Source organism: Brassica napus, chromosome C6 (genome assembly GCF_020379485.1).
Source record: "Brassica napus cultivar Da-Ae chromosome C6, Da-Ae, whole genome shotgun sequence".
NCBI lineage: Eukaryota > Viridiplantae > Streptophyta > Magnoliopsida > Brassicales > Brassicaceae > Brassica > Brassica napus.
Genome location: NC_063449.1, coordinates 29463346 through 29532700, shown reverse-complemented (window position 1 = coordinate 29532700; position 69355 = coordinate 29463346). Strand labels below are relative to the sequence as shown.

The following is a 69355-nucleotide window of genomic DNA, read 5'->3' as shown; positions in this document are numbered from 1 at the left end:
GTTTACATGCAAGAAAGAATCTCAATGCCTTCTCGGAATCATGTCACGAGTAGGTAGTTATCATCTGGTTGTAGAGAAACACTCTTTTACTTTATGCATTCTGAAAAATTCTCTCACAGTCTACCAAAGAATAGTCTGCTGATTGTAGATACAATCCCATGAGCCTTGAGAGATTCATTCGTCTTCTCCCATTCTTGTTATGAAAGCTAAAACATGAACCTTTGAGAATTCCATCCCATGAGCCTTGAGGTAGAAGATTACTATACACCAAATCAAAAGGGTTCATGCTTTAGTTTTTAGATTTTGAATTTTAGATTTCTACTTAATATCAACACACAATAATAAAACATTGAGCTATATTGATTTAATCATGAAATTCTTGATTGGTTACAAACATATATACACATATATAATCTGGTTGTATAATAATATGTATTGGATGTTGGGTGTAATAGTACCAGCAGAATATAGTTTAGATAGATAGTCACCACTAATCTTAGATTCTTAAATATTGCATATTAATCATCTCAATTGAAGACCACCTCAATTTTATATTTTAGATTTCTACTTAATATCAACACACAGTAATAAAATATTGAGCTATATTGATTTAACCATGAAATTTCTTGATTGGTTACAACCATATATACACATATATCATCTGGTTGTATAATAATATGTATTGGATGTTGGGTTTAATAGTATCATCAAAACCATAGTTTAGATAGATCGTCACCACTAATCTTAGATTCCTAAATATTACATATTACATCATCTCAATTGAAGACCACCTCAATTTTATAATTTTTGGCCACAAAATTTTGTCTTTCCAATTGGTTTTGATAATAACTTTTCGAAATAAAAATTATATACGTCAAGATAAAGGAAAACGTTCACTATGTTTGTACAAAATTTACTCACAAATTGCAATGAGTTCCACACAAAAAAACATAATGCAATCTTTAATTTCCTAAGCAACTACAAAAAAATTGACACAACCATAAATCATTGTCATTTCCTCTCATATTATTGACAACCTAACAAATTATCAGTTCTCTTATTAATCCAGTCAAAATTAATTATCTGAATCAAGTCTCTCGGTTTACAATAATTTGATATATACAATGATACTGCATTTAATTAAAAAAAATCAGTTGACAAGATAATAATATTCAAGCCACACACATAAAAAACAATAACATGTCACTAAATCTACTTTTTTTGGTTTCAAATAATCATTTACCATCGTCATTTGATTGTGATTTTTTCAAACTATCTAATTTATAAGTCCACTAGTTATTTTTTCAAGCTATCTAAGTACTTTAGTTTATGTTGGCAAAGAAAGGGTAACTTCAAATATTATGTTATAAATAGTTAATTTTTTTAAGTGACATTGATTAGATGTTAATTGTTTTAATAGCTTTATTTATTTTGTCATTAGTAAATTTTCTAGCAATTTTGATCTGAACCTTTTAACACTAAACCAAAAAAAAAATGTAATCTTTTCAGAATCAAAATCCGGCAAATAAGTTTGTAACGATTATGAAATGTTGTGTCTTTCTTGATTAATCATATGAGAAATTATGATATTGGAGAGGATTGGTTTTCTGTTTACTCTAGTTATTACCCATGATTTATTTAATGGACCTGCTCAGTGAAGGATTAGAATTTAATATTAGACTTAATTGTTTCTTCTTAACAGGCCCATGAATATTTTATGGCTTTACAACTTCTTTATTAACTCCGTTTCGTCGTTACCACAAGAAATGTAAACAAAATCCATCATAAGAAGAGATTCCATTAAATTAACAAAAGAGGCATCAGCTCTATTTCCCTCAGTAGACACTAATCTCCTCTGGTTTGATTTTAGAGTTCCGTTATACTGACGTCAGGAGGCATCCACACTTCTAAAGGGTCTTTATGAATGATATACGTTTCAAACATTTGTAGTAGTCAGTGTTTTGTGAATTTTGGCTTTCTTTTGTTTTACTCTCTTTGTGGATTGAATAAAAAAGAGAGATAATGAATAAGATAATATTTGAATTTTAGGCTCACCTTCCAGATCATGTTCATGAAAAGGTTTCAAGTCAAAAGCAACCAAAAGGAAGATATATGCTAAATTGGTAATGTGTTGATTATGTTATACAGATTTTATTAATATCAGTAGTCTAGCTAGTAAGGTGATAAGCTACAAAAGGTGTATTTTCGAAAGAAGTAAAAGACATAAAAGAAGAAGAAGTTAAGACTCAAGAGAGTGGTTGACCAAGACTAGTGAGCTCGTAGTGGGATAGACTGATAGTGAAAGTGGCTTAGTGTTTGCAAAGGAGATGCAGATAAATGTCAAGAGTCCTAAGCTCATTTGTTCTTTATGCTTTTTTTTTTTTTTTTTTTATAACTCTGGTATCTGGGCAGTCACATTCCCAACTATCCCCCGAAAGGGATCCAGCGCCCCAACGGAAGTGATGTTAAATCCGTTGTGGCCAAGGCTCGAACCCGGGTGGCGGGCAGCACAGCTGTACCTCCTTTACCACCAAGCTACGAGCGCTTGGTTTTGTTCTTTATGCTTTATTTGTCGTTAGTAGCTATGGGACTTTGTTGATCGCCATGAGATCATCCTGACTCACGAACATCGTTACTCACAAACATCATTACTCACTAACAATGGCTGATCTTGATTGATGAACGAACAGCCTAAATAAAAGCAAAAAATGTCCCATATATCAATTAACATATAGCTCAATCACTTAAATAAAACAAGACCAACATAATTAGACCTTCCTCGGGTGAAGTCACTATCCAGTAATGAAGCATTTGAATTTTGACACATCCATATATCATTGTCATTTCTCTCGTATTACTGACAAATTACTTAGTTCCCATTTTAATCAAATCAAAATTCAAAATCTGAATCAAATCTCTTCATTCTTATTTATATCTACATTTACTTAGTTTTTGATTATTGGTTTCTCTGTTTACAATACTTAGATATATACAATGAGAGACTGCATTTAATTAAAAATCAGCAATGACAAGATAATAATATTCAAGCCACACACATAAAAACAAAAACAAATCACTAAAATCTAAAATTTCTTGAGTTTCAAATAATCATTTTACAATATTCTTTTAGTTGTGACTTTTTCAAGCTATCTAATTTATTAGCCCACTAGTTATTTTTAAGCTATCTAAGTATTTTATTTTATGTTGGCAAAAAAAAGAGTAAACTTCATTTATTATGCTATAAATAGTTAATTGTTTAATTTACATTGATTAGATGTTAAAAAAAAAAATCATTAGCTTTGTTTGTTTTTTCATCGGTAAATTTATTAGCACTCTCATTTACAAAAGAAAAGGTCATTAGCAATTTTGATCTAAACTGTTATGACACAAAATAAATAAAAAATCGTAATTTTTTCAGAAACAAAAACCGGCAAGTTAACATTCTTGTCTTTTATATTTATATATATGATAAAGAGAAGGCCTATTAAGGCACATTGTTTTGAGCTTATAAGCCCAGTACAAAACGGGTCTGGCCCAATTGTTTTAGAACTTTAGTTAAACCACGAGAGAAAAATTACGCGTGTTGGGGAGCTTAGTCGTCGAGCCATATCTGCATCATCGCGGAGGAGAGAGCCGGGGAGGAGTACCGAAAGGAGGAGATCCGGTTTTTGATGAGAGCGATAGTGGAGGTGCTGAGTGAATCAGCGCTACGAAATTCGTTTTTGTGAATTCTTGAGTTTCTCTCCGTCCATAGCGTATAGATTGCAGCTTGCCAAGCCAAGAGTGATAGCAAACGCAGGTGCTTCGGTGAAGAGAGTGACTGCATGTAGGAGATTGATTGGTCCCAAGGTCTAATCGCAGGTACTCTAGCCTTCCTTGCCAGTGGGTTCCAAACAAAGTAGGAGAAGTTACAGTCGAAGAACAAGTGATCTCTCGTTTCTAGAAAGGAGTTGCAGAGCACACACGTTGGATTAGTTTGGAGTCCCCAGTTAATCATTCGGTCTTTCGTAGGGCAGCGGTTGAGATTGACCAGCCAAGTGAGGAAGTTGTGTTTGGGAATACCCCTAGCTATCCAAACAGCAGGAGACCAAGGAACCACAGGCTTGTGATCTCTTATAAGTTTGTAAATCATACATGTTGAGTAGCGGTCTGTAACCTTTCCAAGCGGTGACCAAACCACTGTTTCCTCTGAGTCTGTGAGAGTTACTATTGTTAGGTAAGCGTGGAGAGCCAATTGATCCTCAGACCGCGGCGAAGGCAAGGACCATACTCCATCATTGCAGAGGTCAGAGATCATTGAGTTTGGTCTTGTACCTAGAGTAGAAGAGCGGAGGTTTAAGAACAAGTTTAATCTCCCAAAGGGGCTCCAATTGTCCGTCCAGAAGCGAGTGTTTCTGCCATTCCCCACCTCCACATTGATCCATCTGTAAGCCAGTTCTCTTACTCTTAGAAGTTTCTTGACTGAGTGAGAGTGAGACTGTTTTTCCTTTAATGTCCAGAAAATTCTCTTGCAGTTGCGCAGGATGATTTTGACGAATCAAGCCACCCAGATTGAACCTGTCCGGAAGAAGAGAAACCAGACGAGCTTGATAGAGCATGCTTTGTTCCAATAATGTAAGTCCCTGATACCCAATCATCCTTCTTCCTTTGGCAGAACAACAGTTTCCCAAGATACTCTAGCTGTGTACTGACCTTCTGTCGATCCTTTCCATAGATATGCTCCGCAGATAGAATTAATGATTTTTATGCACTGCTTAGGGATAGTAAACGTATAGCACCAAAGGATGACAATTTGAAACGCTTAATTTCTACAACAACAAAGGATGACAATTTGAAACGTAGAGCACAAAAAAAGCAAACTTCTCTTCCTACAGAGACTGCTTCTCTTGTCGAAGAATCAAGCGTTCCAACTGCTTCCAAGCTTTCTACTACCAGCAGCAATGCTGGATCTGCAACAATCCAGAACAGATCTGAGATTACTGAAACTAACACTGTTCACGTGAACAGTTCAGTAGATACTTTCCAAGGGTTTACCATTCTCCCACCCAAAAAATCCACTCCACCACTTCCAAACTACTCCCTTGCAAGTCAAACAACTAAACCCTTACCCTCTCCTACCCCACCAAAAGCTTCCCGAAAAACTATTATCCCTCTCCTTCCTCGTTCTAACGTACCCCCTCCTGAAACAGCCTTAGACCCAAACAAATCACCTCCTCCCCTCCCAACTAAAACCCCAGAAGCCCCTACTAAAACATGGGGCAAGAGAGCGAGCTACATTGCTGACAAGTATTTGAAACGACTAGCTCCAAAATCTTACTCGGAAGCAGGCATTCCTCAAGTGACAGTGCCTGATGAAGTCTTCCAAAGAGGTGCAGAGATGCACAAAGAGTTCATTGTTGGGTCGTTCTTGGCAAAAATGCCATCATACCAAGCGATTCAAAGTGTCCTCAACTTCCTTTGGGGGAAAGGGCATAAACTCGACATTAGAACCAACCTGCAAGAAAGAACAATTCTTGTGTGAATCCCAAATGAGTTCATCAGGAAGAAAGTGTTGGAAAAAGGCTTTGGTATGTAGGAATAGCAATGTTCCAAGTCTCACCGTGGACATCATCCAAAGAAGCAGCTCCCATTGACTTCTCCTCTATTCCTCTTTGGGCTCACCTGACTGGACTGCCTCTCGATCTTAGAATCCTGGAAGGATTAAGCTTCGCTGCAGGGTTGATTGGAGAACCAAAGGAGACGGATGAATTCACAAGAAACATTACTGATGTCAATCTCGCACATGTGAAGGTTGAAGCAGACTTAATTTCACCCCTTCCTGACCTGATTGAACTCAAGAGAACGAGTGGAGAAATTTTTCAAGTCTCTGTTCATATCTTTGGATCCCTCCAACCTGCTCTCATTGTAGCCAACTTGGTCACATTCAGAAGGATTGCCTCACTTCCCCACAAGAAAACATCCCACCTAAATCCCAGCCTAAAACACAAACTGCGCCTTCGTCATCAACTGAACCTACCCATGAGACCCCTCCTGTGATCCCTTCTCCACAGGAGCAAAACACTCCAGTGATCCCTGAATCAGATTTTGAAACTGACTTAATGGAGATTTCTCTCTCCTGTCCAAACCGCTCTTCCCCATGCAACCATAGAACCCCGTCATACTATCACCCTTGCCTCACCCTCTCCTTCACCCGACTTTGATGAGCCCCATACCATTGTATTCACCTCCCAGCCTGCTGAAGCTCCTGTTGTTGTAGCTCTCTCAGCCCAAACCCCTAGAAGAGCTACTCCTTTCAAACATAAAGTCACCCACAAAAAACTTTTTGCCTCCCAATTCCAAAAAATATCCACCAATAACCCTTTTGCCATCCTTGACCCAGCCCTTTTTAATTCTACAAACAAACATCACCTTTCCTTCGACCCGATCCAACCTCCTACACCTGCTGATTCTGTTGGTTCTCTTCTACCTCAAGAAGAGAATCCGAGCAATCATCTATGAGTAACAAAGCCTTTGATGACAATTTGAAACGCTTAATTTCCACAAATACATAAGATGACTGATCATCTCCAACTAACATATTCACACTTGACCTGAACTTAGAAAACAGAGATTTGAGAAGTTTTCCTCCGGGTTCTTAGACATTAAAGCTCAAATATATGTTTATGAATAGAGTCAATTTTTTGAATTTAGTATTTGACTTAATTGTTTCTTCATAACAGGACCATGGATATATTACGGCTTTACAACTTTTTTATTAACTCTTTTTTGCCACCTCAACGTATAATCAGAAGAGATTTCCATTTATATAACGCAACTCAACGAGGCATCTACCGTCTATTTCCCCCACTAGACATGTGCCATAATCTCCAATGGTGCTGACATCAGCACCGGACAAACAGTACTCCTCCTCTGTGGCTCTGTCTCTTGACTTTCCTAACGGTGAGCTTTGTTTGTGTGTTGTGGGCAAACAACGTTCACGGATTTGACGTAGTTTTTGGAGTCGTGGTCTCTAAAGACCGAACCTTCTGAACCTCTTTGACTCAGGGTTTCAAGCGGTTTAGGAATCCATGCAGTGCCCTAGGAGATTAAGCCTCGTCGCTCCTGTCTAAAACGTAGAGAGCAAAGACACAACAAACAATTATTGGTCCCATGTATAGGAGATATGATTATTTTGGAAACATACATTAGTGTTTGCATGTTTTTTTTTTCCGGAAGTACTCATTTTATTAGATAGCTTAAAGGCCGAACGGGCTACCAATAAAAGGGACTAAACTACAAAACCCCAGAAATAAAGCAGAGAAACAAACCCTGTTAGAAAGGAGAGAGCCATGTACCAAGAAGAGCTGTGACGTGGGAGGAAGTAATATAGCGATTTGTTCTCGATAGAGGGTCAAGCTTAAGCTTGATGGTGTCCTCAATATCAGAGATAATCACATCTGGAGGTCTGGCTACAGAAGAGTGAAGTCTAGCATTGCGCTCTTTCCATATGGAGTACATCGAGGCTTGGTAAAAGAGTCTACAGATGAGCGTTATGTGTTGGTCCGTTGAAGGCCGAGCAAGACACTCCAAAATGGCTTCAAAGGACTGAGGAGGGTGGAGATTAACCCGATTGATAAAGTGTTGCCAAACAGAGGAGCTGAAAGAACACTGAAAGAAGAGGTTTTCCCTAGATTCAGCGCAATTGGCACAAAGGACATAGGAAGCAGGTATGTCAAGCCCCCATTGTCTCATCCTATCTCTAGTTTCCAGACGATGTCGGACATTAACCCATGTGAAGAAGGTGTGCTTCGGAATGTGATCCGAAAACCAGACTTGCCATGTCACCTCTGGACCGGGAGGATAGAGATGATTCCAAGTACTGGCATGTATGTTAGCAAAGACACATCCAAATATTTTCTAACATCCATATAAGTTACACATGCAATGCAGATTGGTACGTGAAAGTCCTTAGACTTGTTTTTGTTGAGACAAGGAGTCGCGCATGGAACGACCCGTTCAAAAGTTTGAGGATGAGAGCAACAAAGTCAGGGTAATTACACGAGAAAGCTCGTGGGACGATATCTCTATGCATCATCATCACGCAGTGAACATGTCTCTCGTCAAGACCAAGCTCCTCCAGAATCTTTTCACCACCACAAGATACAAACGGTGAACCAAACGTGACCACATGTTTCATGGCTTTAAAACTAATTAACGAGTTCATGAGCAGCACATCAGGTTCATTATTAACGAGAGTTACCTTCAATAGAGTGACGTGAAACTGAAAGTTAGCTCTATAGCCGTGTTCGAGACAAATGCTCGATTATTTCGGGTAGAAACTGTTCGTATATTCCTTTTGTTGCCTCTCATAGATTCCTCTGTGGACTAATACATCGTATCCTGTAATGACCATATTAAAACCCGAAGACCATGATTATCGGTAAAACTCCAAATGGGATCCTTAAGAATTTTTTTTTCTTTTTGTTTTCTAAAAAAAATAATAATAATTAAAAAATAAACCAATCTCGGGCTGCCACGTGTCGGTGAGGTTCGCAAACAGTGCAAAAACTCCCCAAAGAACGATCTTTATTTCGTAATTTTGGGGACTGATTTTTAAAATTTTTGTGGGATCCACGCGTCAGTGGGGCTAACAAACGGTTCATAAACCTCCTTTAGAAACCAGCGCTTAGAGCATGATTATTAAAGATTCTTAGGGTGAGTTTCTTACCGGAATATAAGAATTCATCTCTTAACTTTTAACTAAAAAAAACTAAGAATCTCACTCTAAGAACCCTAATAATCATTGCTCTAATGCCTCTCAGTAAAAACCAAACCTAAGAGCACCCTTTTATCGGTTAAAACTGCAGTTGATTTCAGCAATTAAATTTTATTTATTTTTAATTAACCAATATGAAAGCTGACACTTGGTTAATGGAGTTTCTCCTAATGTTCCTAAACATCTAATTTGAGAACCGTATTTGACTGTCTTTCTATCTTTTTACCTTTTTTGATTATTTTTAATCTTGAAAACTTATCTTAGACACCTCCATCTAAATAACCAAATTGAACCATAAATGGACATCCCTAACATAATTCACTATCTTTACCTCAAACTTAGTTGGCCCGAAGAAGAGGGTTTCTTTAAAGAATCAGATCCCTAATTATAACATCGATGACCACATTAAAGAGATTATAATCCGAGAAAACAGAGGATTTCATTGAGAGCCCATGCCGATTGACTTTTCTTTGTAAAAAGTCAAATGGTCAATAAATATTTGAATTTAGATATGATATGTCATACACTCATACTCATTTAAAATGTAATATCTATTATTATTATTATTATTTTATTAATCTGGAAGTATCCCAGAACCATAGAGAGATCCAGACTAATCTCCAAGAGGAGCTGCAGTCCACGGATAGACTATCTCTCCGGATATTCAAATGGACTCTAAAGCATAGGTTCATATCCGTGTTAGATGACCATGATAATTGTGACTTAGTTTTGCGCAGCAGGTGGATCGAACTCGTCTCTTTACCACTCGACCACAATCACCCGGTCTGTAGTATCTATTATTGTTAAGAAAATAGTTTGGAAAACTCTAGATTGGAAGCTTTAGATGACAGTGACAAATTTATAAAGCCCTGAACTAAAAACAGTCAACAATGCTCTGTATGCATGATTTAATTTGAGAGAAAGTTAGGTTTAAGCTTATTATACAATTATCTGAAAATGATGTACATCGCATTGCATATGAACACTTTGAAGGGCCAACACTAACAAAAGAACACATACCTAACTCACCGGGAATAATAAATAACATAACATTGATCTTCATAAGATTTGTTTCATCAACATATCCACAATTAAAATCGAATATGCGAATAGGCGAATAATAATAACTAGTTATATGTCACTGGACCCATAATAATAAATTAAAAATATTAAAAAAACTAGAGGGGATATATAATGAAGCTGACGTTAATCCTCTGTACATTGCACCAAACTCTCTGCAACTTGTAACCCCATCCTTATCTCATCAAACCTCTTCTTCTTCATAAAGTCTCTAGAATCATCGAATCTTTTAGATTCTCTCCTACTTCTCTTATTATATAAAGAGATACATAAGAACATTAAAACAGAACATCTTTTCTGTAAACGATAATCATCTATCTGAAACATGAACTCGACCATAGCTGCCGATAACGGACGTGTTTCAGGTGGCGCGGCGGAGTTTCTTCAGATTAGATTGAATCATAGACATGATCCCAAGGAGAACCAGTGTTCTTCGGTTCTTGTTAAGCATATCAAAGCCCCTGTTCATCTCGTAAGTCTCTGTTTCTTTATGCAACTTTTCACCAAGATTTGCAAACATATACGGATTCTGATTTGATGATCATCAGGTTTGGTCTCTGGTGAGGAGATTCGATCAGCCACAGAAGTACAAGCCTTTTGTCAGCAGGTGTGTTATGAAAGGTGATGTTTGCATCGGCTGTGTTCGAGAGGTAGACGTTAGATCTGGCCTCCCGGCTACCACTAGCACGGAGAGGTTGGAGTTCTTGGACGATAATGAACACATTCTTGGTATCAGAATCCTTGGTGGTGATCACAGGCTTAAGGTTTATCCCCTTTTCAAAATATAGTCCCATAATAACTAGCCTTTACCACTTTTCAATGAACTAAACCTTCATCTACTGTTATTGCAGAACTACTCATCAGTGGTTACAGTACATCCAGAGATAATAGACGGAAGAGCGGGAACAATGGTAATAGAGTCATTCGTGGTGGATGTACCAGAAGGGAACACCAAAGACGAGACTTGTTACTTCGTGGAAGCACTTATACGATGCAATCTCAAATCTCTGTCCAGTGTTTGCGAAAGAATGGCTGCTCAGGACATGACATGAGTTGTGGACCGGTACTCAAGTGTTTTTCCTCAAATTGTAGAATTGTATAGCAACATTGGTAAGCGAAATTGATCACGTGACATACATACTCTCTGGATTGTAGCCAGAGAGTCCTCTAGTACTCATTTGGGACATCTCCGTAACTGATCCTGAGTGTACTACTTGTATAAGTTATAAATTGTGGCTCTATAATTTCGTAGGAATGTAGCTTTACCTTTCAGTATATATTATTGGATTACAACCAAAACTACACAAAATCTATATTATTCGATACACTGTATGTAAACGCCGGTAAACCGGAATAACATAAACGATTAAATAAAAGCAATGTTAAGGAAAATAGACGAATGTAAGAACGAATACAAGAACGATAAGAAATCGTATTCGCAAACAGACATGGAGTCAAGATATGATCTATTTCCTTAACTCAAAATATTCGCTCCGTCAGTGAGACGGAACTATACGAATATAGAGTCTCATGATACAACCATGGCAAACGAATCACGCCTCACTCGTGATCGCCCTATCGAACTATAAACTCTACGAAACACTCTCGTATTTACGACTTACGCTAAGGGATTTTTGCTGTTGGTTTCGATGCGAAAAAGTTAGAAATGAATGAAGAGTAGAGGCGATATTTAAAGAGACGGAGACAACCCACTTCCCGTAACAGCTGCTGCACGTGGACGAGAATCTCGCGGAGATCGAGGGCAGTTGAGTTGTGAAACTTATTCCCCAAGACTCTCTTATCTTGTTTAAAAATTTCTAGAGGATAAAATGCATGACATTTTTATTTTATAGACAAATTGCTTAAATAAAATTGCATGCTGTTTTTTCCGAATTAAATGGCAAAAGTTGAGCTTAACTTAGTCCAAAAAGAATATTTTTATTGGGCCGGATGCCCTCCATCAAGACCCAAGACCCAGCCCACGCCGAACCGAGCCGAGCCGGCCAGACGGCGGCGGCGGCGTGCGCGTGGGGAGCCATCCTCTCTTCTGAAGCCGTTTACACACTCATGTTCTTAAGACTTATTTATACTCCTCTGGAACATTCAACTTACCCGATGTGGGACAAAGTTGATGTTGTCCATTTTGACAGTGTTTCACATTCCGAGTTCATCACTTCATCACATTATTTCTCATTCAATTTAGCTTTGTTTTTGCATATGAATATACTGGATTTTAGTGCTCGTTGCAAGCTTTCCAACGAGCTAATAATCTGGTCATGACAACCACCGGCTTGGCCGGAAAAGCCACCGGAAAAGTCAAAAAAGTCAGCCTTTATATTATGTTTAAAAACAGAGTTCTAACAATCCCCCACATGAATCGAAATACCTATAAACATATACAGACTAAATGCAGACTCGATAGACTCTAAAAAAATATACCTATTCTAATCCTTACTAGACTAGACAGACTTATCGAGAGTGTTTGCAAAAAATTCACTGTGTTTGAGTTGGTGGCATTTTTAAGCCTTGAACCACTCATAGTTAATATCTGTCGGGTTTACTTTACCAGAAGGTGAACATGATGTCTTGAACCAACCGGTGTTTTATGTAGACCGAGACAACATGCATAACGCAGCTTCATTTTCTCGTAGAACTTAGTTATCTATTGTGTTCATTGTGGCCCTGAACTATTCCTGGTTTTCATGAGTGAAGTTAGAGAATATAGTCTTGCATTCATTCTCCTAGAAACGGCCCCATTTCACACTCATTAGGTGATTGACCATGAAAAGTATTGAGTAATACTCCGCTTTGGAAGCTATGGAATCATTAAAAGCTTATGATTATCCTTCTCATATTTGTTAGCACTTTTATCATCTTAGGAGCTGGGAAGAGACTACTTTGTCTCAAGTGCTTTGGTTAGATTCAGTTTGATTTTGTTTTCCCTTGAACCTACGTCTTGGGATCTCCAGTCATGATATGTAGGGTTGCAGTCAAGCATCCTCATTCGTTATAGGCTTTAAACCCATTCCTTTTGATGATTTAGCAACAACATCTTGTGACAAACCTTTTGTAAATGGATCCGCTAGGTTGTCAGCCGATTTGATGTAGTCTATTGTGATTACACCAGTTGAGATAAGTTGTCTAATGGTTTTATGTCGTCTTTTGATGTGACGAGATTTACCATTGTAGAGATTACTTTGAGCCTGAGCTATAGTTGATTGACTATCACAATGCATGCGTATAGCTGGCACAGGTTTCTCCCACGTAGGAATATCTTCCAAAAAAATTCTAAGCCATTCAGCTTCTTATGCTGCTTTGTCTAAGGCTATGAACTCAGATTCCATGGTGGATCTGGCTAACACTGTTTGTTTGGTAGATTTCCATGATATTGCTGCTGCTCCTAATGTAAAGACATATCCACTTGTGGATTTTGAGTTTTTAGAATCTGATATCCAGTTAGCGTCACTGTATCCTTCTAAAACTGTTGGTTCTTTACCATAGTGAAGCCCAAAATCTTTGGTGTAGCGCAAGTAATTGAGTACTCTCGTTATAGCTTTCCAGTGTGTATGTCCTGGATTACTTGTATATCGACTAAGTACGTTTACTGCATGCGCTAGATCTGGTCTCGTATAATTAGTCAGGTACATGAGACTTCCGATCACACGTGCATACTCGTTTTGTGAAACCGCTTCACCTGAATTCTTTGTCAAGTGCATTTGGGGATCTAACGGAGTTTTTGCCGTAATTTTTAAATCTCTCTAATATTGTTTGAGCATAATGGGATTGGGTTAAGATAATTCCGTTTGAATTTCTTGTGACTTTAACCCCGAGAATTACATCTGTTAATTCCAAGTCTTTCATCTCAAATGTCCCTTTGAGCATGTTCTTTGTTTGATTGATAATGTCTTTATTGCTTCCAATAATGAGCATATCATCTACATATAGACATAGCAAAACATACGCATTTTTGGTAGTTTTGTAGTATATGCATTTGTCACATTCATTTATTTTGAAACCATTTGACATCATTGTATTGTCAATTTTTTCGTGCCATTGTTTAGGAGCTTGTTTAAGCTCATAAAGTGACTTTACAAGTCGACATACTTTGTCTTCCTCTCCGGGAATGACAAAACCTTCAGGTTGTTTCATGTAAATTTCCTCTTCTAAATCACCATTTAGAAAAGCAGTTTTTACATCCATTTGATGGATTTCTAAGTCTCTTAAGGCTGCGATTGCTATCATCAGTCTTATTGATGTTATTCTCGTCACTGGAGAATATGTATCAAAATAGTCAAGGCCTTCCTTTTGTCGGAATCCTTGAACTACAAGCCTAGACTTGTATTTACCACCAGGTTTTCGTGTCATTATCCATTTATTCCCTAATGCTTTGCAGCCAGGTGGTAAATCCGTTATGTAATAAGTATAATTTTGCATGATCGAATCAAATTCTCTCCTGACAGCTTCGTTCCAAAATGGAGCTTCTGGTGAAGCCATGGCTTCTGCCAAAGTTTTTGGAACATTTTCTACTAAAAATGCCATTAGAAAATCTTCTCCAAAAGATTTTCCTTTCGAGCTCTTTTGCTCCTTCGAGGTTCATCTTTTTCTTCATTTTTTGAAATATCATTTATAGAAATCTCGACGTTTGTCTCAGTTTCTGAGTTTTTGTCATTGTCTCTTTCTTCTCGAGTTCGTTTTGAACCTTGTTTTTCCTTATATGGAAAAATATTTTCAAAGAAAGATGCATTTTTTGATTTCATGACTGTATTTTCATGAATGGCTGATATTTCAGATTTATGTACCAGAAATCGATAAGCATTACTGTTATGTGCATATCCGATGAAGATGCAATCCACTGTTTTAGGTCCAATAGTGACCTTTTCTGGTGGTGGTACCGCAACTTTTGCCAAGCACCCCCACACTTTGAGGTATTTATACGAAGGTAAATTACCTTTCCATAATTCATATGGAGTTTTACCAGTTACTTTGTGTTGAATTTTGTTGAGGATATAATTAGTGGTAAGCAACGCTTCCCCCCCCCACATGTTCTGGGGTAACCCAGATTTCTGCAACATTGCATTCATCATCTCTTTTAGAGTTTGATTTTTGCGTTCAGCAACTCCATTAGATTCTGGTGAATAAGGAGCTGTAGTTTGATGGATTATTCCATGTTCTTTACAGAATGCATTGAATGGACCATCATACTCGCCTCCTCTGTCGCTTATAACTACTTTAATAGTTGTTTTAAGCTGATTTTCGACCTCGAGTTTAAATTCTTTAAATTTTTCTAAGGTTTCGTCTTTGCTATGTAATAAATATACATAGCAATATTTTGTGTAGTCATCTATGAAGGTCACAAAGTACTTTTTCTCACCTCTAGTTTGTATGTATTTTAAATCACATAAATCGGTGTGAATTAAATCTAGAGGTTTATTAGTTTTTTCAACACGAGGTGATGGCGTTTTTGTGAGCTTAGCCTATACGCATACTTCACATTTTTGTTTACTTGTTTTGCATTTAGGAACTAGATTTAAATTCATTAATTTTTGTATAGATTTGTAGTTTACATGGCCTAATCTTTCATGCCATATATTAAAAGACTCAACCAAATAAGCAACTGGCTCTTTCTTATTCATTGAAACTTTTGGAGCTACAACTTTCGGAGGGACTGTCATTACATTCAACTTGACAAGTCCACCCTTAACATACCCTCTTCCCAAATACATCCCATTCTTCCTAATCACGAGCTTGTCCGCCTCAAAACTTGTGGCGAATCCATTCTTGCTGAGCAAGGTTCCCGAGACCAGGTTCTTCCTCATGTCAGGCACATGCTTCACATTCGTCAGAGTGACCTCACGTCCAGATGTCATCTTCAAAATCACATTGCCGCGTCCTTCAATCTTGGAGACTGCAGTGTTTCCCATCCTGAGCTTCTCCTGAGTCTCGCTTTTCTGATAGGTGCTGAACATCGCCCTATCGGTGCAAATGTGGGTGGTTGCACCAGTGTCATACCACCATTCCTTGGGGTTGTTGCTTTCAACCATGTTGGCTTCAGTCACCACAGCAACGAGATCCTCCTCAGTGAGATTTGCCTGAGCCTTCTCATCCTTGATCTTTTTGCGACACTCAACAGTCTTGTGCCCCACTTTGTGGCAGTAGTGACATTTCCCCTTGAACTTCTCCACATTCGCATTGATCTCAATACCTTTGTTCTTGAAGTTTTTTCAGAAGCCTTCAAGGCTGCAGCAGTTTTGGAAGGCTTGGCAGGAAGAATTAGCGTGTGCCTTTCCTTTGCCTTTGTGCTCAGCCATGTTGACACTGTGCTCCTTAGCAGTGACCTTGTCAGCAGTTCGGTTTCTGGATTCCATCTGAAGCCTCATGATGAGCTCCTCGAGCCCCATCTTCTTCTTCTTGTGCTTCAAGTAGTTCTTGAAATCCGCATAGCTTGGAGGAAGCTTTTCAATGAAGCTGAGAGTTGTGAATGTCTCGCAGATGGACATTCCTTCAGCAGCGATTTCATGGCAAATGAGCTGAAGCGCTTCCACCTGATCCATGATGGGTTTTGAATCCACCATTTTGAAGTCGTGGAATTTTGAGACCACATACTTCTGGCAGCCAGCGTCCTCACCTCTGTACTTCTTGTCCAGTGATCTCCATAGCTCTTTCGCCGTGGGGATCTCACAGTAGACACGGTACAATGGGTCAATGAGACGACCCAAAATGTAACCTTTGCAGATGAAGTCGGAATGCACCCATATGTCAACAGTTGCAAGACTGTGAACATCATCAATCCCGTAAGGATAAGGGGCTTGTCCTCCTGGATGAACTTGTCCAGCTTCATCGTTGTCAGGAAGAACATCATCTTCTTCTGCCACGTTTTGAAGCCTTTGCCATCAAACTTGTCTGGCATCAGTCCTTGAGTGAACACACTAGGGACAGCCGGAGGAGTTTGAACTGCCACCGGACCACTTGCAGTTGCTGAAACTGAACCCGTCTGATAAAGACCAGCACCGAATAGACTCCGGCGAGTGGTTTCATCAGCAGCATTTCCCGCAGGGAGGATAGTGCTTGCTGTTGCTGCAGCGGTTGACGCTGTGATGTTTCCAAGGTTGTCACAGTTGCATCAGTGGCTGCAACGTTGAGTGGAGTTGTTGTGACATCAGTGGTGTCAATGGGGGTGTTGTTATCGTTCGTCATTTTTCTGTAGAGAAAAACATGAAGACGGATTAGATTAGTACTCCAATCAACAAATAACATATTATTTTTAAGCAAAAAATAATAGTTTAAAATCGATTTTCATTTTTGGTGTTTGAACCAAATCATATCGATATAAGTTTCGAGAAAAAACATTTTGCAAACTCGCTTAAAAGCGTTCGCAGAAAATGTTTTGTATAGACTTAGAATGTTTCACAAACTCGCTTAAGAAAGTGGTTATAGAAACGATTCATGTAAATAACATTTTGATAATGTATCAAAAACGTTTCGCGATAATGCTAGAAAGCAATCCGCAAAGTGTTATGAAACAAATAAGAAACGTTTCGCGGAAGGGCTATAAAGCAAATCGCAAACTCGTTATAAAGATAAGAACAAACATTTCGCGGAAGTGCTAGAAAGAAAAATCGCAAAAAACACGGTTCCAAAACCCGTTTTTATCAATAGCTTTTTCAACCCGATTAGAGCTTTAAACGTAAAGCTATTTTGAGTTAAGATTGTAAACGCCGGTAAACCGGAATGACATAAACGATAAAATAAAAGCGATGTTAAGAAAAATAGACGAATGTAAGAACGGATACAAGAACGATAAGAAATCGTATTCGCAAACAGACATAGAGTCGAGATATGATCTCTTTCCTTAACTCAAAATATTCACTCCGTTATTGAGATGAGACTGTACGAATATAGAGTCCCATGATAGAATTCATGGCAGACGAATCACGCCTCACTCGTGATCGCCCAATCGAACTATAAACTCTACGAAACACTCTCGTATTTACGACTTACGCTAAGGGATTTTTCCTGTTGGGTTCGATGCGAAAAGGTTAGAAATGAATGAAGAGGAGAGGCGATATTTAAAGAGACGAGACAACTCACTTCCCGCAACAGCTGCTGCACGTGGGCGAGAATCTCGCGGAGATCGAGGGAAGTTGAGTTGCAAAACTTATTCCCCAAAACTCTCTTATCTCGTTTAAAAATTTCTAGAGGATAAAATGCATGACATTTTTATTTTATAGACAAACTGCTTAAATAAAGTTGCATGCTGTTTTTTTCCCGAATTAAATGGCAAAACGTTGGCTTAACTTGGTCCAAAAAGAATATTCTTATTGGGCCGGAGGCCCTCCACCAAGACCCAAGACCCAGCCCACGCCGAGCCGGCCACATCGGGTAAGTTGAATGTTCCAGAGGAGTATAAATAAGTCTTAAGAACAAGGCGTATAAATAAGTCTTAAGAACATTCCGAGTTCATCACTTCATCACATTATTTCTCATTCAATTTAGCTTTGTTTTTGACATATGAATATACTGGATTTTAGTGCTCGTTGCAAGCTTTCCAACGAGCTAATAATCCGGTCATGAAGACCACCGGTTCGGCCGGAAAAGCTACCGGAAAAGTCAAAAAAATCATCTTTATATTCTGTTTAAAAACAGAGTTCCAACACTGTATTGCAGCAACTTGAGTCATTTAACATCATTTCTTGAAGGAATGATCCTTTTTATTAACTAAACAGAGTATTTTTTCTGTATTTGCAAACCAGAGTAAAATTTCAGATGTGCCCACAAAGAGAACTTACACCCTTGTAATGATTAATTTACCCTAGGGTGTTCTTGGGTCATGAGTATCTTCTCGACCATATTTCTCCAAAAAATATATGTCATCATCAAGTGAAGTTCCTTATCGTATTTCCTCACAAATCTTGACATTGTATTACAGATGAAGAAAGTACTAAGGGAAAGATATCATCCTATTTATGTCGATAGGACCAAGGCTAATGTATAAATATAGATCTTGGTAATCTAGTTTGGTTAGAGTTAAGGGAAATTGATTTTGTTTTGTTGCGGTTGGCTGATGCAAGTATCTTCTATGGAGAGTTATTGAAATCTGTAATGACTGATGCTTGGTTACATTGTGTTATGTTAAAGTATATTCTCGCCTTTGTATAATGACTGTAGGACAATGTATTGTTGTTTTTTCTTACGACAAACTATACTAGAGGAACGAACGTCAATTTCGGAATATTCGGGCAAGGATCGATGCCAACTTTGGGCAAGATCGATATAGATCGGGTTGGATTGCGTGGATCGGACTCTGATACCATGTTAAGTTAGATGGATTTCAAACCTAAAACTAATTGGTGATTATTGGAGTGGTCCATCTATCTTATAAATTGTTTAGGATCTCTTCTAACTACCGATTTGGGATATTTGTGTCTAATAGAACAATGTTGTATCCATAGGAAAATCATATGTGAGTTGAGTAGATCATAATGCGAACTTTTTTTTTCAATCTATCTATCTGCATTAATGTTTGCCTGTTAGTCTTTGTCATAACTAGATTGCAAATAACATCTTCTATCTATTTTCATAGTGGCAAGAGTCAGGTTGAATTTCACGACTCATCATGTCTCGAATGACTTGAATCGCCTTGTCTGGTTCACATGGAAAGCTGAATGCCTCTATTAGGGCCATGTATATGGCATCATTAATTAGGACGATGAATTTAAATCAGCTCAAGAAAAATCTGTTTGCCTTCTCAGAATATGCCTCGAGTAAACATATATCACTAGAGAAGAACTCTTTTATTTTATGCATTCTAGAAGATTTTCTCAAAGTATACCAGAGAATATGTTGTTGATTGTGTAGATACAATTCCATGAGTGTCGAGAGATTTCATTCTTCTTCTACCATTCATGTTCTGAAAGCCAAAGCATGGACCGTATAGGGGTCTGGGTGTTGAGAGAATCAAGCCTGTATTTAAGATAAATCATCAGCAGTGAGCTTGGATTCCCAAATACTATCAATTTAGTTTCTTTTTCGTAATAAGCCAACTAGAGGAATAGCTTTAGAAATTCTTCAACATTGTTGGATGGAGAGAGTTGTTGTGGAACAAATCAAAATAAAAGTCAAACACAATATTTCTATTTTATGCAAAATCACCAAACAATATCTTAGAATCAGCCAGTAATGAATTATTGGCCCAGAAAACGATTTGGAATGAATTTCACACAAAAATAATCAAAACGCAATCTTCAAATTTCTACAAACCACAAAACAACAATTGACTCAGCAACAAATCATTGTTTTTATTTTATTTTCTCTATTGATCACATAACAACTATATGTTTCTCTTTTTAATCAAATCAAAATTTAACCTACGAATCAAATCAAAATTTAATCTACGAATCAAATCATACACTAAGATTTTTCATATTTACTTATATATATACATTATGATTCTAAATATACTTAGCTGCTAAAAAAGGGTTATTTGTTTGATTGGAATTCATTAAACCAAAAATTGTGACATACAATATTTAAAATTTGTTAGTGAGAAGGACTTAAGAGCTATTGAAACCACGAAATACACCTGTAATGAATATACATAAAAAAATGATACTGCTGTATACATTATACAATGATGATAAAAAAAAAAACAAAAAAAATTACAAAAGAAAATCAAAAGAAAGGGAGTTCGGTAAAATTGACCGGAGGCAAACCAGGGGGACGAGAGATCGAGAGACAGAGCGAGAGAGAGAATAGCGAGAGAGAGGATAGAGATAGGATAGAGAGATCCTCGCGAGAGATAGAGAGAGAGAGAGAGAGAGAGCTAGAGGAAGCTACGAGAGATATCGAGAAGAGAGAGCTAGAGAGAGAGAGAGCTAGGCTAGAGAGCCTATCTCTCTCTCCTCTATCTCTATCTCTCGCTCTCTCTTCTAGCTCTCTCTCTCTCTCTAGAGCCTCTCTCCTCTCTCTCTCTCTCTCTCTCTCTTCTCTATCTCTCTTCCTCTCCTCTCTCTCTCTCTCTCTCTCTCTCTCTCTCTCTCTCTCTCTCTCTCTCTCTCTCTCTCTCTCTCTCTCTCTCTCTCTCTCTCTCTCTCTCTCTCTCTCTCTCTCTCTCTCTCTCAGACATATGATTTGCATCAAGGGGGTTAGCTAACTAAGAGTGTGAAAAGAAGAGACTTGATGATTCATACTAATCAAGACAAAACTTGTACTATATATGAGCGCTAATATCAAGCATAAAATTTACATGTGATTTATGTTCACAATATACATATTATCACATGCGATTACCTGCTAGAGAGATGCCACATGCATAGTTATAGCTAATTACATGTGATTTAAGTTCGCAATATAAATAGTATTACATGTGATTGATATTGTACATGCATATAAAGAGAGAGATAGATGGAACATGTAGTTACAGTAATATGAGCGCTAATATCACACATGTAAGTTACATGTGATTTAATTTCACAATATATATGTGCTAGAGAGAAGTTATTACAACGAATGGCAACTTTCAGTAGTGTCCATAGTTCAAACAATATACACATATGACATATTTGTATATAAAATTAGCTTATGATGTCATATTGTTCTTTTTGTTTCCTTCTTTCTGTTTCTTTTGCTCCTCTATCTTTCTTCATGCTCAGTGGTGTTTGACAAGATGTTTTTCCTTGGAAAACCCTTTAATGTTTTTTAAATGTTTCTCCAAAGTTAGTTGACAATATATATAAATGTGTGTTCTCAGCAAAGTCAACCACAATAAACAAGCTCAAATCAGTTAGCCTTGGTTAGTTTTCTTCTTTCATAATTTTTATGTTTTTTTGTGGCTATTCCTTGTGATTTTACTTTTTGATTTATTGAATTATAATCAAACAAACCCCTTTTTTTCTTAGCAGCTAAGTAGATATAGAATCGTAATGTATACATCTAAGTAAAAATAAAACATCTTAGTGTCTAATTTGATTCATAGATTAAATTTTTGATTTGATTAGAAAGATAAACATATTAGTTGTTATGTAATCAGTAATATGAGAAAATAAAAAGAATGATTTATTGCTTATTCAAATAAATTGTTTTGTGGTTTTGTAGGAATTCGAAGATTCCGGTTTGATTTTTTTTGTGTGTAGAATTCATTGCAACTCGTTTTCTGAGCCAATATAGTGCACAATAATTTATTCATTCTTTCTTTCTAGAGGAAAATGAGACAGACCCACACGAGAGAGCTTGAGAAAGACCCACACGAGAGAGCTTGGACTCCTATATCTTGCCCATACTAGCAGATCAATTCCAACAGAGTCCAAGTTCTGTAGTCTCTTCTCCAGATGACTGTCCCTCCATCCGGTATTGAATGACGTTCGTTGATAGAGATAAGTGTCATGGACGACCCTAGGCATAGCTTCAAGAATGTCTTGGTCACAGTTGCATCGAGAAAGCTGCGATGGAATGTAAGCTTCGTAGTCGTTGAGCCATGATTCAACTTACTGCAAAACAATATTCAAGAATCAGCGTAATGGAACTAAACAGCAAATGAGACTGAGTTTACACTAGCTTTCTACTAGTCTAAAGGTGCATCCACAATCAAAGTGCTCGTTACAAATAGCTTCGTTGAAATTGATCATCACTGTCCAAACTACTCTTTTGTTTTCTGCATCATTGCAATAGCTCCCTTTGGCTCTTCGGACAAGATCATCTCTCTTTATTTCAAAGCAAAGCTGGTTCGTTCCATCATGGGTAATTGACTGTTCTTCCTCCAGATTCTTCAAGCTTCTAATGAGAAATAACCGTTGGATTTGAGCTTCTCAAATCAGTTAGCCTTGGTTATTTTTCTTCCTTCGTAATTTTTATGTATTTTTGTGGCTATTCCTTGTGATTTTACTTTTTTATTATTGAATTATAATCAAACAAACCCCTTTTTTTCTTAGCAGCTAAGTAGATATAGAATCGTAATGTACATATCGAAGTAAAAATGAAACATCTTAGTGTATGATTTGATTCATAGATTAAATTTTGATTTGATTAGAAAGATAAACATATTAGTTGTTATGTAATCAGTAATATTCTTAGTTTGGTTATTTTATAATCTTAATAGTAAAATAAATATATAATTTGTAAAAGAAATAATAGAAAATAGTAAAAATAATAAAATAATAAAAGTTTATGCTATTTTTAGTTGTGAATAAATTAAATATTTAAAATATATTTATATTATTTTATTTTTAAAAAAAAAATTAGTGACCAATAAAATAGATTCTTAAACTATAATGATACTTAATGTGAGAAGGTTTAGATAGTTCACAATTAGAAAATAGCGGGATAAATTGCAGTAATCTAAAACACGAAGAACCTAAAATGTAAAAAATAATAATACGAGAACACATGTCATCAAACTCCTCCTTACACATGTCAAAAAAAAGAGAAAAGTGTACTTTATATATATAGAAATAAAGTTGAATTTTAGTGGAGAAATCAAGTAGAGAGCACAGAGTTTGACTTTCAGAGCCGGGTTGTATAGCAATCAACAGTACGGCGGAATAGTTTAATCTAACTATGAACATTAGATTAAGAACATAATAACATTTTCATACGGTAAGAGCATATACACCCCAACAGCTCGAAGCGCCATTGTTGATGTCAGAGAACGAAGAAGAACATTGCTGGAGTCTGAGATATAAGAAGAACATGAATCCTAAATTTGAGTGTCGACTTTGGGGAAGATGATATTCATATCTCGCTATCGGGCCAGATTTGATGATTAAAACGTTAAAGCCCACAAAATTGTTTTGCGAAGCCCAAAACCAAACACAATGTATACATTAATGAAACGCTGCGGTTTCACACGTGCCGCAACGTCCTAGGTGGAATCTGTCGTAGCGGAAGGAGGAGAGAGGGAACTCTACTTTATAATAATAGAGTATCATGGAACCATTCATTTGCTTTGATCCTTTCTGTTTCATCCTTCTTCCACACAGAATCAGAATATGTGCCTGAATTTTTAAAACTTGCTTCGCAGCTAGACAATCTCTTGTGAACCTATATATACTATCTTCTGTCTTGACAAAACAGAGGAAAACTTCCAAACAAAGAAAACAAAAACCTAGGGTTCTTGTACCCATGAATATCTTTCTGCTCGTATTTTCTCCAGCAATGGCCATCATCAAGTGGAGTTCCTTCTTGTCCTGTGAACAAATTCCACATTGTACCACCACTTGAGGACATCACCTTCCAAGCTAACTCTAACTTCGTAATGTTCCACTCCGGAAATCAACTGACCAAGCAAATTCAATTCTATCACGATTTGCTTTACAGCCCACATTAATCACCTTGGAAAGCGATTTCTCCAAAAGCTCAAATCTCACAAGATTTTGAAGATGTCTTTAACACTCTCACCGATTTTCTTCTCCGATGTCTTCATCTCCACCATCGCTAAGCTCGATCGGAGAACCTGGAGTGAGAGGTGAATCTCCACATGCTCATGAGCCTCCTTCAGCAGCGCACCACACTCCTGCCATGGCTACAATCTCTCCGACGTAAAGGCCGGTTCAATCATTATCCACTGCCGGTATGTGACATCAAAATAAATTCATTCCATCGGTTTAGTTTCCGGTACGCAGTTAATGGTTTGGTTACGGGAACTTATCTTTCATTCACGTGACCGATCACATATGTACTTTGAATCAGACGGTCCATATTGCTCAACCCGCTCCTTTATTTTTTATTTTTGCTAGATATTTTTTTGTATATATATATATATATTCAGAAAAATCAAATGTAATAGAGTTAAAAATATATCCTCCTATATATCAAATGACAAGTCACTTAATTATTTTTTGTTTAGTTGTCGATCATAGATTATGGTCCTTGACCACCCAAGTGAAGCTAGTTTTATGCTTAGTTGTCAATCATAGATTTTTTTTCATACATGTCGATTTTAAGAAAATTGTCATGATTTACTTGGTCAATAAATTTTAATATTATTTATTTTAGTTTAGATTTAACATAACAAATAAATCTAGTACAGTTGATATCACTTGTCAAATAATCTAAATTATTTTACAATTAATTATTTATGAAACTAATTGTTGAAATTATAAAAAGAATATTAACGTTTAATCAATTCTTTTTTATATTTATAAACTAAATAATATAATGAACGAAACTTTTTATATTTTTTTATTGTTTTAATTAGATCTAATTAGTGGTAGCTAATTTTCAAAGTTATAGAAAGTGTAATAATTTTTAATCAATTATTTTTTTATTTATATACTACATAAAATATTGAATAGAACAATTTATAAAAATTGATATAATGACTTCATATTCATATAAAAAAATCATCGTATCTCTAATAATTATTAATCTATTATAATTTTCATATATGCTTTATTAATATTTAGGTTTTGAAGATTGGACGAATTATATTTAACGAAACATATGAGAACCTTGATTTAAAAAATATTTTGCATTTAAGTCAAATATAGTGAATAAAGTAATATTATGATTGAAAAGAGTTATAAGATGGATTTTTATTGATTATATGTTTTGCATTACTATTTAGAGAGAGAAATAAATATTTGGCAAAAAATATGTAGAAAATTAGGAAAACATTAGCAAAAAAATTATAAAAATGAAAAAAATGATAATGAGAAAAATAAGAAGGGGCCAAAGAAGATGCATAATATGTGTCGGTGAAGTTAATGTGATAATTACATATATAATTCCACAAACATTTGTTATTACTAAATATTCATCGGATATTTTTACAACAAATTTATAGAAACTTTACGACTGATTTTCAAACTATTTGTAAAGTTTATATGTTTAATGTTTATAATTATTATTCAAAATTTATGACATTGTATACATAATATATATTTTCGTACAATATTTATATCCGTAAATTCGCTGACAACCACCTAGTAATGTTTATTTATGATAATGCATAAAATTTAACTCCGAAAGATAGTAATGAAAACAAAAATTAATGGTATTTGATCTGATGTGATCAATCAGATATATACTATTAAATTTAAGTTGGATGTTTTTAGAGAGAGACACTACAGTACAAACTTGTGAAAAGGAAACAACTTTATAGAATTTGTTTATTGGTTACTAGGGAAACCCAGCGCTACATGCCGGATTTCGATGATAGAATATATTCTAGTGAAATTTAAATTAATTTTATTATCTTGTAAAATAAAGTATTCGTCTAACATATAAAGATGCATTAATCACTCTCGCATCATTATTCCTAAAATTATTTTAAAAGAAAGTAAAAATCCAATATATGGATAAGAATATATTAGAATTTTATATCAGAGTATTTTGTAACATTTTGTATTATATTTGTTGATTTTGAAATAATTTGCTATAATTAGATATAGTGTTCCTACATTTTACAAAGAGAGATATGTATACTTGTAATAATTAGATATAGTGTTTCGACATTTTTGCAGAGAGAGATATGTATACTGCCTAGACACATTTCATTTAATTTTTGAGAATCCATTTAAAAGTTAAACATGGATTGCTTTTGTTACAATGAAGCTATAATGTCGTAAAGACCAAGCAAATATTATTATACATAATCACATTTTTCTAGTCAAAACTACGATTCATTAAACTAAAAACAAGTTTACCCGATACAAAAGAAGGGCAAGTTTAAAAAAAAAGAGCGTTGAATTTGCCACTGCATCAGTCTCTGCGTTACATAATCTATGAATATTATAGAAAGAGCAAGCTTTAAAGAAGTTGCTAAAATGTTAAATATCAAAGAAAATTTTGTTAGTCTCCTTGGCGAGTCCTTATCTTGCAGCATTCTAACTAACACCTGCAAATTATACAATAGGGATGCCTTAAAATCGAGAAAAAAATATGAAGAATACTTTATTTTTTATTACGAAGAATATAATACCTATAAAAAAAATACACAAATGATAGAATATTCTCTTATATTAGCCGATTTTGATTTAATTCCAATTGCCATTTGTTTTAGAATCAAAGGGTTGGTTATATGTTTTGTGAATCTTTATTTGCATGTGATTTTACCTTACATACGGTTATATGATATTCAGAGCTGAAGTTGTTGTGATTGACTAAATCGTATAATAATATAAATGTGATTCTCTGGATGAATATTTTTTTAATTTGTACAGTGCAATTACTTGATTTTGTTTGATTTTTTTATGTCATCAATTATCATTATGCGCTGATGTGTTCTTTGTAGAGTTGTTGTGTATTATGGCACTCATCTCAATTTTTTTAACTATTCACTTTAATTTCAAAGTTCATGTGTGTGGTGCCATTTTGCTTATTCAGGAGTGTGTTGATTCTTTAATGATAGTAATATGCATGATATTATGTTTGATTCATGAAATATTGTTACTTTCTTATAAAATTTATATTTTAATTATGTAATAATCATTAAGTGTTATTTCAATTATTTTATTGTTATTTTTCTCCTTTCCAATCTTATAGACTTCTCTATTTATTTTGGATATGTTTAAATATTGTGTAATTTATACTAAACTATTTTCTCTTTGTTAAACTTTTCATTAAACTCAAGTTATATTACGTAGCATCACTACATTTTAATTAATATTTTTATATATATTTTGATTATGTATTAATTATTAGCAGAATCATTTGTTTGATTGTGTTGAGACTGAATCATTTGTGTTGTTTAAGTTGGTGGGTAATTTGTTAATACAAAACTACATGTCCTGGGGGGGGGGGGTTTCTTATATACCATCCTTCTCTTGAGGCTGTGATGTTCGTTGTGCTGCGTTTAACAATAGTTGGGTTTATGTTTTGACACACTTCAAAGTAGTTTCCTTTTCATAGTTATATACTTGCGTGTTTGCTTCTTCTTTTTTTTTTTTTTTTTGGTCGAATTTGCTTCTTCTTTTCTTTTTTTGACATCTGGTTCTTTTTTTGTTTACTTGGTCGACTATTGGTTACTATATATTTAATATTTATCCTACCACTAAAAATAGTTTCATCTATATATATTTTATTAAAACATTATTCAGTGTTTTTTTATCTTGATTAGGCAAATAAGAAAAAAAAATATTTTAGAACACAAATCATATATTATTTGCAGTCTTATACATTTGTTTCTTAAATCCGTTGATACTTTTATTTTCCTTTATCTTCATATCTGTACAAAAGACTAAAAACCGTAGCTTTTAGTTTACTTATTTATGTACGCAACAATTAGATTAAACAGTCTTTTCTTTAGAAGGGTAAGAAGAAATGTTCTTCTCTGTCGGGTCTGTTGATGTGTACTGTTGCTTCTGTGATGTCTCCATGACTCCATGGTATGTTGTTCTGTTACCGTCCGCACCAGCTTTTAGAAAACAGGAAAAATCAGTTATTTTAGCACTTTAATATGGATATAAAAGTAAACCACAAAGTGTTGCAGAACAAATTGTGAACACAACACCGACCACACATAAGCCTATTCTGAATATGCAGCTGCTTAGATCTCCACTTATGCTTTACTTTGAAACGCTCAACACCAAAGATCAACTGTTGCTCGTGGTACAATATTCCCAGCAGGAAAATTGGCATAATTTGATATGTGTGATTTCCCCTTCTATGATAGGTTTTAGCTATCTAGAACTCGATGAACAATGTAATGCTTCTTTATTACCAATAAGAGAATCGATTACAGCTTTGACGATCACAGTGAGCTCTTTGACACAGTTTTAAATATGAATAGAAACACATGCTTTATATGATCTTTTTGTGTAACGAATTATATTTTTCCTTTTAAGCTTCTTTTTCACCTTAAAGAAACGGCGATAACTTTGTAAAGGCGTCCTGAGAGGAGTTGAAAGATCTTATTGGGTCCAATGGAATATTAAATTTGTTGCCACTGGCCAACTTGCTTCACCTCTCAATCTCTGTGGCCCAACCTTTGACTAAACTATCTGGTCTAAATATCCCACGCAGTTTGAATTGAAATACAGAACTATAATTGGCTAAATTTTGAATTTTGTATCGGCATTACTATTTCCTTTTGTTTCTTGAATCTTGTTCCTTTTTTCATATGGTCGGTCCAAGCCGCAGGCATTAAATGCTCCGTTGCTTTACATGTTCTTCAACTTGCAAGTGGTTCCTGACTATGTGCATCTCTATGTTTTGTTTTATTGCATATTCTTTGGGATTCGGCAAGTTCTACTTGTAATATTTGTAAATATGTGATGGACTCGTCAAGAATAATAAAACCGTGTGTTTCTAGACCTTTGTCGTAACCATATGAACGGACCACAGTACAAAATAGAAAACTGCCAATTAACAAGAAGACAACGCAATTATTTTCCTTCGAAAATTATATTATACCAAACTCCACTTGTCTAGTTCTTCGCGTAGGCCTCGATCAAGTTTTGATAGAATGCAATCTAATACGATTACTTTATGTACTATTTAAAAGAACAAGAAGCACAAGTACTGCGGTCATCTTTTTATGATGAATTTTGAGAATGTGAACGCATTTGGTAGGCCTAATATGGGATTCAATGGTCTGGTTCTTCACATGAATGGGCTTTAATACTTAAGTGGAAAACAACAGCAGACAAGAGAACATGTCTCTCGGCTATACCTTGAATCACTTCACACTACACACACTCGAATCTCCACTAGGATATCATATAGATCTTATGACATCTGGTAAAATTTTGACAATATATATGGAAAAAAGTTTCCTACCTAACACACACTATAGGGCAATATATCTGAAACTATACGAAGTATTGAAATGTACCAATAACGGCACTAACTTATAAAAATTATGATGATTTCACCTTTCAAGGTGTAATCAGATATTTTTTAAGTTGTTGGGGCTAAATAAAAATTAAGAAAACTTAATCCAACCCAAGGTCAAAACATGGATCCGACACTTTAAAAAGACCTGACTCTTGTCCCTTCTATTTCATGTTGTAAGCCGTCAAATTTCTCTTATTCTCCGGGACAAAATTGTGAAGATGGAATTTGGTTCAAGTTGCATCAAGAAATTTGGTTTAATGTATGAGATTACCGGCGAAGATAAGGACATCTTGAAATCTGGTTTTAACAAACAGATTATAATCCCTATCATGCATTCATAACAATAGCTTTCCATGTCACACAGACTGAAACAAGCGTCTCTTGTAGAAAGAGTAAAGGAGTAATATTTCTGCTGTGAAAGCATTCAACCATGCAAGTCATAAAAAAAATCCAAGTTCTTGTCATCATAGCCAAGACAATTGTAGTTATGTGAATGCAAATCAAAACAAAACTACAATCACACCACTTGAGATTCTATAAAGTAGCGATAAGCAACGAGTTCTGCTGGAGAGTTGTCAAGAGGGCAAGAGCCTAAGCTGAACTGCTCGTAGCTTCGATCTGACCAGCTTCAGAATTCTGACTCTAAAGCCAATTGTATTTGATACTCTTCTTCAACCTCTGGATCCGTAGAGTCCTGCTGCTCTACAACGGGATCACCACCATCAGTAACGTCTATGTTCTTGCCATTGAGCGAATTGTGTGGGCTAGGGATTTTTCTATGACCAATGGAACTTAACCAAATCGATAGACCAGAAAAAGGTTTTGACTTCAAAGCTGGTGTGAGACCTAGATGATGAATCTGGAAGTGGTGGTGATTATACATCGCTCGACTTTTTTAGTGTAGTTGGTTAAGGGCTCTGGAATGTCTGGTTTATTATCAACTTAATTATGATGTAAACCAGTTGGTTATTCTTGGTTTAGTTGGTTACACTTGTATATAAACTGATTGTAACAAACTTTATCTTTTAATGAGAAATCTGAGTTTACATCAAGAACACTAAAATGGTATCAGAGCTTTTCCGCGAAAATTTCTTCGATTGAGCTCAGATTTTTCGATTATCTTCTCTTTTCTTGACGATTTCATCATCAAATTACTGATCGGAAGCTGATTATGTTGCTGATTTGATCTCGGAAGCATCCAAATCACCTTTGCGAGCTTCTTCGTGATCTCATATCATCTTCGAGCTCCGATTCTCTACAATGGTGAAGCAAGGAAGGAAAGCGAGAGGACTTACACCTATTTCACATAATCAATCTCCAATCTCAACTCCTCTAGCTGCAAATGAGATTGTGATGACTCCACATCATGAGATGACGAACATACGCGATCGATCTTCGACTTTCCCGATCTTTGACGTTCACAGTCCGTTCTTTCTTCGCTCAGCTGATCATCCAGGTCTATCGATTGTTACTCATGTTTTAGATGGAACGAATTAATAATTGGTCTATTGCGATGCGAATGAGTTTGGATGCGAAGAACAAATTGAGTTTTGTTGATGGATCGCTTCCTAGGCCAGATATTGCTGATAATTTGTTCAAGATTTGGAGTCGATGTAACAGTATGGTGAAGGCGTGGTTGTTGAATGTAGTGAATAAGGAGATATATGATAGTATTTTGTACTATGAGGATGCAGTTGAGATGTGGAATGATTTGTATTTGAGGTTTCGAGTGAGTAATCTTCCGAGGAAGTATCAACTCAAACAATCTATCATGACCTCGAAGCAGGAGAACCTTGATCTGTCAACATATTACACAAAGAAGAAGACGTTGTGGGAGCAGTTAGCGAACACAAGAACTACTACTGTGAAGCGTTGTAATTGTGATCATGTCAAGGAGCTGGTAGAAGAAGCTAAAACGAGTAGGATCATTCAGTTTCTTTGGGGCTTAATGAGAGCTTTGCCAATATTCGTGGACAAATATTGAACATGAAACCAAGACCGGGATTAACAGAGATATACAACATGCTTGATCAGGATGAGAGTCAGCGATCTGTTGGTCACTCCTTGAAGAGCATAGCTAATCCGTCTGCATTTCAGATTCAGTCCTCTAATCTTGCTGAGCAACCTCACACTCTCTTGGCTCAGACTGGCTACCAGAAACCTAAGTGTTCTCACTGTCACAAGATGGGTCATATAGCTGACAAATGCTACAAGTTACATGGTTACCCTCCGGGTTCTGGTCCTTCAAAGTGAAAGAAACCTCAGACTATTGGTTCCACATATCTGGCTACTCTACCAGTTCAAGTTGCCTCAGAACAACAAACAGAGAAGTCAGATCAATTGAAGGAAGATATGTCTAGAGATCAGATTCAGACCATGATTTCTTATCTTAGTTCCAAACTTCAGGGATCACAGATTGAGTCCTTACCTGATAAATCCTTTGCTTCGACTTCACATTTTGTGTCTGTTATCTCACAGATTTCAGGTACTTTCCTTGATCTATATTCCAAATCTTATTATGACATGCTCGTTTCTTCAGTATCTACAGAACCGGTTGTGTCTCTTAGAGCTTGGGTATTAGATTCAGGGGCTACTCACCACGTCTCCCACACTAAAGACCTTTATGTAGAATATAGATCATTAGAGAATACTTATGTCACTCTTCCTAATGGATACACAGTTCATATAGAAGGCATATGATTCATTCAACTAACTGATGATATATCTCTGCATAATGTTTTGTATATTCCTGAGTTTAAATTCAACTTGATCAGTGTTAGTGTTTTAACTAAGACTTTGAATTCTAAAGTGAGCTTTACTTCTGATCAATGGTTTATTCAGGAACTTACACGGGAATTGATGATTGGTCAAGGTAGTCAAGATGGGAATTTATATGCAATGGATTTCAATAAAAATACTCAGTCAGTTTGTTTACAAGATGTGTCTACCACTTGTTCCTTTCCGCCGGTATGTTCTAGCTTTACAATTGATTCATCTACTTGGCATAATAGATTGGGTCACCCATCTAGTTCAAAAATTGATGTTCTTTCTGTTTTGTTGTGTTTAAAAGGATTAAAAAATGAAAAACAGAGTTCACATGTTTGTCATATTTTTCATCTTGCGAAACAGAAATATTTACCTTTCAAATCTAGGAATAATATTTGTTCTAAACCATTTGAACTAGTTCACATTGATACATGGGGACCATTCTCTACATCCACAGTTGATGATCATATATATTTTCTGACAATTGTAGATGATCATAGTCGAGCTACTTGGATATATTTGATGAAAAATAAATCTGATGTATTGCATATTTTTCCCGGGTTTATAGCCATGGTAGAAACTCAATACAAACTTAAAGTTCAAGCATATAGATCTGATAATGCTCATGAATTGAAATTTACGGATTTATTTCTTGAGAAAGGCATTGTTGCATATCATCTTGTCCTGAAACACCTCAACAAAACTCGGTAGTAGAGAGAAAGCATCAGCATATCTTGAATGTAGCTAGATCTCTTTTGTTTCAATCAAATATTCCTCTAGAGTTTTGGGGTGATTGTGTGTTAATGGCTGTCTTTCTTATCAATAGACTTCCCACTCCTGTCCTAGAAAACAAGTCACCGTATGAGAAATTAACTAACAAAACCCCTGACTATCATTCTTTGAAAAGCTTTGGGTGTTTATGTTATTGTTCCACTTCTCCTAAGGGTAGACATAAGTTCGAACCACGGTCTAGAGCTTGCATTTTCTTAGGATATCCCACTGGGTTTAAAGGGTATAAGCTGTTAGATATAGAGACACATGTCGTTTCTGTCTCGAGACATGTTCTTTTTCATGAGGATATTTTCCCTTTGGCATCGTCTAACATCAAAGACATGACCAAAGATTTCTTTACTCATTTTCATTCACCTGCAACCGCTGATGTTGTTCCCTCTGGAACAACATCGTCTGATGTACATCCAAATCCTGATGTATCATCTTCCGAGACTGTAGTTCCTTTCGAATCAAAGTCTCACAGACCAAAGAAACCCCCTAAACACTTGCAGGACTTTCATTGCTATAATACGACTTCCAATATTCCATTTCCTATGTTGAACTATATTTCTTATTCATTAATATCTGAGCCTTTCTGTGCCTTCATTAATACTATCACCAAAGACTTCATACCACAAACATATTCAGAAGCAAAGGTGATGCGCCCTTGAATAGCGCACCGGGCAAAACAGACATGCATGGCTTGATCATGGAAAGCAGTAATGATATATGTTCATTGTTTGACTCATATCTTCCAACAAACGAGTTCTATTCGCATGAAATCACTTGGAGAATGTTCTCAACTCAATTACGGAGCTTCTTGAAGAAGAATCAGATCAAACGGAGTTCATATGTGATAGTTATGCTATTTACAAATCAGGTGATCTTCAGTTCTCGCGAATTCAGACCACCCGAGAAGCTCGAAATGGCTAACCTTCTTTCTGATGAACCAACGGTCAATTCAATCATGACAAAGGTTATTATTCATGTTCTAAATGTTCAAGAAAGCATTGGGCTTGATGGTTTTCAAAAAGATTCAAAAACGAGCTTGTTTGGGCCAAATGGAGAAACCGATAAAATATTGGCCAAGGGAAAAGATGGATTTCGACCAGCCCTCAAAGGGACATGTCTTGGCCCATATCAGGAGTATATTCTTCACCTTTCAAAGTCCTGGTCGTGGCTATATGAAGAGATAGTCCAAGTTTCAGTCAAAGACTTTATTTAGTCAAGTCTTTGTTTCTATTTCCAATGTCTTGTTTTTAGCACATTTTTCTTTGGATCCCTACAACTTGTAATCCTATAAATAAGGCCTTAGAGCCACGAAATTAAACAGATTGTTTTTCCCTTTTTATGAGTTTCTCTCATTGTTCTTTGTTTAGAACACTTCTTAGTTTCTTGGTGAGGTTATCTCCAAGTTTCGATCCTTCTTTTGTTGGACCGGTGCGTCACATCCGGCAACGATCGAAGTCTGGTAGTATCTTTGGGCTATTCCGCAACCCTTAGTGTCACCCCTCGATCCATCAGTTCTCAATCCTCTCGGACCTGAGTTCATATCAACCTTACCGAAAGAGTGATCCATATTTTGGTCGTATCAAGTGGTATCAGAGCCACTCAACCGGTACTATCTATCCATCTTTTTCATCTTCCATTTCTAAACACTTCTTCTTCATCTTTCTATCTCAAATCTGGGCCACTACCTTACCTATCGCCATTCTTCTATAAAAAAAAAGAGAAAAGAAAAGAAAAAAAAATAATCTATCAAAAAAAAAAAGAGAAAAGAAAAAAAAAAGTTTGATTTATTTGGCTAGGTGGTGGAAGAGAAATCCTGCTGGCTGAGGAGAAATCCAGCCTTGGAGTGGTTAATACGGATTTCAAAATCAATTCTCTTATCTTTCTATCTTGTGTTTCATCTCTTGCTTGCTTGGAGAAACCCATTGAGTTACTTGATTTGTTCTCTTAGAACTTTGAGAGGAGACTCTTGAGTGACCACTAAAATCTTAGAGAAACACTTGTGTGGGTGAGATCAAACACTTGAGAGTGTGAGGATTATTTTTATCTGTTAACCTTTTGTGTTGAGAATTTTCAGGTTAAGATGTTTGAAGCTGATCAAAGAAGGCTTTTCAGTCAGTTTGAAGTCCGGGAGTTTTGTGACAACCTTGTGGAGGGTATGGTGAAAGCCCTCAAGGATGTCAGCAAGATCCAAAAGAAGAGCACAACCACATGTGCATCTGTAGCTAAGCCATCCTTATTCATCAATGAAAAATCCAAAGGTAAATCTGAAAACAACCTTGAAGATCAAAAAGATTTTTCAGATTCTTTACCAATTTTTGATGAGTATGATGAAGAGATGATTGAAAGTTTGATCATTTGTGAGGATGAATGTGATCTTCCATCTCCAAAATCTGATTTTATGTTTGATGATGAAGAGACTAATGGACTAACCTGTTTTGAACCGGAGCATCCGAGTAGTTTTGTTCTATTTTCACAGGATTTTAAGGAAGAACCATTCGACTACTCACATCAAGGACTGCTTCTTGGCACCAGGAGACCCATGGACGATGATCTAGGTCCCATATTCGATGAGGAAGACGAACCTGGTCCAACCTTTGAAGCGGAAGCACCAAGCGTAACATCCAACATCATGGAGAACCAACTTTGCTTTGATCCCGGCACAGCTCCTACACCTTTGTTCAAAGAGCACTGTAAGGAACTTTGTATCATTAGTTCTGTGTCTGATCTGTTTGATAAAGTCAGTTCCAATGACATAAAACTTTCTGGTCTTGATCATCTTGAAAAGTCATTTGAGCTTGATTTGCAACAACTAGTTTTCTGCTCTAGAAAATCGTTTGATTCATTTGTCTTCAAAGAAAATAGCTTTAGTCTGAGATCTTATGGACATGAACTGATCACTGGAATTTTGTTTGCATCCTCATATGCTTTGGAAGATTTTATGGTTAGCACATTGCTGGAACAGAATTCACATAAAGCTGAAACCGATTTTTGTGGTGATTCTGTTTTGAAACCTGTCCATTCTTATTCTGAATCTGATCAAGTTAGGCACGTTTTGGAAATGTTCTATGGTAGTTCATGCTTTGAAAACATTCTGATTTACAACACCTTCTTTGATAAACATGCTGAGCTTTGGATAAGAAATTCTCAATTTGAACTTAATCTTTTGTGTTCTAAATCTGAGAAACTTGCGCATGATTTGAATTTGTTCTTTAGGAACTGTGCTATCACGTGCCCTGACACCATTCTGGTGTACAAGACTTACTTTGATAGGCTTCATGGTGATCTGAAACGTGTGCTACATGTTCTAGGGAAAGAAACTTTGGTTTATGATCTGAACAAATACTTGTCTTGTACATATGATCCTGGTATTTTAATGTTTGTTTTGAGTGTCCAGGATAAACAGGATCAGTCTCCAAGAGGTGTCAGGAACAGAAGCAGAGATCGTGCTTATCAGTTTAAGACTTGGAGATGCATGTACTCGAGGAAACCAACTTCAAAACTCCAAGGAAGTTTCTTTCCAAAATTTTCCTTCACTAAATTTTACATGATTTTTAAATTCTTTTTGTCTGATTCATTTCCTTTTGATACAGGTAAAATGGATTTGAGGTCAAATCCTTTTCAAGAGGGAGGGAATGATGCGCCTCGGATCATAGACCCGGGCCAGGATGATGCGACCATGGCTGAGCCAGATGATTCTTCAACAAAGGACAAACCAGGATGGATTAATGGTGAGGATACTGATCTAAAACCAGCTGATGAGACTGAGGACGAGCTGGAACCAGCTGAAGAGAGTATGCTTGAGCTGAAACCAGCTGAAGTGATAGTAGATGAGCTGGATGAGCTGAGTGAGCTAAGTGATACTAGCTTGGAGCTGAATGAGCTAAGTGACACTGAAGATGGAGCTGGTTTAGTTGCTGGGCGAAATGAGCCTTTTTCAGCCCAAAGAAAAATTCATAACAAATTCAATTTGGGTCGGTTTTACACCAAATTCGACTAGGCCTTTCCTCAGTCCATTTCAAGCCCATTCTCATCAAGAATGCCAAGAGGGAGTCAGCAAGGAAGTCTTGGTCGTGCATGGGAAAAAGAATTCAACAAAAATCATTAATTTCGGTCTTTAGTCAAAGTCTTCATTTCTAGTTTCTATGTCTTGTTTTTAGCACATTCTTCTTTGGATTTCTACAACTTGTAATCCTATATATAGGGCCTAAGAACCACGAAATAAGATAAGCTTTTTCCCCTTTTATTTGAGTTTATCTCTTTGTTCTTTGTAGAACACTTCTTTGTTTCTTGGTGAGGTTATCTCCGAGTAAACAGCCTCTAATTCGTTGGACCTGTGCGTCATATCAGGCAACGTTTAGAAATCCTTCTTTTGGTGGACTTGTGAGTCATATCAAGCACCAACTGAAGTCTGGTAGTATCATTGGGCCATCCGCAACCCATTGTGTCACCATTCAATCCATCAGTTCTCCCTTTTGGCGAGTTCATATCCCTTAAGTCCGATTGAGTGATCCTTCCCTAATTTAGGGCGTATCAAAAGGGTCATAAGGTTTGGATTGATTCGATGGGAGTGGAGATTGAAGCTATGACAAGAACAGAGACATGGAGCATTACTACTCTACCTCCGGATAAGAAAGCAATTGGTTCTAAATTGGTGAATACAATCAAATACAATGATGATGGTACGATTGAGAGACCTAAGTCAAGACTAGTCGCAAAAGGGTATACTCAACAGGAAGGGTTAGACTATGAAGAAACCTTCTCCCCTGTTGCCAAACATACCTCAGTTCGCATGCTTTTGCTTCTAGCGGATAAGATGAACTGGTCAGTCCATCAATTAGACATTTCAAATGCTTTCTTGATTGGTGATCTTACTGACGAGATATACATGAAGATTCCACCGGGTTATGAAGAGATAACAGGAGAAGTTCTTCCCAAGAATGCAGTATGTAAGCTACATAAGTTAATACATGGGTTGAAACAGGCTTCGAGACAATGTTTTCTCAAGCTCTCTTCTACTTTAACTGGAATGGGATTCTCTAAATCACATTCAGATCATACTTTGTTCATGCGATACAAGGATGGTGTTATAATGGGAGTTTTGGTTTATGTGGATGATATACTAGTCGTTAGCAATGATGATAGTATGATCAAGAAGTTCATTGGAGGGTTACAATCTCATTTCAAGCTGAGAGATCTTGGTCCAGCTAAATATTTTCTTGGTCTAGAGATAGCGAGATCATCTAAAGGGATATCAGTGTGTCAAAGGAAGTACATTTTGGAGTTATTGTCTACAACTGGACTTCTTGGATGCAAACCTTCTACTACACCAATGGATCCGAGTATCAAGTTCTCTCTTGAAGAAGGTGTTCCATTATCAGACTCTTCTTCTTATAGAAAGTTGATTGGGAAGTTGATGTATCTACATACAACAAGACCTGACATCTCTAATGCGGTAAACACTTTGTGCCAATTCTCTCATGCTCCTACAGATATTCATCTCAACGCAGCATATAAGGTTTTGAGGTATCTAAAGGGCACGATTGGCCAAGGACTGTTCTATCCAGCTGATAAAAAATTTGATCTCCGTGGGTTTTCGGATTCTGATTGGGCAGCATGTAAAGATACAAGAAGACAGTAAGTGGTAGGCCTGGACAAAATAACCGGCACCGAAGAACCGAACCGAAATATCCGAAACCGGAACCGGACCAATACCTTCAAATATCCGAGCGGTTCCTATATTTTTATATCCGAAATAACAGAACCGAACCGGAACCGAACCGAAAACCGAACGGGTACCCGAATATATAAAAATATTAATTATATATACATATAACATCACTAAATATATATTTTTAATTTAAAATTCTATTAAAAGTATTTGAAAATAGTTGTGGATAACTAAATTATTATAAAGTATCCAAATTATCCGAATGTATCCGAAACTATCCGGATAGTTTTATCTGAATATCCAAAGTAATCCGAAATATCCAAACTTTTTATCTAAATCATCCTAATTATTTGATATTTTACCTTAAGTAACCAATATTTTATCCAAATTATCCGAACTACCCGAACTATCCGAACCCGAACCGGATCCAAATGAGAACCGAACTTTTTCCGGATATTTTCCGGTTCCTACATTTACTATCCGAACCGAACCGAACCCGAAACTATCCGAACCGAACCGAACAGAAAATAGGTCAAGTACTAAATGGATACTCTAGCCCCTATCCGAACTACCTGAAACCCGAAATACCCGAACCGAACCGAACCGATACCCGAAATGCCCAGGCTTATTAAGTGGTATCTGCATGTTCATAGGTGATTCCTTACTGTCTTGGAGATCCAAGAAGCAAGACACGGTGTCTTGTAGTACTGCTGAAGCAGAGTTTCGAGCTATGGCGCTAGCAACGAAGGAGATGATCTGGTTAGCTCTTTTTTTTTGAAACACTTTTTTTTTGAAACACATCTGGTTAGCTCGTTTACTTCTTGAGTTTCGAGTTTCATTTCAACCTCCAGCTTATCTCTATTGTGATAACACTTCGGCTTTACACACTGCTAACAATTCTGTGTTCCATGAGAGAACTAAGTGGATTGAGTTGGATTGTTACAAAACTAGAGAGGCTACTGAATGTGGGTTTCTCAAAACCATGTTTGTCAAGACTGGGAATCAGCTATCTGATACATTGACAAAGGCGTTGCACCCTGCACCGTTCTGAGACCTCATTAGCAAGATGGGAATGACTAACATCTTCATATCTCCATCTTGAGGGGTCTTTTAGTGTAGTTGGTTAAAGGATCTGGAATGTCTGGTTTATTATCAACTTAATTATGATGTAAACCAGTTGGTTATTCTTGGTTTAGTTGGTTACATTTGTATATAAACTGATTGTAACAAATTTTATCCTTTAATGAGAAATCTGAATTTACATCAAGAACACTAAAAGACTTGGTTGTTGTTCAAATCGATCTGTCGGCTTTGTGATTTTGTACTTGATAAGAAGACAAAATTTGATGGCGTAAAACATGAAACGAAAGGGTTAAGGGTCGGATCCGGTTTTTTTTTATCTTGGGTCAGATTAAGTTTTATAATTTTGATTTGGCCCCAATAATTTTTAAATAGATCTGATTACACACCGTAAGGTGAAAATCGACATAATTGTAATAAGTTGGTGTCGTTATTGATACATTTCAGTATTATTTATGATTTTAGACATATTACCCTATAGTCTGTGAAGGTAGAAAACTTTTTTCCTATATACTGTATATATATATATAATTTTAACCGGTTCAAATACGCTTCTGATATTAGTAAACCGGCGTTAGAATTTTATAATACTACCACGGATTTAATTATTTGTTTACTCCACATGTAAAATAGAGTTTTAACTTCAAATTCTAAAAAAGGAGATTTTGTTTATCATAAGACTTGTCATTTGTCACATGATGCTATTAGAAAGATTCATGAAAAGTACGAAATAACAAAGGAAAAGATAGGGAACTCCAGTTGATAAATAAATATTGTTAATATAAACATGATAAACAACTGCTTTCTACATAGTGCTTCCTCACGTTGAGACAAGCAAATAACGAAAATGTTGGGCCAAAAACCTTAAGCGACACTGACATTTTTTTATCTTAAATTAGATTCTGATCCGTCCTTTTTTTTTAAGGACGGGTACATTTTTTGTTTTACATTTTTTTAGCTCTTTTCAATTGGTAATTTAAATATAGATCTAATAGCATAAAGCATAATAAATAATATTTTAAATAATGATAAAAATAAAAAAATAATAGTTGGACCATACTTCTATCAATGGGTGAAGCTGCAATAGATAATATTCTCGCGCAATAGATAATAGCTATTATCGCGCAATAGATAATATTCTCGCGCAATAGATAATAGACATATTATCTATATTATGCAATAGTTGGACCATACTTCTATTAAACGGAGCTATTCTCGCGCTCCAGCGTCCAGCCGATCAGAACAGTCCACGTCAATGAACGAAAAAAGCAAGCACACGGCCTAGATGCGTCCACGTCTTCATCATCGTCACAAAAATCTCAGAACCAGTAAAAATCGATTTTTTAATTAATCAAGCTCGAAGAAATTGTCCACATCCCATGGAGTTGCATCGAAATCTCCACTCAAATGGAACGAGAACTCTTCCGGTTCGTCATCTTCTCTCCGGTTCGGAACAGGTTTATGGATTTCGATTTCGTCCACAAACAACGGCGCCGGAGGAAACTCAGAATCCCAGAAATACTCTCCGGCGAGAGACAACTCCGGCAACGAGTACGGATCCGGGAACAAACCCGCCACGTCAGGCTTCACCTCCGCCGTCTCCAACTCCGTTTCCTCTTTGACGTTGAACCGAAGAACAGACGTCGGAGAACAGAGGCTCTGGCTCCCCGAATCACACCCGGAAACCGTTTTCAGATCGATAACCGGCGTTTCCCCCGGCGAAGGAGGAGTCAGAAAATTAGTCAGAGCGCTGTGACCCTTGAGACGAATCGCGGCTCGATCGTACGCAACGGCGGCTTCCTCCGCCGTGGCGAAAGTCCCTAACCAAATCCGAGTACGGCTCGCGGAGTCCCTTATCTCCGCCGCGAAGGATCCCCACCGCCTCTGCCTCACGCCTCTGTACTTTATGGGATTCGCTGACACGTCAGCCTTAGCCTTTCTCTCGCCGCCGCAGCCTTTCTTCTCCGCCTTGCATCTAGCTTTTCTCGGGGGTTTGGTTTCGCCGAATCTAATCTCCTCCACGTACCGTTTCACTCTCGGAGTCGGACAAGCCTTGTCGTTTTCTTCTTCGTCGCTTGATGATGAGTCAGTGGCGAAAGGGTCGGTGAAAGAGATTCGGACCACTCTCGGAGAGCCGTTGGATGGTTTAGCTGGCACCGGTTTGACCGTACAGTGTTCCGTGAACTTTACTCTTCTTGATCCTCTCTCCATCTCTCTCTCTCTCTGTAATAATCACCAAAAGAGAGAGAAACTAAAGATGATTTTTTTTTTTAACTGTGATGAATCGTAGAGAGAAAGAAAAGAGATGAGTCAAAATGTTAAAGAAGGAAGACTCACCGTTTCTTTGGAACATTGTTTACTTAAATATATAACTCATGACATTTATTATTTCCATATTCTCCTTTTACTTTTATGGCCATTTTTATTTAATGTGATTTTTGGGAATATTTACTGTTTTTTTTAAATTGTGTCTTTTTGTTTAACTGTAGAGAGAAATTAATGCGGTATTCAAACCGGTTAAGCAGTATTCTTTTATTTTTTGTTCAAACCGGTTTAGCAGTATTCATAATAGAGGAAGTTACTCTTTTTTACTCATGAACTAAATCTAAACTCACTAAAATAAAATTAAAAATCATTACAATTATACTGAATTTTTGTAGTATTATGGTTTATAAACCGAAAGAGATGTTAAACCGGAAAATTACATCGGTCTTTGTATTAGGGAAATTAACGCGGTTCGTGACCCATTGGGGACTCCAAAACGGCTTTCCGCATCTCAGATTGAGACGTTATATCTCTGACACGTGTTAGTTACCGTATCGAGAGTGGAGCTTTTGTCCTACCTTCATAACTTGGTCTCCAAGCCATTTTAAGTCTTCCACGCCAATAACTCATGCGCCAGTGTGTGGGACCTTCTCGTGTGAGATTGGTCACGAGGATGTCACTCACCAATAAATTTTAATGCTAATGACTAATGAATGTTCGAATGGAGGAGTGGGACAAGTGCAGTTCTACCGCACATGCATTCTTCCGCAGTACATTCATCATTCACCATTTTCTGTTTGTAAAAGCAGTTCAAGCGGAAGATCCGCATGCAGTTCAATATTTTTTGTTTTTTTGTGGAAAAAGCAGGAGATCTGCAGATCTCATCCGCCAACATTTGGTAGTGTTGATCTGCTTTTTTTTTGTTTGTCAATAAATAACTTTGTTACAACACATAACTTTAAAAATATATTTATCTACTTTTATGAATACAATATTTTTATTTTATTTTATTTACAACTTTAACAATACAAAATTATTATTCTCTACTTATTATTTTTTGTCATATAATATTTAACTTTTATAAATAAGAAAATAAAAGAAGTATAAGTATCTTATAAAACATTTACAGGCATTTCGGCCGATCCTATAACATCTAAGATATTTGTTTAGATATCTAAGTGTCATTTTTATTGTTTTTAATATATGATCTATAGTTTTGAACTGATTTTGTCATTCATAAGTTACAATAAATTATTTGATATGGTTTTCTCCTGCATGATCTGCTTGATCTGCACTTGTCCTGCTTGATCTGCTTGATCTGTTTGATCTGTCCTGCTTAAACTACTTTTACCATTCGAACCCTGAGTATATTGATGTGTTTAAAAAGAGAGTAATGGTAGTAGTCTCGTGTCAATTTGAAAAGTCATTTTAAAATTGTTTGAACCAATGATCTTTCGCTTGGAGGGCAAGTCACTGCCACCCTCTAATATTTACTAATGTCTCTTGTCGGAAACGGGAAAAAAAGTAAACTACATTAGATTTTCCTTTAAGTTTAGAATTTTTAAATGAGCTTTGACTAGAATTGGTCGGGGAAAACAGAATCAGTAGAAAAAGAAGGTTCATAATCTAATTGATAAAATTACAAATTAAATTAACTTAATTACTAAACAATAGTAATATTCTACTACTTACATTACATGCGATTTCAAATTCTTTTGTCTGTTTTATAGTTGGTGTTCGTCTTGTACTCCTGGCAAAGATCAATACAATATAACACAGCCAAATGATATAATATGGAACAATAAATTGCATGGCGTTCGTTAGGACTCGTGTCTTGAAATCTCATTTTGTGTGCTTTTTCTGCATATACAGAGGAAGGAGAAAACTTTATTAATTATTCCATCATCCTCTGTCACGAGCCCGTCATTTACATAAGTAATATGGTATACCACTTTCATTTCAACATCTGCAGGCAGCAGCAGCACACACGCATATGTCCCTGACACGTTGATATCAATATCATTATTATTAGCAACGAAGCTATATACCCCCAAGACATAGACCATATGCTAAATAAAAGCTAAGTCGTTATTCAAACAGAGTCTTGATGGATTCAGTCTAACACCATAGTGAAGTAGCAGAACAATTTCTTATAAAATCGATTAATTCCCAGGCAAGTATGTAGCTGCAAACCGGGGCTTCTAGCTCTAGTGGTAAAAGGTTTACAGCTGTGAGTACTGCCACCTGGGTTCGAATCTCGACCACTGGGGAATTAACATTTCGGCATCGCCAGGGACAAGGGACCGACACGTGGCAACACGTGACTAGTCTGGATCATTTCTGTGAGGCCAGGATACCTCTGTATAATTCAAAAAAAAAAGTATGTAGCTACAACTACAACGAAACGGTCCTTAATTAGCTCCCAAACACTCTGTTTTAACACTTTTTGGGGGATGATTGATAATAGTCTCATAGAGATCATATAATACAAAGGAAGGCTCAACGTAGGGCCAGCCAATACGGCCCCGCATGAGGGGTAAGAGCCCAATACCATATTTACCATTGTTTTACACAAATACCCTTAAAATATCAATTAATGCACAAAATAAACCCAAAAGCCTTATTTTTAATAGGGGTTATTGGTTGTTGTATTTTAATGGATTTGAAAATCCGAATTAAATCTAGTGTTATTGGTTCTATGATTTTAAAATTTGTATTAAAATCATGTGATATTCGTTTAATGATTCATAAATTTTATATCAAATCAATTGTTATTCAATCCTATGGATTTACTAAATATATTTAATTTTATAATAAATTTGAATGAATTCGTTTGGATTTTTTTAGTTAAAAATAGGTTTACTCAGACGTGAGGGAGAACCTCAGCATTTGCATATTTTGTTTTTATAAATCAAACAAAATATATAAACCAATATTAGGTTTCGTTTCACGCATTCAGAGTTTGCTCCCTCCTCTCGTCGACGCCGTCCAAAAATCTCCGCCGTATCATCGCCGCAAATTTCCGTTAAGGTATTATAACTTTCGTCTCCTTATCTCTCCTCTTCTTTCAGTTTTTTCTTTTTGTTCTCTGCTTTTGGAAAACAGAAAGCTTCGAACTTTGTTCTGTCTCAGTCTCCCAGTGATTTTAACAGAAAGTTTCGAACTTTGTTCTGTATCAGTCTTTTCAGTGATATCTCTCGATTCAGAGTTCACAAGGAATGGAGTATATAAACCCTGAAGGTCTTCGATTAGATGGTCGCCGATTCAATGAGGTATCTTTCCATCTCTGTTCCTTGTCTTTTGTTAACAGCCCTTCACAAGTCAATATCTCTTATGCTTTGATTCTTTTGTAATAGATGAGGCAAATCGTAGCTGAAGTTGGAGTGGTTTCCAAGGCTGACGGGTAAGCACAATCCTCATCTCTGTTCTAACTTGGCACTTACTTGAATATAAAAACTCCAACTTTCTGTTTTTCTTGTTGTTCTTGTCTCAGCTCTGCTGTTTTCGAGATGGGTAATACCAAAGTTATTGCAGCTGTTTATGGCCCTAGAGAGGTATTCATTCTCCATGATTGATTGATGATTGCCCTTTTATTTTATCAGTCTGTGAATTAAGATTATGTGTCTTTGCTCTCTTAGATTCAAAACAAGAGCCAACAAAAGAATGGTCATGCGTTGGTATGTGTATATGTTTTTGATCTTTGTTGTGTATATTCTTCCTCTTAGCATAAAAGCTTTATGAATTTTAAATGCTTGTAGCTTCTTCTTCTCTGTAATTTTGGTAGGTGCTTTGTGAGTATAGTATGGCTCATTTTAGTACCGGTGATCGCAGAAGACAGAAGAACGACAGGTTTACACACTTACTACATATCTAAAACACTCCAACTTGTTGTTGCAATTAACCATAAAACTTGAATTGTGTGTGTTATGTATGGCCAGGCGATCAACAGAGCTATCTCTTGTCATCCGTCAGACAATGGAAGCGTGCATATTAACGGAACTATTACCTCATTCTCAGGTTTACCTCTATATATATATATTTCATGGTATGAATCTGTAGCCAATCCTATTGAGTCCTGATGGATTGTTTCTTTTGTGCAGATTGACATTTTCCTTCAGGTCCTACAAGCTGATGGAGGTAGCTGTGAAACCTTCTTTGTTTCTTCAATCTCTGGATCTGTTTCATTTATGTTATGTTGTGGTAATCAGGAACAAGATCAGCTTGTATCAATGCTGCCACTCTAGCTCTTGCAGACGCTGGAATTCCAATGCGTGATCTCGCTGTTTCCTGCAGTGCTGGATACTTAAACAGCACTCCACTTCTTGATCTTAACTATGTCGAAGATAGCGCTGGAGGAGCTGATGTTACTGTCGGCATTCTACCTAAACTAGACAAAGTGACACTCCTTCAGGTTTCATCTCTCTATACCATCACACTTCTCTTACATCCGCAATCAAATTTGATTTGCTGACGGTTTATGTATCGGTTCAAAATGTGTAGATGGATGCAAAGTTACCGATGGAAACATTTGAAACGGTCTTTGCGTTGGCTTCCGAAGGCTGCAAGGCGATTGCAGAGAGAGTACGCGAGGTAAACAAATGGTGTTCTGAATCTTTTAAGCAGCATTAAAGAGCATTCTTTGTTTTCTAAATCTTTGGTTCTGCTTTTTATTTTATTTTGAAGGTACTTCAAGAAAACACCAAACAGCTAGAGTATCGCCGAGCTGCATAAACTTCGGAGCTTGCTAGCTAAGATTAAAACGATTATGTACCAAGATTTTTGTCAATTGAGTTGGTTAACTTTTGCTGCTAGTAATGCAAACTCAAAGTTAGTATGTTTTGGTTAATATGTGAATCTGAAAGCTAAGACTGAACACCTAAGGTTTCATCTATTCATACACTAGCCATTGCCAAGAGAAAAAAACATAGGCTTTTTGTTTGTCACTACTACATCAAGTCTGGTCTGAGAAATCACCAGCTTATAAACAACCCTACTGAGAAATGAGAGAACAAACATGCAATTAAACTAGAAACAGCGATGACTCTGCTTTTCCAATGTTGCAGTACAAAAAAACTGCAGAGACCTTTGCAATGGAATAAGCATAATATTCTTTAAGGACGAGATTCTAAAAGAATCAGAATCCTTTGCTCTGTAGTTCAAGTTGATCAAAGCAGAAGCTGGATTTAACAGCAGTTAACATAAGCTTGCCGGTCCATTCTTCTCCGGGCTTCAAAGTGATTGGTCTCTCTAGTGCTGCACCGTCCACACAAAGCATGCTTTTGTACTCCTCGTCCCCAAAATCCGTCATGGTTTTCGATTTCTTCTCCCATGGATTCCATACCACTGCAACATCATCACCATCATAACTAATGAAACCCATATTTAAAGAAAAAAGCTAGTAATCAACTGTCTGATTCTTTACCTGTATCTGGAAGTCCTTCCTTTCCGATAACATATGTTCTTTTCCGTTCATGGTCAAGAACTGCTACCACTTTGGGAGATCTAAGGTAAGTCCTGTCCATCTGAAACCAAAAGAGAAACATTCTGTTGTGAGTTATAACCGAAAAGATACTTGTTCTTAGCTATCAATGTTTTGCATGATCATCTTTACCTCAGATTCAAAGGTTATAGCGTCTCCTTGTTCAGTCAAAAGCTCCCTTTTGCTGAGGTTGTCCAAGTAGTCCAGTGTCTCCAACCCTTCAACCCTCACTTCACTGTTAAGCCCCCCCAAAAAAAAGACTAATGATTTCACCAAAAGACAGAATCTTTTTGTTGATGATGTCTTTTGTAACGAGTAGAACTCTACCTTATATCTGAGACAGAGAGGTAAGTGTGATAAGCGAATGAGAAGCTAAAGGGCTTGCCATTGATGTTTCTAACACGAGAAATCAATGTTAAGTCTCCATCTATGGCAAGTGAAACCCGAAGACGGAACTCAAAACTGCAAATGGAAACACACACACACACATAGAGAGTAATCAGAATCTGTAAAGAGAAAGAACATTAAAAAGCCAAATGATGATTCTTTCTTACCTGTGAGGCCATTGCTTCAAGTCCTCTTCTGATGATTTGAGAAGAAGATCAACAAATGATTTTCCAAAGGACTCGTTTGAGTGAAGAGGAGGTGGGTTCTCATCGATAACCCAGATTTTGTTCCTTGCAAACCCATGTTGATCCAGTGATCCACAATCTCCAAACTTCAATCACACACACAAACAAAGTCATTTACAATGTTCAATCATACAATGAGAAATATAGGAAGTTACCTGAGGATAACAAATCTGGATCCCTCCACGCATTGATTTTGGGTGTTTGAAGATAGCCTAACACAATTTTACATTTGTTAAAAATAAGATCTTTATGCTTCTTTATTTGATGGGTTTTGGTCTACAATTACATTACATACCTTGTTGCTAGTGAAAAGGAGCTCTTCGCCTTGGTCATTTCTCCACGAAATCACTTGTCCTCCATGTAAGCTAATCTGCAAAATCAAACCCACAACACATTGATCTTAAAAATCTCGACTTTGAGAGAGAGAGAGAGACAAAAGGAAGAGGTTGAAGAAGGAAAAAGTTGAAACCTTGGCAGAAGCTCCGTGTGGGTTACGGAGAAGGACTTGGTCAATGCCATTCCAATCTTTGGTAATCTCGGTAGCTGCTTTATCATCCCACACTGCTGCGTAATGACCCATTTCTTCTGCTCACTCTCTCGCTCAGAAAGTTTCAACCTTTTACTTGCTCTAAATTTGAAAATCTCAAGAATTTTCCGACAAGTTGTGTCTGAATCCACAGCCCAAATAAAAGAGCAAGACGACAAAAGAGCTTTTTTCTTTCACAGAAAACTCATGACCACGAGGTCCCACGACTGTGATTAGATCTGGAAATCTACTGTTTTGCTCTCATTAAGTACTTTCCACTCAAAGCAAAATTAAAAATTTAAAAAAAAAGGATAGAGCGAAGAAGGCAACAACACTTGGCGATAGAATGAGCAAAACACCCATCTTAGATTTGTATTAGTAATTATCACCAGATTCACCACCATTGGTTAATATCATCTTTTTATATTATAATAATTTGGGATAATGTAAATAAATTTTCAGGGTTTAGCTTTATATGGTATAAAGCAAAAAAATAAAAGTTTGAGGAAAGTGATGAAATCCAATAAAAGAAAAAAAAACGCCAAGAACAGATTAAGGAAACACTTTGATGAACTTGAGAGTTAATAGAAGATAAGTAAGAGAAGAGGAGAGAGAGATCTATGACGGGGTTTATAGAAATCTTCAGGAGGAGGAGGCTACGTGCATTGCTTCACATAGACATGTCGGAAACAGAAATGAACTTTCCTCAATACATAGAAGAACGTTTTTTATAATCTTATCTATTAAAAGAGAAGTACCATTTTTATCTACTATTTAGAAGTCTATTAGGACCATTTCATTAATCACATAATATGACATAATAATTAATAGGAATATTAATAATAAATTAATTTTAACTATAGATTTGAATTTTATTTTCAGTTATAACAAAATCTGTTGAGAAAAATCTAACAAAATCCTACTAAATTTTTAAATAATTTTTATTTAATATTTGTTTAATTAATTTCGTAATTAAATAATATAATGCTTTCATTTAAATAAATTATCATCTACCACTAAAACGGGTTCAAATTTGTTAATCATGTCAGATTTGTTTTATACAAATGAAGTTAACATATGTTAAAAATTTATTTCTACAGCTATATATTTTCAAAAATCATATGTTGAAAAATATTTTTTATTTGATGATTTCAAATTATGAAAACTCGAAAACGTAATAAAAAAGGTAAAATGTATAAAACAAACCCCTATATTAATAAAGTAATAAGAAACTTAAACAATAAAATTAAAAAGTTATAAAATACTGAACACTAAAATATAAATTGTATATTTAAATTTATATAATAATATTAAAATTAAATATTTATAAAATGAAAATATACCCGCACTATGTGCGGGATAAACTCTAGTTATATATTAAAATAGAAGTCTTAGCCTTGATTCATGTGTGAGTTTTTTAAAAATAGACATAATAGACATATTCCTAAAAAATCATGTTACATTTAATCTCTACTCTGATCATTTAAATTTTGGGCCTGCCAGAAATTTTTATTAAGCTATCAATAATTGGATTTAAAGAATAGATGATCCATTGGATTTATAGATAGTATAAATTAAATAGATATAATTTAATATTGTAATATTATACCTCCATATGTTAAATATTTAAATATTTGTCGATGTTAACTTTTAAAATTATAAAGATTTTTTTTAAATAATAAAAATCATATTATCTAACAATGATCAATCTTTACTACCTTAAACCAATGAAAACAAATTTTAAACTATATAGTTTATTTTAAAAATTAAACAAAAACTAAAATTTTAATTATTTACTCGATAATATAAACTATGAAGTGAAAAGTTTAATTTTTAAAAACTTTCTAAATTTGTGAAATGTTACAATATATTTGAATATGATAATAAAACAATATTTTACTAATCTTTATATATATAGTTACGATTTTAATAATGAAATAATAAACCGGAAGTATATATATAGAAGAAGATACAAATACATGTGAAAGTTTAAAATAATTTATTCAATGAAAAAAATATACCATAAACTTATTATGTTTTAAAAATTGATAGTTCACATATATTATAATATATATCAATTTAGAATTGAAAACAAAATATTTATATAAAAATAAATGAAAACAAAAATCCATGCGGTTACGCGGATCGAGATCTAGTATCATATTAATTGAGCATTATTATATAGTGTTAAACACCATTTATGTGTGTTAATAATGTCCTGCCTGTCTTTTAATTAAATAGGAAGATACATACAAACATAATTTTTGAGGTTAGAGGAGACGAATGATACCATAATTTGCGGCCAGATTCTTTGGTTCATGCACGAGGATAGTCGGAGAGCAAGAAACCAAAAAAAAACTATTGATATTTCTCTAGCAACAGTCGATGACACCGTACCACGTGTGCGGTATCTAATCACCGGTCAGTTCTTCTATTTGTACTTATTTGAGAGAATTTTTAAAACGTCCAAACATGAACAAAACGCATGGCTCATATGGAGAATCAGGTCTGTTCCAATCCTAAGTAGATACTTAAATTACTCTTATCCAAAGTGATATGACCTCACCTACTTCGTAATGTATGTTACGTTTTTGTTTTGGTTCAAAATGAGTCATGTATATTCTTCATGTTTATATAAAAAAACAAAATGTTGTTATTGTCACAAACTAACAAAGCTAATAATAACTTTTATTTAGGGACAGTCACATTAAGACATTTTCAAACAAGATAATTAAAATACATTTATGTTCTTAATAGTTCTAACTATTTAAACAATAATATAAAATGGTAAATCGATATTTTGTATGTGACAAAAAAGGTGTTAAAACAATGATAATTGAAATGTTGAATCCGTCTTGAAAAAAATAATTGAAATGTTTAATCATGCAATGGTTGCAAGTCCCATTGGGCTCTCTCTGTTAGGTTCCAACCCTCTCTTCCTTACATTAGCAAACGAGCCTCGTCCACTAAAGAGAGTTATGAAGACTGAAGACGCAAATTGCATAGAAGAACCAGCTTTACTATTTAATATTGCACATTATTTTTTGCTGTGTCACAACTTCGTTCATAATACAAATCAAACCCTAACAATCTTACTGAAAAGTCATTTACTAAAACCATGCCAAGAGTAAAGCGTCAAGGCATGTACATCCTTCTTAAACGTCCCTCGTTCTAGAAAAGTTTCTTTAGAACCTTAAAGACTCTTTATAAAGCTCTCTACTCTTCGTCAAGCCTTACATAAGAAACAAGAGTTGGTTAGAGAGAAAAAGACAACAAGTAGCTAAGATAAGAAAAAGGTCACTGAGGAGGAGGATCATTAGACCTTTTGATGGTAAGCTCAGCTCTGAGATGGAGTATGCCATTGATGAAGTAAAGACTATCCTCCGCAATAAAAGACGTCCATGGGATCCCAAACAAGTTCCTGTACCCAACTGCTTTCCCTCCTGTGAACGTGTAGTTCCCTTTGTACTTGCTTATGAACTCCTCCGATGGCTTCGACCTCGCCGAGAACTCGTAGTCCACTCCAAAACTCACCGACCCTTTCTCCTGCATCCCGAGAAACAGTCCAAAACAGTGGAAAGAGCTCTGCTGGTCCATGTTGCAGTGCGCCGAGAGGAAAAAGCCTTGACCGCCTAAGTGAAAGGCCTGCGAATAGACTCTCCCCGAGGGGAACAGCCCTGCGCATTCTTCTCTTTTCAGGTCTAGGTAGACCACGCACTGCGGCCTAGGAAGCTCGAACTCGACGACTTTAACCGGTCTGTATTTGTAAGCTCTTTCTATGAGGCGTCGGTTCACGGAGGCCGATTCTTCCGCGGCTAGGCTGCGTTGCCTGTGTGGGGCTTCCGCCTTGAAGAAAAGAGCTTCTAGAACGAGCTTTGATGCTATCTCGTGGTCGAAGTCGCTGCAAGTCAGCACCTTCTTCAGCTTTCTGCATGTCATAAATGGGAAGCGGATGGATAGCGCGAGGCGTGACCCGAGAATCTCTCTTCGCTCCTCCAACGAAGGGTACTGCGCTCTTGCCCATTTCAAGATGAAATCATAAACCGCATCCTCTGATGCAATCTGGAGATCGTCACTTGATAAAATCGCCTCGATTCCTGCCAATGGTAGAGACATAACCTCCTCCTGAAACCTGAAAAAGAAGAGTACGAATCAACCCACTCATCATCATTGTTGTGTCGTTTTGAGGGTCTTACTTGGTAATATCCTTGTAGCGGGCAGCAAGGAACTGTTTTGCAGCATCGGTTAAAGGCTGAACAGCTTTAGCCATCAGAACACTAGAGGGTAGCTCGAGATAGAGCAGCGCAGACTCGGGAGTCATAGGCATACTGCGGAGAAGCCTGCTGCAGTACCTCATGCAAGAGGCAACCTCAAATTTATCAGCAGCCATGAGCACATCTAACAAAGCAGGTGCTGTGGCCACAGATACCACGTTGCTGTACATGAAGTTTAAAAGCTCCATCAAAGCAGCTTCCTCTGCCATACAAACAATAAAGCAACAAATGTAACCTATTTGTGTCTAGTCCTGTTAAAGATACAAAGCTAAGGATAAACTAAACTCACATTGAGATATGCACACATGAATAAACATTACCTGAAGCATTGATTCGAAGAGTGACATGCCTTTGGTCAGATTCCCTCATGCCATTGGAGAACAACTAAAACATTTTCAGAAGAAAAAAAGTGAGAGACACACACACACATGGACAAGACACTAGAATCAAAAGAAGGATTGATTGATTGATAACCTTGTAAAAGAAAGGGCTTTTGGCAGCTAAGATAGGAGAGCTAATATGAAGTTCAATAACCCTAACAACTTTAGAACAATCCATCCCCCAGCTTGGCTCACTACTTGTATCCTCTTCATCACCTATTAAACCAAAACCCCATAAGCTTCCACTTCTTCTAACTATACTGGTCAAAAAGGACGTTAGCTTTAGTACTTACTACCTGATAAAGCCTCTTCAATCATTGCCTCACCTTCATCATCAAGATTATCACCACCAGGACACCCATCCATATCAGGCTGCTCATCCGTCAAAATCTGCTCCTCAGGACACGCCACGATGTCCGAAATAGTAACTGCCAAAATTCAAACACAAACGTTAAGAGATTGTATAAAAAGGGCTTCTCTTTTCTAGAAAAAGGGTAAAAGGGTAAATATATTACCAGATTCCTTTTTGATATCTTCTCTTCTCCTCTTGCGATGACGAGCCCAATCGGCGATGCTCGTGCATCCCTCAACGTCTGACCTGGAATCAGATGGATTACCCATGATCTCGATCCGGAGCAATCGATCGGAGAAGTTGCTGTCGTTGAAGGCGAATCCGAAGTCGCCTTCGGAGGAGGAGCCGTGACGGGAGAAATCGGAGTCCATCTGGGTTTTGGGGTCGAAGAGATCCGTGTTTTCACCACCTCTCATAACCCTCTAACAGAGGAATCCGTGAAAGGGTGAGATGAAATGAAGAAACTTGATGATCGTAGACGAAGTTAGAAAGAGAGAGAGAGAGCAAAGGATACGAGAGGAGGAGACTATTCCTATATACAGTCTGTCTTCTATCTTATCTATCTACTAACCGGTTCGGTTATTTTACTAAACCGATCTTCGGTTTCCTCTCTTGAGTCTTGGATATCTTAAATGCTGCTATAAAATTTTGAATTTTGTGTAGGTGTCAGACACTAAGCTAAAACCTATAAGCTATAAAATTTTTGAATTTTGTGTAGGTATCAGACACTAAGCTAAAACAACCAAACCAAATTGGGTGCTTGCATACGATGGATAGATTACAAAATGGTTTTATATAGTTCATAGAACAATTTAGAGCTTAATTAATTCATATCTACTTAAAGATTCTGATGTATTATCTCTCTCTCTCACACATTAGATACAACTTTTAATATAAAATGAGAGAGTAGCAGGTTTTGGAGGAGCGTGTTCGTTTTGTTTTTTTTTACAGGTATTCGTTAACGAATGCTGTTGTTGGTTTAGGCATGTTCGGTTTTAGCTGAGTGGGCTTGGAGGACGGACAAATGATGCTTGGGCTGCGTGAGGGTTATTTTTAGCATTATATTTTACTCAAATTTAGAATGGAGAACTCCAACAAACCAAGTTTGACTTTGAAGTCAATGAAAACTTGTGGTGGTAAAGGTTTGGTGAAGATTGTCTACTAGTTGTAAGTGAGCTGGAATGTTTGGTTTTGATGAGATCCATAGCAACTGATGGTTACTAATCTCCAAAATGTTTAGCGCAATTGAAAAGTCGTATTAGCATTGAGATATACAAAGAGATTGTCACAATAAAGCAGAGTTGTATGACAAGAACATCAATCTGATGTTTTATCATTGGAATGATCTTCAGATGGCTCAATACTTTTACTCTCATTACGGTTTCACATATGATTTGTTACAATAGCTTCTTTAGTAAAATTATGTCTCTTTCACATATATTCAGATTAGTTCGTGTATTCGTGGATCCAGTAATATCTTCATGCTATATAAAGATTGTTACGTTACCTTCAACATGTCTGACCATGAGCTAAAAGTAAACTCACGAAACATTTGTTTTAGACACAAGAATTTATAAATACTTTATATAGAAGTTTTAGTGCATAATTTTTTTAATATACAGTAATGGTTTATGAGCAAAAATATATTTTATTCTTTAGACATCTAAATACATAAGACTGGATCTTACCATATACTGGAATTTTTTAGGGAAATTTGGTGAAATGATGCTAAAAAAACTATATTGATTAAGTAGCCAATTGCCCTAACTTTTTACTGTTCCACTTGTTTTTTATATAATATTGATATATTGCCTCTGCTCGAAACCGGAGAAACCTGTTAGAAAAAAAAAAAATTAATAATTATTATTTTGTAAAAGTATGTCGCGTCTCGTTCAGATTCACTAAAGAGTCTTCATTACTACAGTTCTATTTTATCATGTTTCATTTCATTTGATGATTACTAAAGAATGTTTTATTTTGTTTAGAAATATAGTTTTTGAACAAGTAAATATTGTATTATGATCTAGATTGTATAGTTTAATATTACATAATATAATATAATTTTACATAATATATGTAAATGTTTAGACTTTGATATTTGGGTTTAGGGTTTATATTTGAGTTTAAGGTTTAGTGAATATGGTTTAGGGTTTAGTAGTTAGAAGGTGAGGGGATATGGTTGTGTCAGCATTAACTTCTTCCATGAAATCATAGACATTTAATTATTTCACCAATATATACCATGTTATTTATTTTGTTTCATTCTATTTGGATTTATGGTTTATATTTGGATTTAAGGTTTAGTGAATATGGTTTATGATTTAATATTTAAAATGTGAGAGGGTATGGTTGGGGTCAACGTTAACTTTAACTTCTTCCTTGAAATCGTAGATATTTCATAATTTCACCAATATATATCATGCTATTTATTTTGTTCCATTCTATTTGGGTTTAGGGTTTAGTGAATATGATTTAGAGTTTAGTATTTAGAAGGTGAGTGTGTATATAGTTGGGTCAGCATTAACTTTAATTTCTTCTATGAAATCATAGATATTTCATAATTTCACCAATATATATCATGCTATTTATTTTGTTCCGTTTTATTTGGGTTTATGGTTTATATTTAAGTTTAGGGTTTAGTGAACATGGTATAGGGTTTAGTATCTAGAAAATGAAGGAGTATGGTTAGTGTCAGCATCAACTTCTTCCATGAAATTATAGATATTTCATAGTTTCACCAATATATACTATGCTATTTATTTTGTTTCTTTCTATTTGGATTTAGAATTTATATTTGGTTTATGACTTGTATTTGAGTTTAATGTTTATTGATTAATGTTTAGGGTTTAGTATTAAGGGACTGGGTAGGATTGGGATAATGTTTAATATATAGAAGTTGGAGTTGGGATAATGTTTAGTTCTAGAATGTCTAGGTGATATTAGAAATATGTATTATTTCGGTGATGTAGAATAGAACACTCAGACATATGTACGTGGTCATAAACGTGTGACGTGGTTTCTTATATTTTCTCAGATGTGAATTAAATATTAGTCATACTTCAATTTATCTATGTCATGTAACCTTTTATCCTTCAACTGTTAGTCGTAAAACCGACTCATTTGATGCATAATTGTTAGTTACCTAATTATATCAAAACCAATTACATGGCTCTAATTTATTCTCCGAACATATCTGCATCAAAGCCAACGTGTTTTATTCTTCTTCTTTCGATTTGGTGTTTTAGGTCTCTACTGATTTGACTGGTCAGAGTAAATAATATGCTAATTCAAATTTAAGCAGATATCAAAGCTATTAAAAATGCAACAACAAAGACTATTGTAAATAGCTGTTGTCCACTACCTGGAAGCCTAACACTGCCAAACCTGACAAATCCCATCACCAAACTAGGTCCAGTTTCAACTCAAGTACAAAAAAGGCATAAAATCTTAAAACAATTTACAGCTATCTACGATGAATAGACCTGGGACTTTTATTCGAGATCCGGATTCGATCCGAGATTCGATCTAGATCCGATCTAAAAATCCGAATATCCGGAAGGGTCGAATCTGGATCCGGATAATAAAAAATGTTGGATCCGTCAAAGCCGGATCCGGATCCAGATATCTTAATTTTTAAGTCCAGATATCCGGATCCGTAAGTTTTATTAATAAATATTTTAAAAATAGTAATATCTATATATAAAAATTAATTTTATTTAATATATTTTTATTTTTATAATAGTATATATAAGTTTTATGTAAATTTTGTAATATTATACATATAAATAATTAAAGACATTATATATATTTTTATTTTTAAATTATTGTTAATATTTTATATATATTAAAATTATTTTTTATTTATTTAAGGATCCAATTCCGAATCCGGATATCCGCCGGATATTACAATTTTTAAAAGGATATCCGACACCCGGATATCCGAGAACCCCGGATCCGGATAAGGATAATAAAATTATGGATCCGCCGGATAAAGATCCGAATCCGGATACCTTAAAATTACCCGGATACCAGTTCCGTCCCATTGCTAAGATACACCTTAATTTTATTAAGTTATAAAAAGTTTTATTTTCTCCACCAGGAACAGCAACAAGACAACCTCCAGTTTCAGTAGAATGAGAATCATGAGATATTGTGGGTAGCCAGCCAGGTAGGGAATTAGGGCCACATGTTAGTAAGGATTCGATTGACTAAATTAAAACTATATGGGTCTCTTTTGAGAAATCTATAATTAATAAAGTACCAGACTGTAAATAACAATATTCTTGAATAACATTACCCGTATCATCTCTTCTTCAAATCTTAAAGCCATTTATCTGTGCAAAAACAAACCCAAAAGGCCAAGACATTCACAGCTAAGGAGCAATCTCGAGTCTTGGTTCAAAGCAGAACCCAGTAAAGAGCTGAAGAGGGAACTTCTTGGACACAGGACACTTCTGAGACCACTTCCAACACTTTAACTTCATGTCGAAAGTCAAAAGCGCGGGAGATCCATAGCTCTGAACGTAAACCATATCATCGCTGCCGCTACTAGCAAAAACATCGTCTAACTCACCAAAGCCTTGGAAGAATCTCTGAGGCATTCTCGCCACTTCTTGCCACTCTTTGCCTCCTTTTAAAACCCAAACACCAATCCCTTTGATGATGTCTGGTCTATCGTGTTTCCCTATCCCTCCAACGACCACAAGCTTCTCCTTGAGGTTCATCAATCTCCCACAGGTTAAAGAACACGGCATTGGTATAAAACTCCTCATCAAGATTCCTTTAGAGGATGATATCGACGAAAGATTCAAAGCAACCAAGCCGTGGCGATGATCAGAGCCTCCCGTGGAGTAAATCAAGAAGTAAAGAACATTGCCGCAGATCACACTCTCGTCTCCTCCTCTCCATCCGGTTAAGACATCGGTTACACGTGTTGTCCAAGTCATTGTCTCGGAGCTGTAGAGATGAACAGAGATCTCGCACTGGAAGAAATCTCCCGGAGCTTGCTTTGACTTCACTATAGAAACAGAGTAGCTCTGTTTTGCTCTGTTTACGGAGGTAGACAACGATGCGTAATCTATAGATCTGTGACCGGGCGGTTCGGTGAGCCTCCTCCACTGTTTGGTTATAGGATTAGAGACATAGATCTTGTTTCTGCAGTCATTATCCGTGAAACAAACCAATCCACAAGAGGAAGCAACGAACCAGTTCCAAGTCTCGATGCAAGGGAGATCGAAACCGTACCATTTCCTGATAACCGGGTCGTAAGCATAACCGGATGGGTCATCGGTGGTAGTGAACATGAAGTACCAAGGCTTCTGAGGAACAGAGTTGTTGTTGGAGAAGTTTGATAAGAATCTTTGAGAAGATACAATCTCGTTCCATCTTTTGCAGACGGTGCCTGCTCTGAAGATGCTTGCAATGGGGAGAAAGGTTAGGATTCTTTCTAATAAATCGTTTGGGAGAAGAGAATCCATCGAAAAGGTTTGGACTTTGGTCTCGTCATCGTCGCTCTGCTCAGAGTATGATTCAGCATCAGGGACATGTGTAGTAAAGTAACTGTACGGATAAGTGGTCCAAGACGTTTCTGCTTCCATCCTCAAAGTCACTGAAAACAACACAAAAAATCAGTAAATTTATAACCTTTTTGAGTTTTGACACATCTACACACTGAAAAACCATAACAGTCCATTAGCAAAAGAAGAACATTAAATAATAAACAAAAGATATGATCAAAGCTTGCAGTCTCAACAAAAGGAACAACATAGATTCAATACACAACACAGAGCTTCACCAAATTAGATTCATTACACAACACAGCCTCTTGAAGGCAGATTTATTACACAACACAGAGCCTCTTCAAGTCAGATTCATTACAGAACACAGCCTCTTGGAGTAATATTTATTACACAACACAGAGCATCTCCAAGTCAGATTCATTACACAACACAGAGAATCTTCAAGTCAGAATTTGTAATGAAATAAAACAAGACATAACGTTTTCGAACCAGATTTGCTTTATGAGACATGCAAAGACTTAGTCCAGTAATGGAATACGTGTATCAGAGAAAAACAAAAGAGAGAAAGCTTGCGTCATCCTTTCAACGTCAAGATTTCAACTTTAGTAACAATTAATACAAAGATTAGATATTCGGTAAAGCGTTTGGTTCATGGATATGAAATTAGGCTAAACGCTTACATTTATCAAACATCTGGTAACAGCAGATACACTCATTAAAATAACAAAACCCATCATCAATCAAAGATTACCAACACGGAACGGATCAATGAACCATCCCAACATTAAAAAAAAGTGCAGAAAGTGACAGTGAGAGCAAACAGAAACCCATCTCGGTTTTCATTACATACCTTCGAACCGAGGGACCTCGTGGGTCTCTGAATCTTTAGAATTCTCGAGATTCAAACCGATAAAGTATCTGACTTTTTTTAGATTTGCGAGTGGAAATGCCGCTTTTGTGGATATTGGTTGATGAAAAGACTCGAAATGTTAGATTTTTCCTAAGAACAGCAGATGGAAATGAAATGGGTCTGTCCGGATTCCGGATTTGTCAAGAGTATGTAAGAGTGAGATAAAAAAAGGGTTCATCAGTAGGACAAGAGCGAGAGGTTTAGACAAATCTGGTTTGATAGACAGAAAGAGATAAGAAGAAGAGACGTTTCGCGTTCGATTATATAAATCTGAATGAAACGGACAATGAGAGGAAGGAGGACAAAAGAGAGAGAGAGGAACAAGAAGAAGAAGACGACGACGTTTGCTCTTTGCTTCTTTTTATTTTCTTTTTGCCATTTTTGTTTTTGATGGGAAAAGAGTTTAAAATAAATTTGATCAAACAAAGTTTAAGATAAATAAAAATTGGAATACAACATTAGAGCGCATAAAAATAGTTTTAAAAAAGTACAAAACATAAAACAACGGAAAAAATAATCGTAACATGAATAATAATGCTTTCTTACTCATCAACCTCTATCTTTATTTATTTTAAAATAACAGTAGCTCAATAAACTAATCAAAAATTTGTTTTATTAAAGATGACAAAAAAAATTGTTTTATTAAAAGAAAAACAAATCAAAATGTTATTTACATTTCTTATTTCGTTTAGTTATAATACTTTGCTTGCCCTTTACCTAACCTAATACACTCAGTCACTCACGGCTATACAGTAACAAACTTAAAACCAACGCATAAATTTGCATGCACAAGCAGAAATTCCCAATCAAAATATTATATGCAACTCCCTTAAAAATGCTGGTTTCTTCATATGCACTAACTACATATAACGTGTCTATATATTGATCTCAGCTCATACGCTTTACTTTCTTTCTTCTTTAGATCATAGGACCCTTGCCCTTTATGGTTATGTAACTACTCCGGTATTTATATTCCATGTAGTGATTAACATACATACAATCAGCGGCTTACCAGTACTATGATCACATTTCTGGTTATGTATTTGAATTAACTGTAACATCCCTTGTGATATGTGAAAAGGCTTAAGATAATTGATTTGACTACCTATGTCACCAAAGTTGACTTACCTTTTCTGGAGCACATCCCGAAAGAACTCCAGAGTTAAGCGTGCTTGAGCTGGAGTAGTGGAAGGATGGGTGACCTATCGGGAAGTGATTCGCGATAGCATTCGAGTGAGGCCAAAGCATGGGAAAATGTCGGGTGGTGATTGCAGGGTCAGTAAACAATGATTTCGAGCCTTCAAAAATTAACGGACCGACCGTCAGATGGGATGGGGCCCACGGGCCGAGAAAGCGGGCGTGGGTGGCCCATTAGCCATGGGTGGTCGGGGCGTTATAAGTGGTATCAGAGCTGGTTAGCCATCTCAGTTCTGACCTGAGAGGCGTCTTGAGACCTGTCGTGGGGCGCAACGAGGACGTTGCGTTCTTTGAGAGGGGGTGAATTGTAACATCCCGAGTTGTGATATGTGAAAATGCTTAAGAGAATTGATTTGACTACCTATGTCACCAAAGTTGACTTACTTTTTCCGTCACACATCCGTTTAGAACTCCAGAGTTAAGCGTGCTTGAGCTGGAGTAGTGGAAGGATGGGTGACCTATCGGGAAGTGATTCACGATACCGTGTGAGTGAGGCCAGAGCACGGGGAAAGGCCGGGTGGTGATTGGAGGGTCAGTAAACAATGATTTCGAGCCTTGGAAAATTAACGGACCGACCGTCAGATGGGATGGGGCCCACGGGCCGAGAGAGCGGGCGTGGGTGGCCCATTAGCCATGGGCGGTCGGGGCGTTATAAGTGGTATCAGAGCTGGTTAGCCTAGCCATCTCAGTTCTGACCTGAGAGGCGTCTTGAGACCTGTCGTGGGGCGCAACGAGGACATTGCGTTCTTTGAGAGGGGGTGAATTGTAATATCCCGAGTTGTGATATGTGAAAAGGCTTAAGAGAATTGATTTGACTACCTATGTCACCAAAGTTGACTTACCTTTTCCGTCACACATCCGTTTAGAACTCCAGAGTTAAGCGTGCTTGAGCTGGAGTAGTGGAAGGATGGATGACCTATCGGGAAGTGATTCACGATACCGTGTGAGTAAGGCCAAAGCACGGGGAAAGGTCGGGTGGTGATTGCAGGGTCAGTAAACAATGATTTCGAGCCTTCAAAAATTAACAGACCGACCGTCAGATGGGATGGGGCCCACGGGCCGAGAGAGCGGGCGTGGGTGGCCCATTAGCCATGGGCGGTCGGGGCGTTATAAGTGGTATCAGAGATGGTTAGCCATCTCAGTTCTGACCTGAGAGGCGTCTTGAGACCTGTCGTGGGGCGCAACGAGGATGTTGCGTTCTTTGAGAGGGGGTGAATTGTAACATCCCGAGTTGTGATATGTGAAAAGGCTTAAGAGAATTGATTTGACTACCTATGTCACCAAAGTTGACTTACCTTTTCTGTCACACATCCGTTTAGAACTCCAGAGTTAAGCGTGCTTGAGCTGGAGTAGTGGAAGGATGGATGACCTATCGGGAATTGATTCACGATACCGTGTGAGTGAGGCCAAAACACGGAGAAAGGTCGGGTGGTGATTGCAGGGTCAGTAAACAATGATTTCGAGCCTTGGAAAATTAACGGACCGACCGTCAGATGGGATGGGGCCCATGGGCCGAGAGAGCGAGCGTAGGTGGCCAATTAGCCATGGGCGGTCGGGGCGTTATATTGACATGGGGTCTTTTGTGTATGTGATTTCTTTGATATGAATTCAACTGTTATTTGTATACGTGGGTCGTTCAAGGTAGAATATAAATCACTTTTCGATTTGTAGCATCATAATATGACTCCTACATCCATGAGTGGTTTAGAAATGTATAGTAGAAAACCTTGCAAATTTGTCTGACTACCACTAGTCACCTTTGATATTTTGCTGTATTACTCATTTAAAGATATAATCAAATTAAAACTAATCTAGAGGTAGAGTCAAATCGTGTTTAACATCTAATAGATAACAGTATGAAACAAAGTTATTTTGTCGTTAAAAGAACAAAAGTGCGACGTGATGACTGTTTGGAAGATATATCAAGATCAATATGCACTAATCAGTTTGGCCTAGTTGGTGGTGCCGCATATATAGACATGCCTTTGTGCACGTTAAGTCTTCTCACTTTTCATTCTTACATTGTGGAGCAAACTGCAAAACCCACTCACACATGACACATGACACATGACACATGACACATGCACTCACATATTTTTATCTGTTTTCTTTCATGAATTATAAACTATTTCTAAGAGACTATTTGCAGACTTTATATAATATCTACAGCTCAAAAGTGATGTTGGGGAGTAAGTTATTCGACCATCTCCACTTCATTTATCCTTTACAACTAATTATGAGGCTTTGCTTTTATTTTTGCTTCAAGCCGTCGAAGTTTGAGGACTGCTTCTGGTTCTTCAATACATAAACATATGCAGGGCCGGCTTAGATAGGGGGGCGAGCGGTGCGACCGTCCCGGGCCTAATCCGTCGTTTCCCTATTTCTTAATAGATAAGAGGTCGATTTAAAAAAAAAATAAAAAAGGGGCCCAAATTTTTTTATATCAAAATATTTTTTATTTCCATAGATTTATTTTTAAAAATACTTTTGGTATTTTGAAAAAAACTATTTAAAAAAATATATATATCTATCAGACTTTTTAAAGAAAAATAATATTTTGGAAATTAAATTTTTTTTTTGTACCAGGGTCCATGACACCATTTAGCCGGCCCTGGAGATACGTACATAGATAGTTCCTCCAAGTTTTTTTTTCTTTTTTTGGGTGTAAATGTTAAGATTTATACCACTTTTTAGAGTTTACAATGTTGTGAAGCACAACTTATTACAAAAAAGAAAAGGAGCAAGGGAGAGAGCAATATAAAGAGAGTAGCATTAACTATAAGGGGAAAGGAACCAAAAATACAACTCCAACAAAAAAGGATGAGGAGCTGAGGATGAAGGCCGAGATAATGACATCAGTCTATCTCTCATGGCACGGTCCACTACTCGAAAGAACGCCTCTTCAGATGATGACACGCTGGTGAAGATGCGAGCATTCCTTTCGCGCCAAAGGTTGTAGATGATCACTTGGTTGAGAAGCTTGAGCACAGTCACTGCCCGTGAGGCATGAGGTCCAGGGAGCTGCTGGCAGAGGAGAACAACTTCAGCAAGTGAGGCAGGAGAAGACGCCAAGTACCTGCCACAGAAACGAGACCAAGTAGCAACCGCAAATGGACAATGAAAAAACAAATGTTCTATAGACTCATCAGGTAAAGAACATAAAGCACAACCTGGAGAAACAGATAGACCCCAAGAGATCAAACGATCACGAGTTGGTAGTCTACCTAGGAAAGCCGTCCAAGAGATGAAGGAACAACGAGGAATTTCCTCTTTGAACCAAACAACTGAATACCATTGAACCAGAGGACTAGGAATTCGTATTCCTTCCCAAGTCACCCTAGAGGAGAATGACGGGCCAAAACCCCCAGAGCCTTTCCTCCACAAATATACATCATCACCGTGAGCTGTAGACGGGACTGTCGTTGTAGAGAGGATGATCTGAAGCGTTACGTCGAGTTCAGAACGGGCTGTCGGTAGATGCCAATGACCATTGTTGACTACTTGAGAGACGGTGGCGTTAAGCGGTATCCTTAAAGAACGGGGACCCGTGGCTCCGTAAGGTTGAAGTAAAGGACCCAACTCAGTCCAGTAATCATGCCAGAACAAGGCTGTGCTACCATCTCCGACCCTGCATCGGAGGAAGTTATGAAGTTGGTCCTTTAGCTGAAGCATACTCCTCACAGTGCTTGAAAACCTTGGCGCATCACTTATAAGCCATAAACTCCTTCCATTGAATCTATTACTTGTTAACCAAGGAACCTAAAGAGAGCCTGACCCGTAGAAAAATAACCAAAGCCTTTTCAACATGAAAACCATCTCAAATTCCTCAAGGAGTCTGATCCCAAGGCCTCCCTCCTTTTTAGGAGTACATATATGCTTCCATGAAACTCTTGCCCCTGAAGCAGAGGTTGTACTGTTCTTCCAAAGGAAACCTGAAAAAGAGAATCCACCTTTGCATAAAACCATTTAGGCAAGACAAACACATAACTCCAAAAATTAACCATCCCGTAGATCACAGAGGAGATCATCGTAACCTTTCCAGCAAAAGATAACACCTTAACAGTCCAGGAATGGAGCTTCGACGTTATTCGATCAAGGAAAGGCTGAAGAGTAGCTGCTGAAATTCTTTTAGGGCTGAGAGGTAAGCCGAGATATCTGGTAGGAAATTCACCACGACGAAAACCAGAAAGGTTGCTCATAACCGCGACTTCGGAATCCGAATAACCGCCGTAGAAAATCTCAGATTTGGATTCATTAGTATCAAGATCAGACCACTCCTTAAACCGATTCATAACGCCTTTGATCCCAGCAGTGGAACCTGTAGAACCATCAGAGAAGACTAACAAGTCATCAGCAAATAGCAGATGGGTGAGCTTCGGGGTTGTACAGAGCGGGTGAAGTCTATAGGATCCATCAGATTCTGCTCTATCCATCAAACGGGAAAGAACTTCCATAAGCATGATGAAGAGATAAGGAGATATAGAATCGCCTTGGCGAAGACCCTTCTTCCCTTCGAAGAAGCCAGCAAGCTCTCCATTAATAGCAACCGAAAACCTGGGAGAGGAGATGCATTCTGTAATCCAAGTGACGAACATTGGAGGGAACTGCTGAGCCTCTAAAACCTTCACCACGAAATCCCAATACACAGTATCAAATGCTTTACGGATGTCAATCTTGATCATGGCACTCCTAAGGCAAGAGGATTTATTGTAGTCCTTGATAAGCTCTGTTGCTAGCAAAACATTTTTGCCTAGACTGCGCCCCTTTAAAAACGCGGCTTGGTTTGGGCTGACGCATTCAGTCAAGATTGGCTTGAGACGATTCGCAATGATCTTAGAAATGAGTTTATAGACAATGTTGCAGCAGCTGATTGGTCTATAGTCAATGAGAGAACAAGCTTCCGGCATCTTTGGAATAAGGGCAATGGCAGTAGTGTTCATGTCCTTAAGCAATCTACCGTTGCGAAAGAATTATCTTACAGCAGATGTAATATCCTGACCCACGACGTCCCAAGAGGATCTGATAAACTCAACGGAGTAACCATCAGGCCCTGGACTCTTGTTAAAAGGCATCGCAAATAGAGTAGCTTTGATCTCCGCTGCTGTCACTTCCCGTTTTAAGTAATTTTTCTGGAGATCAGTGCATCGAAAAGGCAGCAAAGACACCAAGATATCCAGAGAAACTGAAGAAAAGGGTAGATCTATGGCACCTAGGATCCCCTGGAAATAATCAGCAGCATGAGATTTGATCTCCTCCGCAGAATACAGAACACGATCATCGGCGTCTTTAAGATAGTGGATATGATTTCTAGTGGCATGAGTAGACACAGTCATGTGATAGAAATGTGTGTTACGATCACCTACATCTGCCAAACGAACCCTCGACCTCTGTCTGTAGAATTTTTCTTCTGCCTTGAGTAGAACATTTAACTTGTCTCTTTCAGCATGCTCCTCTTGGGCAGTAGCAGAGTTCGGCGAAGTAAGGAGAGCTCTCCGGAGAATATCAACTTTCTCTTTCTGCTCTTTAACCCTATCAGATATACCACTGAAGTGCCTCTTATTTAAGCTTCTCAACGGTCTCTTCAACAGCTTTAGGGATCGAACCAGCTTAAATTGATTTGTGCCAGTGATCAGGTCTGTGTTCCAAGCTTCTCTTACTATCCCTGCATAGTCAGGATGATCAATCACGTGATGAAAAAAATTAAACGGCTTAATAACCTGTCGTCAAACAGAAGGCATCCTAAACAGACACGGTGCATGATCAGATTGACAAGGATCGAGAAATTCCGCATACGAGTCAAGGAATAATGAAGACCACGGTTGATTAATGAAGGCATGATCGATTCTCGTGGATATAGGACTAACATCCTGACTGTTCCTCCAAGTGTATGGAACACCCTTAGCTTGTGCCTCATACAATTGAGCATCCTGAAGACCCAAGTTAGCATCATCCATTCCAGAGACATCAACACGAGAGACGAGGTGGTTGGAGTGATGTGAGGTACGCAGCATCTGATTAAAATCTCCCAACACAGCCCAAGGGTGAGAGGACACTAGAGATGAAGCTTGTAAGTCGACCAATGAATTCCACATACTCCGCCTTTCCTCCACCAAATTAAAGCCATAGATAAATGTTACCGTGAGACTAATATTTTCCGAGAGGATAGAGACCCCACAAGTAACTGATTGAGCTGTTGCATCATATATAACCAGAAGAACACTTGGGTCCCAAACAATGACAATTCGACCCGAAGCAGCCTCTGCATAGTTGCCAAAATAATTCCATCCCCTTGGAATAGCTCCTAATACTCTCTCTTTATTACCCTCCAAAATGTGTGTTTCCAAAAAATCTCCAAAAAGTGGCCTATGGATATTAATCCAATCCTTGGTCATCGTGTGGCATCTTGTATGATTAAGTCCTCTAACATTCCACGCAAAAAACATAATTGTAATTTTAATGGCGTTTCGCAGCCTTGCGACTGCTCTTCCTGTTTTTAACCAGGATAAAAGGGTTGTCCTGTTCATCTTCTTCAACAGGACGATATTCTTCCACAGACGACAGAGCCTCAGGGGGTACCTCATCAGTGACGGGAGACGCATGGACCACAACCTCTGAAAGACCCTCAACAGTATCAGGCGAGGACTGGACCAACTCCTGAGGAGAAAGACTAATCAAGTTAACTCCCATCCTGCCAGGATCAGTTGTCTTCTCAATCCTAACCTCAGCAGGAACTTGGTTGGAACCGTCAGCAGTAGCACCATCACAATCAGCAGAGACCGTAAGTTGAGCTTCTAACATACTCTGTTTACCACCCGTAGGCTGAGGATTCTCAACATCATCACGCTGAGTTGCTGTACTATCATCTAAAGCAGACGAACAAATTTCTCCATCTTCCAGATCAGCAGGCGGGATGTCCTGAATAGAGGGGGAAGGTGGAGTAATCTCTCTAGAATCGTCAGGCCCTTCAGCTGATTGGGTACTCTTTGAATCTTCTATAGACGTACGAATCATAGGAATGTAACGAAGAAGTCCTTGCTGGATTCTTTTTTCAGTAGAACGGCCTGGCCTCGATTTCGAACGTCTTCTTGTTGCTTCCGGAGGAGAGACCTTACGATGTACCTTTACCGCAACGCCTTCAACTAACCCTTCTGTGCACTTAGATGATCTATGACCGAACTTTTTGCATAACTCACATTTGACTGGCAGCCAAAGGTAAGAGACATCAATCTCAACTTCTCTGCCATTAGAGAACCCGGAGATAATTTTGTTTGGAAGAGGTGCAGTAAGATCAACCTCACAAACAGCTTTGCCACCTCAAAGTTCTCCTTACGCTCTGTTTCCGGAGCTAGCGACTCTGGTTTTCCCACAGTAGTCGCAATTCGACTCAAACTTTCTTTGTTGAAAAGCAAATATGGAACATTTCGCATTTCAACAGGAATGATGGCATTGGTGAGAGGAGGTTCGTCTGGTGAGTAATCTGGATCCCAAGGAGCTACAAACATCGGGAGGCCACCAATGTTCCAACAGGTACGAGCCAGTAACACCTCACGAGTTCTAGGATTAGGGACTCGAAGGAGATAAATACCCTGTCCAATGTTGTGAACAAAGATTCGTGGACCCGTTCTCTCCCACACCGCATTGACTATACCAATAATCTTACCCATAGATGGATAATCGCCATGAAATCGTGCATAGATGAAATCCTTGAACTCAAGCTTTGCAGCTTCAATATTCTCATCAGGAATTAGGACGAACGGAGCCCCCGATATGTGTTCTACCGGAGATCCTATCTTCTGTAGCTGAGCAGAACTCTTAAGCAGATTTGCATAATTCATCACATCAGCAGTCTTAGCCACCGTAGGATGAACAGGATGAGACCCTTCGCTAAGAGCCTGAGCCTCCGACGCTGGAGGAGAGGAAGA

The 69355-nt window shown here is 37.1% G+C and overlaps 11 protein-coding genes across 24 annotated transcripts; 4 read left to right on the top strand and 7 right to left on the bottom strand.

Annotated features, from left to right (window-relative positions):
- Nucleotides 1–7311: 7311 nt before the first annotated feature.
- Nucleotides 7312–8176, bottom strand: LOC125588462. Its single transcript, XM_048759815.1, has 2 exons — nucleotides 7917–8176; nucleotides 7312–7858 (listed from the first exon to the last, which is right to left on the bottom strand). Exons 1-2 carry the CDS (start codon nucleotides 8174–8176, stop codon nucleotides 7312–7314), a joined length of 807 nt encoding a protein of 268 aa, XP_048615772.1.
- Nucleotides 8177–9960: 1784 nt separating this feature from the next.
- Nucleotides 9961–11112, top strand: LOC111206767 (abscisic acid receptor PYL9). The gene is made up of 3 exons (XM_048760264.1): nucleotides 9961–10307; nucleotides 10384–10599; nucleotides 10687–11112. The coding sequence occupies exons 1-3, from the start codon at nucleotides 10161–10163 to the stop codon at nucleotides 10885–10887; spliced, it is 564 nt and encodes a 187-aa protein (XP_048616221.1). The 5' UTR covers nucleotides 9961–10160; the 3' UTR covers nucleotides 10888–11112.
- Nucleotides 11113–31115: 20003 nt separating this feature from the next.
- LOC125588461 lies at nucleotides 31116–31586 on the top strand. The gene has a single exon (XM_048759814.1). It carries the CDS (start codon nucleotides 31116–31118, stop codon nucleotides 31584–31586), a length of 471 nt encoding a protein of 156 aa, XP_048615771.1.
- A 2304-nt stretch (nucleotides 31587–33890) lies between these two features.
- Nucleotides 33891–37394, top strand: LOC125588656. 3 transcript variants are annotated; one of them, XM_048760262.1, is made up of 2 exons: nucleotides 33891–35841; nucleotides 36365–37394. In XM_048760262.1, coding segments are annotated over exons 1-2 (612 nt in total). In that variant the 5' UTR covers nucleotides 33891–35231; the 3' UTR covers nucleotides 36367–37394. The 3 variants fall into 3 exon arrangements, with proteins under 3 accessions (XP_048616219.1, XP_048616220.1, XP_048616218.1); XM_048760263.1 differs by having other exon boundaries at nucleotides 33895–35841; nucleotides 36546–37394; XM_048760261.1 differs by having other exon boundaries at nucleotides 34810–35841.
- Nucleotides 37395–40903: 3509 nt separating this feature from the next.
- On the bottom strand, nucleotides 40904–42417 carry LOC125588655 (ethylene-responsive transcription factor CRF6-like). The gene has a single exon (XM_048760260.1). The coding sequence runs from the start codon at nucleotides 42108–42110 to the stop codon at nucleotides 41247–41249; it is 864 nt and encodes a 287-aa protein (XP_048616217.1). The 5' UTR covers nucleotides 42111–42417; the 3' UTR covers nucleotides 40904–41246.
- Nucleotides 42418–45040: 2623 nt separating this feature from the next.
- On the top strand, nucleotides 45041–47110 carry LOC106402471 (exosome complex component RRP41 homolog). 2 transcript variants are annotated; one of them, XM_048760259.1, is made up of 11 exons: nucleotides 45041–45194; nucleotides 45344–45436; nucleotides 45521–45567; nucleotides 45658–45718; nucleotides 45803–45841; nucleotides 45949–46013; nucleotides 46103–46181; nucleotides 46265–46301; nucleotides 46373–46575; nucleotides 46665–46754; nucleotides 46848–47110. In XM_048760259.1, exons 2-11 carry the CDS (start codon nucleotides 45383–45385, stop codon nucleotides 46893–46895), a joined length of 723 nt encoding a protein of 240 aa, XP_048616216.1. In that variant the 5' UTR covers nucleotides 45041–45194; nucleotides 45344–45382; the 3' UTR covers nucleotides 46896–47110. The 2 variants fall into 2 exon arrangements, with proteins under 2 accessions (XP_048616216.1, XP_013698672.1); XM_013843218.3 differs by having other exon boundaries at nucleotides 45125–45194; nucleotides 45371–45436.
- LOC106402470 (putative glucose-6-phosphate 1-epimerase) lies at nucleotides 47034–49511 on the bottom strand. The gene is made up of 8 exons (XM_013843216.3): nucleotides 48745–49511; nucleotides 48571–48645; nucleotides 48431–48487; nucleotides 48198–48361; nucleotides 47971–48105; nucleotides 47776–47878; nucleotides 47587–47686; nucleotides 47034–47507 (listed from the first exon to the last, which is right to left on the bottom strand). The coding sequence occupies exons 1-8, from the start codon at nucleotides 48853–48855 to the stop codon at nucleotides 47299–47301; spliced, it is 954 nt and encodes a 317-aa protein (XP_013698670.2). The 5' UTR covers nucleotides 48856–49511; the 3' UTR covers nucleotides 47034–47298.
- Nucleotides 49512–51799: 2288 nt separating this feature from the next.
- Nucleotides 51800–54336, bottom strand: LOC106405902 (BTB/POZ domain-containing protein POB1). 8 transcript variants are annotated; one of them, XM_013846459.3, is made up of 7 exons: nucleotides 53971–54336; nucleotides 53749–53883; nucleotides 53550–53671; nucleotides 53396–53459; nucleotides 52998–53277; nucleotides 52124–52933; nucleotides 51800–52033 (listed from the first exon to the last, which is right to left on the bottom strand). In XM_013846459.3, the coding sequence occupies exons 1-7, from the start codon at nucleotides 54221–54223 to the stop codon at nucleotides 52018–52020; spliced, it is 1680 nt and encodes a 559-aa protein (XP_013701913.2). In that variant the 5' UTR covers nucleotides 54224–54336; the 3' UTR covers nucleotides 51800–52017. The 8 variants fall into 8 exon arrangements, with proteins under 8 accessions (XP_013701913.2, XP_048616214.1, XP_048616213.1 ...); XM_048760257.1 differs by having other exon boundaries at nucleotides 53752–53883; nucleotides 53971–54335; XM_048760256.1 differs by having other exon boundaries at nucleotides 53550–53710; nucleotides 53782–53883; nucleotides 53971–54335.
- Nucleotides 54337–58039: 3703 nt separating this feature from the next.
- On the bottom strand, nucleotides 58040–60600 carry LOC106403125 (F-box/kelch-repeat protein At3g61590). Of its 4 annotated transcripts, none has more exons than XM_013843969.3 (2): nucleotides 60177–60600; nucleotides 58040–59415 (listed from the first exon to the last, which is right to left on the bottom strand). In XM_013843969.3, exon 2 carries the CDS (start codon nucleotides 59402–59404, stop codon nucleotides 58181–58183), a length of 1224 nt encoding a protein of 407 aa, XP_013699423.2. In that variant the 5' UTR covers nucleotides 59405–59415; nucleotides 60177–60600; the 3' UTR covers nucleotides 58040–58180. The 4 variants fall into 4 exon arrangements, with proteins under 4 accessions (XP_013699423.2, XP_022559722.2, XP_048616209.1 ...); XM_022704001.2 differs by lacking the exon at nucleotides 60177–60600 and adding an exon at nucleotides 59816–60122; XM_048760252.1 differs by lacking the exon at nucleotides 60177–60600 and adding an exon at nucleotides 59651–59809.
- A 3605-nt stretch (nucleotides 60601–64205) lies between these two features.
- On the bottom strand, nucleotides 64206–65105 carry LOC106359075. Its single transcript, XM_013798835.3, has one exon. It carries the CDS (start codon nucleotides 65103–65105, stop codon nucleotides 64206–64208), a length of 900 nt encoding a protein of 299 aa, XP_013654289.2.
- Nucleotides 65106–66403: 1298 nt separating this feature from the next.
- Nucleotides 66404–67525, bottom strand: LOC106403832. Its single transcript, XM_013844616.1, has 2 exons — nucleotides 67183–67525; nucleotides 66404–67095 (listed from the first exon to the last, which is right to left on the bottom strand). Exons 1-2 carry the CDS (start codon nucleotides 67523–67525, stop codon nucleotides 66404–66406), a joined length of 1035 nt encoding a protein of 344 aa, XP_013700070.1.
- Between the last annotated feature and the right edge of the window lie 1830 nt (nucleotides 67526–69355).

Coding starts and splice junctions, on each gene's coding strand:
- LOC106402470 (XM_013843216.3), bottom strand. CDS start 48,855: ATGGGTCATTACGCAGCAGTGTGGGATGATAAAGCAGCTACCGAGATT. Junction 48,362..48,430: donor TCCAGATTTGTTATCCTCAG/GTAACTTCCTAT, acceptor GTGTGATTGAAG/TTTGGAGATTGTGGATCACT. Junction 47,508..47,586: donor GGAAGGACTTCCAGATACAG/GTAAAGAATCAG, acceptor ATGATGTTGCAG/TGGTATGGAATCCATGGGAG.
- LOC111206767 (XM_048760264.1), top strand. CDS start 10,161: ATGAACTCGACCATAGCTGCCGATAACGGACGTGTTTCAGGTGGCGCG. Junction 10,308..10,383: donor TCAAAGCCCCTGTTCATCTC/GTAAGTCTCTGT, acceptor GATGATCATCAG/GTTTGGTCTCTGGTGAGGAG. Junction 10,600..10,686: donor GTGGTGATCACAGGCTTAAG/GTTTATCCCCTT, acceptor CTGTTATTGCAG/AACTACTCATCAGTGGTTAC.
- LOC106405902 (XM_048760254.1), bottom strand. CDS start 54,223: ATGAGAGGTGGTGAAAACACGGATCTCTTCGACCCCAAAACCCAGATG. Junction 53,884..53,970: donor AGATATCAAAAAGGAATCTG/GTAATATATTTA, acceptor GAATTTTGGCAG/TTACTATTTCGGACATCGTG. Junction 53,278..53,395: donor TCTTCGAATCAATGCTTCAG/GTAATGTTTATT, acceptor TTTGTATGGCAG/AGGAAGCTGCTTTGATGGAG.
- LOC106402471 (XM_048760259.1), top strand. CDS start 45,383: ATGGAGTATATAAACCCTGAAGGTCTTCGATTAGATGGTCGCCGATTC. Junction 45,842..45,948: donor AAAAGAATGGTCATGCGTTG/GTATGTGTATAT, acceptor TAATTTTGGTAG/GTGCTTTGTGAGTATAGTAT. Junction 46,182..46,264: donor AACTATTACCTCATTCTCAG/GTTTACCTCTAT, acceptor TCTTTTGTGCAG/ATTGACATTTTCCTTCAGGT.
- LOC125588656 (XM_048760261.1), top strand. CDS start 36,525: ATGTTTGTTTTGAGTGTCCAGGATAAACAGGATCAGTCTCCAAGAGGT.
- LOC125588461 (XM_048759814.1), top strand. CDS start 31,116: ATGCGAATGAGTTTGGATGCGAAGAACAAATTGAGTTTTGTTGATGGA.
- LOC106403125 (XM_013843969.3), bottom strand. CDS start 59,404: ATGGAAGCAGAAACGTCTTGGACCACTTATCCGTACAGTTACTTTACT.
- LOC125588462 (XM_048759815.1), bottom strand. CDS start 8,176: ATGAAACATGTGGTCACGTTTGGTTCACCGTTTGTATCTTGTGGTGGT. Junction 7,859..7,916: donor TACCAATCTGCATTGCATGT/GTAACTTATATG, acceptor CATACATGCCAG/TACTTGGAATCATCTCTATC.
- LOC106359075 (XM_013798835.3), bottom strand. CDS start 65,105: ATGCTTCAGCTAAAGGACCAACTTCATAACTTCCTCCGATGCAGGGTC.
- LOC125588655 (XM_048760260.1), bottom strand. CDS start 42,110: ATGGAGAGAGGATCAAGAAGAGTAAAGTTCACGGAACACTGTACGGTC.
- LOC106403832 (XM_013844616.1), bottom strand. CDS start 67,525: ATGTGGAATTCATTGGTCGACTTACAAGCTTCATCTCTAGTGTCCTCT. Junction 67,096..67,182: donor TCAATCTGATCATGCACCGT/GTCTGTTTAGGA, acceptor CTGACTATGCAG/GGATAGTAAGAGAAGCTTGG.